General features: G+C 31.5%; 3 protein-coding genes and 2 pseudogenes across 4 annotated transcripts; 3 read left to right on the top strand and 2 right to left on the bottom strand.

Moving 5' to 3' along the window:
- Positions 1-10,789: 10,789 nt before the first annotated feature.
- On the top strand, positions 10,790-13,027 carry LOC114175485 (protein LATERAL ROOT PRIMORDIUM 1-like). The gene is made up of 3 exons (XM_028060243.2): positions 10,790-11,703; positions 11,889-12,204; positions 12,827-13,027. Exons 1-2 carry the CDS (start codon positions 10,989-10,991, stop codon positions 12,188-12,190), a joined length of 1,017 nt encoding a protein of 338 aa, XP_027916044.1. The 5' UTR covers positions 10,790-10,988; the 3' UTR covers positions 12,191-12,204; positions 12,827-13,027.
- Positions 13,028-14,283: 1,256 nt separating this feature from the next.
- On the bottom strand, positions 14,284-18,865 carry LOC114182081 (phosphatidylinositol 4-phosphate 5-kinase 6-like). 2 transcript variants are annotated; one of them, XM_085670564.1, is made up of 7 exons: positions 17,146-18,865; positions 16,831-16,998; positions 16,329-16,485; positions 15,952-16,068; positions 15,669-15,862; positions 15,158-15,370; positions 14,284-14,793 (listed from the first exon to the last, which is right to left on the bottom strand). In XM_085670564.1, exons 1-7 carry the CDS (start codon positions 18,264-18,266, stop codon positions 14,508-14,510), a joined length of 2,256 nt encoding a protein of 751 aa, XP_085526690.1. In that variant the 5' UTR covers positions 18,267-18,865; the 3' UTR covers positions 14,284-14,507. The 2 variants fall into 2 exon arrangements, with proteins under 2 accessions (XP_085526690.1, XP_027924637.1); XM_028068836.2 differs by having other exon boundaries at positions 16,329-16,494; positions 17,146-18,862.
- A 14,858-nt stretch (positions 18,866-33,723) lies between these two features.
- On the bottom strand, positions 33,724-34,383 carry LOC114176605 (calcium-binding protein CML38 pseudogene; annotated as a pseudogene).
- Positions 34,384-40,650: 6,267 nt separating this feature from the next.
- LOC114176275 (calcium-binding protein CML38 pseudogene) lies at positions 40,651-41,249 on the top strand (annotated as a pseudogene).
- Positions 41,250-45,773: 4,524 nt separating this feature from the next.
- On the top strand, positions 45,774-48,796 carry LOC114186541 (aspartyl protease AED3-like). Its single transcript, XM_028074479.2, has 3 exons — positions 45,774-46,308; positions 47,517-47,991; positions 48,101-48,796. The coding sequence occupies exons 1-3, from the start codon at positions 45,835-45,837 to the stop codon at positions 48,466-48,468; spliced, it is 1,317 nt and encodes a 438-aa protein (XP_027930280.1). The 5' UTR covers positions 45,774-45,834; the 3' UTR covers positions 48,469-48,796.
- The last annotated feature ends 4,334 nt before the right edge of the window (positions 48,797-53,130 follow it).

Genomic DNA, 53,130 nt, shown 5'->3' with positions numbered 1-53,130 from the left:
GTTTAATTTAGGTCAGAAATATTGTTTAGAATTTTAAAACATGTTTTTGTCTTTATAAAATATGTTATATAAATTTATATTATTTTGATTAATGAAATTAATTATTTCAATTTTTAATGTAAAAATAATAAAATTAAAGATAATTAATTATACCTTAGCTAATACCCTGTAAGGATTAGTTTTATATATTATATCAAAGACTTCAAACTAACACAACCTTTGGTGGGTTTTAAAGTTGGTTTATCAATGTATATATTAAAAGATATAAAAATGTAACTTAAAATGTTAGTTCTATTTTGTTTTTCAGATTATACTAGAACTAGTAATTAATTGAAGAAAACTTAATTGATATTTAAGATATAATTATAAATTTTGACTTGCCAATTTTCATTTTTTTTTTCGTATTGAAAAAGAACGAAAATCTTCCAAAGTGAAAAGAGTGAGACTTTAGGAAACTAACTTTTATTGTAACTTAAGGTTTTTCCCGTTTTCTTGTTTTCTCCTTATTGTAACATGAATCTATATAAGATAGGTTCAGCTTCCTCTTAAAATAACAATTGAATATCACAAGTAAAACATTTAGTTTTCATACCTTTTATAGAAATGATTTAAAGAATAATTTTGATGTATTATTTCAAAGAATAAAGTACTATATACATATAAGAGTGCTATAATTCTTTCTCTATTAAAAGAATAATAGCTACATATATTTGTTCACAGAAGTCATAATGCCTAATTATAGATAATACAATATTTGATTACATAATATTTGATATCTTAACACCTTTTGCCTCCATTCACGTGCTTTTGTCTCAATCCTTTGCTCTTGTTTTGGTTCTAGAAGAAGGAAGACCTTTGCTCTTCTCACTTTCGGGACTTCGTTTTCTGTAAACACATATTGGTAAAGTTTAATTACCTTTCTCGAATATGAAATAACTTTAATAACTTTTATTTATGAGAATTGATTGTTGAATTTTTGGTAATTTATTGAGAATTATAAAGTTTCATGTATAGTTTTGGTATATATATATATATATATATATATATATATATAATATTAATAAGTCTTCATGAATTAGCAGTAGCATCTATTCGAACAAAATAAACATAGTCTAAAAGAAATTTAGTACTAGTGTTGTAGCATATGAACCCCTTCATCCTCTCTTTCTTGATCCATTTGATATTTAGTTAATTTCGATCTAATATCTGTTATCACATCCTCTACTCTATGGAGATGTGATATATATATATATATATATATATATATATATATATATATATATATATATATATATATATATAATGGTAAAAAAAAAGAAACATTATTTCAATTGTATAGAATGCAAAAAAGAAGTACCTTCACCACAATTCTCTCCTCCACTACTTGCATCTACAGTGAATAAGATGGATAATTAATGTTATGTGAGTTTTAATGCAATACAGGATAGAAAAGAAAAAGAAAATCTGGAGAGTTTAATCCTTAACTAACGAGACTAACCAGGAGAACTGAAAGAAAAAAAGTATACAATGTATTCTAACTAAATGCAATGATTACACATGCATCGTAAATAGGGGTGAATGAAAGGGAGGAGGGGAAACGAAGATAGTAAGGAAAAAAGAGAAGAGGAGTTTTGTGAGTGTGAGAAGTGTAGAGATTGACAATGAAGAAAAAAAAAAAAAAAGAAGAAGGAAAAAACGTTCAAAGTGTAGTTACATGTTTTTGAGATATATCTTTCACAATAACTAATGTAAGGGGAGGAAATATTTATTACCTTATTTTCTTACTTTTATTATCTTTTCATCTATTCATAATTATTTTTATTCCTATATTTACCTTAAATGAGGAGTCCCTAACCTCATTTTAATTTATATTTTAGCTCCCATTGTTATTTATTTATTTATATTCATATTCAGTTATGCATTGATCCTATTTATTTAATTTATATTTACTCTCATTTATTTATTTATATTTATCTATCTAGTCCTCTTTATTTATTTTTAGTTATGCAGTAATCCTATTTATTTATACAATTATATGGTTTAATATAAAAATAAAGATTTGATTATTATAGTTGGAGGTATGACCTTGGGGAAATAAATGAGTGGATATTACTCAAGATGAGTTATTCTTGGATTACCATGTTGGTCATGATGATGAGGCTCATTTATCCTTACTAGTTACTACAAAATTAATCAAAATCTTTATAAAATATGATAAAAACTCAGTTTCATGAATTTGAATGAGTTTTTATTTTATTTTATTTTATTGAGACATGCTATATTTTGATGTGATATCTGTCTCACTTCCCTATTTTATGATTGTGTACAAAAAAAAAAGAAATATATATATATATATATATATATATATATATATATATATATATATATATATATATATATATATATATATATATATATTATAATATCATCGTAGATGGATGCCCCTAACATGCCTGACCCATTCCTTGCCGATATAGTAGCAGTATTTTCCGGGTAATGCATGACAGACCAATGTGGTAAATAGTTTGGTAACATTTCAAGGAACTAGAAATTCTACTATCACTTTCCTAAATGCTCCAAATGCACCGGTGATCTTGGAAAGACAAATTGGAGTCACTTTTTATTTACCCCCAATAGTCCAGGTGAATCCTATCCATAACATTTTTCCCCCACATGTTTAAAGGTTAACCTACGAGGGGAAAACTATAAATAAATAATATTTCTTACTCTTCTAGTGTAGAAAATATAATATATACCAAATGATGTAAATTTAAGATACATTGTAAAATATATAAATATATGTATATTTTAAGTATGTTATATGTTATTGTAAAATTATTTGTTAACATTTTTGTTTGTTTGTAAGTATAATATAGAAAATAGTAGTAAAAAAAAATGTGTCGTCACAATTGTCCAACATTATAGTAGAAATAACAAAGGAATTAACTTTTTTGTTAATGCAAGTCGTGGGCTAGCCTGTCCTGCCCTGTCCAGGCACGCGCAGGCTGAGTAATGCGAGTCGGGCCTATGCTCATAGTTAGCTGATCTGAAATCTCAACTCACCTCACTTTGCCATCCATTTATCTTAAAGAACAATTCAAACTTTACATTCTTTTATCATACTAAGAAAATGGAAAAATAAACAATCAAGAGCATGTGTAGCCATAATCAAATCAACTTAGAATGTTTTTTGTAACAAAATTAACTATTTGAAATTCTTCATACTCTATAATCCACATTCTTTACTCTATCAAATTTATGTATGTTCTTTTCATATTCTCTTTTTGGCTTAGTTGAGGTTTGAACATCATTAACTCAACATTGTTTTTTCAACTTCACCACGATTTTCTTCAAGTTAAAGTCAATTGTGATTATTTTTATGTCATTATTATTTTGATTAATTTTTTTCCAATATAAACTAGGGTTCTTTTTTCCTGCCTTTGGCTAAAGTTTTCTTAGTTAAGATTAGTGGTGTTTTTCTATTAATATCAAATACAATTTTTTGAATTGACATTACCAAAAATTATTTTTAATTAATGTAAGCTAGGATTGTTTTTTGACTAACCTCAATCATAAGATATGTTAAAAGTTGTTTTTAAATCAACAATAATATGATTACTTTTTTTTTAACCAATTTGGTTCAAATCATTTTCTAAATTAATGAGCTCGATTCCCATTTTAAAAACTTACGTAAAAGGACAAATTGTATTTACTTGACATAGCATGACTTCATTGTGAAGAAATCACCACTTCATTGGACGATTTTTAACTTGTGGAAGTGAAGTCATACAACCATTCAATGATTTATACATTAATATTAAAGTTGTGAGGGTTAACACTGACTTTAATTAAAATTAATTACACTTAATCAAAATCATGCAAGACGTGCACGAATTTCTCTTTAAGCTAAAGTTGTGCAAAATGAGTTTTTCCAAAATTCCGAAACACTAAAGTTGTACTTATGTTTGACGACTTTAAAATTTTAGTATTGAAAGTGGCGAGTTAAAACTGTAATCTCTTCACACGAATTACCATCTCGTTTTTAAATTAGAAATCGTTACGTATATATAAACGACTATCAGCCTTACTTCTAATTTTAAATATATAACATTTTTTTTAATATTTTTAACATATAAGTCCTACTTAATATACATACAACTTCTTTATTTTAAGCTTCCATCACGATTAACTTCCAACACGACTTCTGTTCTTTTATATTTTTTATTTCATTACTTTTTTTTTTATTTTAGTGTTTTTAAGTTGTCATGTTTTCTTAATATTTATAAATAAACATTTTTATTTTAAAATGATTTTAATAATATAATTAATTAAATGTTTTAATTTTGTATGTTTTTAAAATTTTACGTAATTACTCTTTTATTTTATTTTATGTTATAGAAATTGTTATTTGAAACTATATAACTTCCATTTTATTAATTTTTTAATACAATTATTTTTTTATTTTAAAATAATTAGATATTTTTATTAACTAATTAAAATTAAAACATTACAAAATTTTCATATATTTTTAGAATATTCACATATATAATTTTAATAATCAAATTATTCTATTACAATTTGTTTTTTCTTCATTGGTCATATTATTAAAAAAAATCTCAAAATACAAACTTTTACTATTTAAAAATTTCAAAAGCATACAAAATTTAAAAAATCAAATAATAAATTATTGAAAAAAAAATTAAAATAAAAGTATCTTTATGTAAAGAGTTAAAAAAAAGTTAAAAATATTGAAATAAGATGTAGTAAAATTTGAAAAAAAAAATGTCAAAAATGCAGTAAAAATGGAAAAGGAAGAATAATTTATGTTAAAGTAATGTTTATGTATAAATTGAAAATATTATAAAATTTGAAGTCATGGTTAAAAAGGAAAAGTTAGAATGAAAGCCAGACGAATGACTCACGACTTCTAATTTTAGAATCTTAAATCGAAAGTCATTACATTTAGGCACGACTTCAATTCAATAAAAGTTACATTGAAATCGTCACCCCAGTACACAATTTTAGTGTTTCTCAAATTTGGAAGAACTTGCGCATGTCTTGCATGACTTGAGCTTAAGAAGAAGTTGTACATGTCTTGCACGACTTTGTTTAAGTATAATTAATTCTAATTGAAATTGGTGTTGATCCTCATGACTTCTACATTAACATAAAAGTCATTCAATGGTTGCACGACTTATCTCCATAAGTCAAAAGTCGTTCAGTGAGGTGATGACTTCTTTACAATAAAGTTGTGTCAAGTAAGCACGACTTGTCCCTTTACGTAAGTTTTTAAAAAAGGAAATCCAATTTGGTAATTTAAAAAGTGAATCGACCCAGATTGGTAAGAAAAATTATTATTTTTCGACCCATACTAGCTAGGATTTTCTATCATCACCGATAAGATCATTTTGGCACAAACACATGTTTTAATTTTTTTAGTCATTGATAAATTGTTTGTGCTGACATTTTTAAATTATTTATTTGTGTTGGGAATATTTCAAGTGTGAGTCAAAAGTCTCATATTGGATAGAATAGACAAAGTTAAATACTATATAAGAATAAAAACCCATAACACCATTGCCTTAAGATTTTGGGGTAAAAGTAGTATCAAATGCCTTATATGTGTAAGACCAATGTCATATATATAGAACCACAATCTCTCAATTACCATAACCCATATATGAAAAAAATATATATAACCCAACAGTGGTATCAGGTATCAAAGTCGATAGTTCGGAGTGACTGACCGCATAAACTACAACAAAGGGGTCACCATACACCTGATGAAAAATATACCATATGAAAAGAAAAAAAAAGGGGGGGAGGGGGGGACTCATCCTTGAGAGGAAATTGTTGGGAATAGTCCAAGTGTGAGTCAAAAGTCCCACTTTTGATAGAAATGTTAGTGGAACTACTTTTCAGATATCAGCCATATTTTTTCGATTATATTTTGTAAAGGTTGTTTTTTTTAATATGTACAACATTTTTTTTTTCTTGTAGAATCATTATATCATTATATTATATAGTAGTAATTGAAATTTTATAAATTTTAATTGTTTTATTAAAATAAAATATTTTAAGAGTTAAACAATTTAAAATTCTAGAATTCAAATTTATGGTATTTAAATTTTTTAAAAATATGAAGAATTTCATATTCCAACTCAATGTTAGGTATATTTAGAGATGTCAACTTGACATGTAGGGTATAGGTAGTAATTCTCTCATATTTTACATATTGGATAAATATTTGTCCCGTATCCGTCTTCATATCCGTGAGGGTATTCCTTATATGTGTAGCTGCATATTTTTTTAATATCCATAGATATCTACCGATATTCGCGGATATTTACAAAAAAAAATAATATTTAACAACATATTTTAACTATAAATTCAAATAAAATACAATACATAATATTCAAATTTTAAACAAAATCCAAATAACTCATTTAAATACTGTTGAATGACCATTTACAAAGAAATGAATTTTTCTTAAATCAATTGATTAAAAATAACTCATTAAAAATTAATGTGTTAATATTTTAATCATGTTTTTTAATTTTTTAATTTAAAGTAGACTATAGTGTGTATAAGTATCCATGGTATGGATACTATGATACTCGTATCTGTTCCATTATAAAAAAATATGTATCCATTATCTGCGGATATCCATTTACAATATTTATTTCCTACTCGTTATGGGTTTTATCTAAAAATACCCGCGAATACAAATTTTTTCTACGTTAGTTAGATATTTAAAATGGTGGAGAGCGACTAATACTGAGAACTAAAAAAATCACTTTTCGTGTGTGTTATTTTCTCTTCATATATGAAAAGAAAAGAGAGGATAATGTTATTTTGTCATCTAATAATAGTAGTTATATACTATATAATCATTAAATATTATAATCCACTTTAAATGAAATTAAAGATTTTATTGCTTTTAAATATACATTCATTTTATGAAACCTTTTTTCACATGTTCTAACATGCCACTGTTTATTCACACATGCATTAAATAGCTGGAGCTCTAACTAGACTAAACCTCAAAGCTAATTGAATTAGCTTTATTCTTTTTAGCTTAAAAAAGACTAAAAAAGACATTTATTAATTTGTTTTCTACTAATTTTTTAATCTTTCATGTGAGTGAGTACTCTCTTCGGACTTGACATGAGATTACTCCTTGTCCCTCCCTGGTCCATTCTTGGGACAAGCTAGAATCATCTTTTAATAATTGTTTTTTTTTCCTTTAAAAATCATTTTATTAAAGTGAATGAAAAGATGCATGTGACATAATTAAAATTAGGTCTATGAGTACACTTGTAAAAAATGTTGTTGAGTTAGGTATGTATTTAGGTAGAAATAATACCTTGTCAAAATTTAATAATCTTTTAAAAAACAAAATATGTGCAAGAAAAGAAAATGTTCATTTTCTAGGTGATTGTTTGTAAGTGTTGTTTTGAGATAAACCATGTTTAATAAAATCTGTAGTTAAGAATATGATGTGACATTATTTATAGTGTGTAAATAAAGTGTCCACCTTTTTTAGTGATAAAAGTAATTAAAAAAATTAATTATTATGATAATTATTAAATGAAACATGATTACTATACTTGGTTTTGGAATTTTGAAAAAGGAATTGCATAAAATATATTTGTATTAATTTGAAATTTTATAATAATATAATAAAAATGGTGTGGTGTCAATATAATTAGGTTTAATTATGTCTTTGGTCCCCATTTTCGACTCCAAATCTTAAATTGGTACCTGTATTTTTTGAAATCTCAAAATGGTCCCCTTTTTAGTTTAAAAGTCTTACTTTTCCCCTTTCCGTTAAGTTTGGGCAAACGGCGTTTGTGGTTGCTGAATGGTGTGGAAATCTTTATTTATTTAAGCCACCATCATTAGAAAATGTAGAATCCCTAATTTTGTTGTCATCTTCTCCCTTCTTCTGTGATGAATCCAGCCAGTTGTGTGTCTTGTGGGTCCTGTTCAAGTTCAGATCTTGGAGGAAAGTAGAAGAGCAGCGTCAATTTTTGCAATGCACGATTGTGATTAAAGAAAAATGTTGTGGGTATGTGAAGAATGAAGAAAAGGTTGGTGGCAATGTGAAGATTGAAGCAATGGGAATATGTATTAATTCTCAAAAACCTGTCCGAAAAAAAGCAATGGGAAACCAACCTCAGTAACTGGAAACTCCACGGTATGCTTTGATGCCTGCCTCACTGTGATTTCTGTGACAACATCGGTATTTGCGAGTTCCCCATCTTTGCTTAATCCATCGTACTTCATCGGAAGCTGCTCCAGAGCTATGTATCTGAAAGTGCAAAGAGACAGACACATCAAAACCATAAACCAAACCAAAAAATAACAAAGATAAAGCAAAATTTGAAACTTTATGTCCTCACCTCAAAAGGATTTCCATTGATTTAGAAGGCCCGACAAAGACAAACTGACTCTTAGTCCTTACAGTAAGAAAAGGGCTTATTATCCTATTCACTGCAAGGTACCACCATGGTATATTAATGAAAACCTGAACCAAAGCAAAAACGAGGATTTAAAACAACACACATTTGAATTTGATTAGCATGTGTATTGTATGTGTGCAATCCCAATCTTTGCATTTAATCATTCAAATTCACGCTGATATCAAGTCAATAACCTCAGATTGCACAGGTGATGACGATGGAGAACGAGACGGATCGCACTCCACAGTTTCCACCACAGTTTCCCCAAATTCTCCCGAGCTTTCTTTTTTAAAAACCCTAAACCTAATTTCACAATTCTGATTTTTTTGAAAAATAATTATCCCACCTTAAATTATAAAAACCCTAAACCCTAATTTAACATTTTAAATTACCCTAAACCTAATTTAATTACATCTGCCCATTCCACGTCACTATTTTCCTGCCAAGTCACTGAATAACTGGTCAACCTTGCCATGTCACTGTTCACCAAACGCCGTCAACCCAGACTTAACGGAAATGACAAAAGTGAGACTTTTAAACTAAAAAGGGAACCATTTTGAGATTTCGAAAAATACAGGTACCAAATTGAGATTTGGAGTCGAAAATGGAGACCAAAAGCATAATTAAACCATATAATTATTATTTATTTTGGACTATTTTTACAAGATTACATAAGGTAAAAAAACATGCACATAAGAAAGAAGTTACCAAAAAAAATTACACAATTGATTGTTATAAATAAATATTATTAGTTTAAAAAAGAATGGTAAAAAATAATTTTCATGCTTAAAATATGAAGATATTGTAAGTATTAATACGTAGAATTAATAATAAAACTTACAAAAATAAGTTACGCTCTCACTTGAATAACTTTAATATTTGAATAAATTTAAATTTACATCGTATTGATAACTGTTTCTGATATAAAGCAACATAATTTTTTTATTGAAACAAAAATAATAATAATGAATATTTTTAAATAAGTATTTTCAACCAAAAATGTTGTCAATTCAATTAATTTTTTTCTAAAAATTGTACAAATAAAGCAGTCCCATATAAAATTTTAAAAATTAACACAAACAAGTTATTCAAATAATTATACATGTGATGATTGAAGACAAAGAAAAAAAAAGTTTAGTTAACTGTCTTTAGTTGCGTGTATATATATATATAAAAAAAAAAAAACTGTCTTTGGTTAGACGTTATTGGCTTTAATGTATCTGTTAAACCGTAGTTTTCTTAATTGGACATAATTTTCTTGATTTAATTTGAATTTGGTGTTGCTGTCCAAATTTAAGTTAGCGATTAATTACTATAATCAGAAGAAATATATGCACGTATCAAGCAAGTGACTTTTTCGCGGTAAAAGACAAAAAGTCTCATTTCGTAAAGAATAGAAAGATATTGAAGTCATTTAACAATAAAAATTGGAAATTTTGTAGCAAGAAAAAAGAAATTTAACTATTCATTTGAAAGAGAAAAGCACGAGAAAGAAAACTATTTTCTTTCACATCATTCACAAAACTAAGAAAAGGTTAATTCAGTATTGGTTTCGATAGAATTTAAAGCCACTTAAATTAAGGTAGTTGCAAATTGTTACACTGTGAAGTTCTCTCAAAATTGTTATACCTTCTAGCGTCACTAGAAACAAGATGATGAATTTCTACATAAGATGTTGAAAGTCTAACGTTGACTAGATATAAAGTCATTTTATAATATATAAATAAGGTGTAAATTTCACTTTACAAATCAATTTTGTGGGATTGAGTTAGGCATAAAGTTCACTTCTAATATGACATTAAAACCAAGTTAAAGTTTATTTTAGCAAGATTTTTTGAATATTTTGATCCATCTGTTATCGGGTCACTAATAAACCAATTTTGTAGAATTGAGTTAAGCATAAAAGCCAGTATAAATCTTATTTATTTTGCCGAGTGAAGATGCAAGATTGAATTAATTTTAGAATTAAAAAAAAAAATGGGTATACCTTTGTTTGTGTCATATGAAAATAGAAAGGCAAATTGTTAGGCCATTTTCCGTATTTCTCTTGGTTCCATTTGCAACAAAACAAAGAAGGCCACAATGAGTGTTCTCTAAAAATGAATTGAAAACAAAAAGGTGGAAGAGGAAATCTAATCCTTAACCTACACATGCGGGCACAAAAATTGGTCGCTACCACAAAACTTGAATTATAATAATTATTACCAACCCTACCAATCCAAGAATCTCTAAGTGGACTTTCAGTGTCAGAACCTGTAGCAGTACCCCCAAAAAAATCACCTTTTCTCGAACCCTCACTAAACATATATGCTTAAACTCATTAACCATTTTTATTATTATTTCTTCCCTATCTTTGCTTTTTAAAATTCAAACCATGTTTTGCATCAAAAGAATGGAAACTCATGTTCTGATGCAATTCAATTCTCTTCTCTCCATATAATAGCACAAGACTTCATCAACAACACCACACCAGCAACAAGATAAAGATCTCAGAGCTTGTGACTTGTGACTTGTTTTGTTCCAATGAGCATGTTAGGCCTGAGAGACCTAGTTCTCATAGCTCAAACACCTTCCCTGCACCAACCCCAACCCATCTCAGAAAACCAAACTCCCAACCTTCCTCTTCCTTCTTCCGCCGCTCTCAGTGTTGGCTTTGGCATTTTCCCTCTCCTCACTGCCACACCCTGTGTTCCACACCCTCACCAAACCAATGAGATTCAAGACTGCGCTGGTGGTGCTGCTGGCAACACCACCACCACCACCACCACCAACTATTGGAACCTCAAGATGTGCCCAGAAGTGAATCCTCCGAAGAAGGGTGTGATCAACATGGTTGATGACGATGAGGAGGATGATGAGGATGATGAGAGACATCATCATCATCATAATCATCATAATCACCATAAGGGTGTGATGGAGAGCGAAGAAAACGGGATTTATGGACCTGACTTTAGGGTGTGTCAAGATTGTGGCAACAGGGCCAAAAAAGATTGCATCTTTAGAAGATGCAGGACCTGTTGCAAGGGACGTGGATACGATTGCAGCACTCACGTGAAGAGCACGTGGGTCCCTTCAATTCGCCGCCGGGAGCGGGACACGGTGCTTCCTTCCGCCGGTGGCAGTAAGAGGCCAAGAGCTATAGTGGGGTCCTCACAGAACGCCACTGCCACTTCTCACAGCTCCAACTCCAATAACGCTACAACACCTAAAAGCTTAGCCACAATCTCTTCTCACCAAGGTGCTTTCACTTTCACTTTCACTTTCATTTTCATGTTCTTTCACTCATCAAGGAAATTAAATCGTAAACTTTGGTGTGGTTTGATCCATGTAACTTTTTACTTTTGATTTGTGGTTTTTTGAAGTAATTGGTGGAAGAATGTGGTATAATAAATTGAAGTTGAAATGAATGTGTGGAAATTGCAGATGCGAGCTTCAAACAGTCTTTACCCGGTCATGTTCGTGCACCTGCAGTGTTCAAGTGTCACAGAGTCTCTGCCATTGGGAATGGTGAAGATGAGTTTGCATACTTGGCAACGGTGCATATCAGTGGCCATGTCTTCAAAGGGTTTCTCTATGACCATGGAGTTGAAGGGAAAATTGCAAATGCAGTGCCTTGTGTTTCGGAACTGCAACTGGGAAACAATTGCAGTGCCAAGAACAGAGAATGTTCTTCTGCAATTGGACTTCACAATAACAACAATGCATACCCTGCTTCTGCCACCTGAACATTTCTTAGCAGGTACCAAATTACACCCTCTTTAATTCAAAACAATAAAATCAATGTTTCTGGTCGAACATTAAAAAAAAAAAAACTCTGTTATTTCCAAATCTTACATTGTTACATCACATCTGAGTTTAAGTTACACAGAAAATGCCTGGTTACACATTTTCAAATCAAGTGAGAGTGTGAGTGACAGATTTGTTGTTGACTGAGATATAGAAAATTGTTTGTAAAGAAATTTGATGATGCATGCATTTACTTAGTTGGTGTGAAGCGTGAACAGAGAAGGAATTAAGAGTGAGAATCACTTTTAGAAAATTGTGAGTTTCGAAAACCAAAAGGAAACTAGAAAAAAAAAAAAAAAGCACTTATGGTGCACTTCTCAATGTCCATTATCTTATCAGACTGCAATTGCATTTCCACGTTGCCATCTTTGTTGCATTTCCACCGCCGCATCCTAAAGTTGCATGCTTCATCACTTATATAAAAAAGTAATTATCAGTGAATAATTTTAAAATTTTGATTAAAAGTAGTGATTTGATGTTTTAAATAAATTTGTTCATGATTTTTGACCTCATAATTATCCAAAATACAATTTTATTTTTTAAATTGTACTGTTTCTTGTTTATGGCAATAACAGGTGATGGGTGATGAGTTTGATGAAAGGAAAGAAGTTGATTTTGCAGATTTTCTGGGAAAAGATCTTAATTGTGTAAATTTCTCTTCCAAAAGTGTTTATATTCATGCACAAAGCTTTGAGGGGCCCTTTAAATTTGGTGTACCAGATCAGGGACATCGATGCTGAGGAATTTTAATTCAAGTTTTCATATTTTTATTTAAAGCTTTATGTCAGTCAAAGATTTTACGTCGATTAAAAGTAATACAAATTTATAATATATTAATAAATATAAATTTCATAATTAAAATTGATTTTCGTAAAATTAAATTAAATTTAATATTCATTTCTTATATTTTACCTTATCTCAATGTTAATGGGACATAACAAGATTTCTGTGATGATAAAATGTCTAAAATAATAAGTTCAAGAGGTGAAAATCATGAAAATAGGACTATTAAGTTATAACGTTGACAACTAATTCAAAATTTAAACGATCAGTTAAAACGTCACTTTTCATAGGAAACATAATACGATGATTACTATTTTTTAGTATCTGCAGTTAAATGCATTCATTATAAAAACTATTTTAAAAAATAATGATACCTTTAATCATTTTGAAGTTATTGATTTTAATTATTTTATATTGTTAAGTTTAAGTAACTTAACGTCATTTCAAATTAAATTGAAGCCTCCCTGTTAGTTCAATATAATATACCTACAATTATTTGAATTACTACTATTATCATTAATTTATTCTTTGATTTTAATTCCATTATTTTTAATATTGCTATTAGTTTATAATTTCCTAGGTGAATCCAAGAAGACGCTGTAACCATAATTACAGTATAATATACTATTTATAATTTTATATATAATATGTAATGCGTAGTGTTTTTTATTATCTGAATGAATTTATCAAAATAAAATTCTTAATATCTTATAAGTTATTGTTACGAAATAACCCAATTAAATAAATCTTATTATTATTATTATTATTTATCATTTTATAATTATCAAAAATGTGTGATAAATTCATTAATTTAATAGATTCAAATCTTTATAGAAAAACGTAAAACTCAAATAAAGTTTAATGTATATTAAATACAAATAAATAAGTTTCTGTGATACATATAATTAGATATTTTCTTTAATTATTTTATTTACAGCACTACTAATTTTGTTGAACTTTTTTTCAATTTTAATTGTGAAACTTTCGGATGTTAGTAGAAGATAACACAAAACCATAGCAAGAAGATTTGCATTTACTTTTGTACACAAATCTATAGTTTTCATCTTCTGAATGTACAATTTATCCAGTGCCGAATCCCAGAGGCCTTATTTGGGGACAAAATAATGCATACAGAAAAGAATAATGTTCAATCTTGTGTACCACTTTTTGCTGATTCATTTACAATTGAAAAAAAAAAGGCTTTGATTAACTCTAAACAACATTTGATCTACACTAAAGTATACATTCGTTGTGCCTATAGATAAAGTAAAATTCACTAAATGAACTGGAAAATGCAGAAGTTTTAGAAAATGTGTATCTGTTTCTGTGATCACAAAATAGCCTCCAATAACAGTGTGATTGCTAAGCTATGTATGAGTATGAATGAGAATGTTAGAACTTTGTGATTTCCTTGTAACTATACATTGATGTGCACCTGTTGAAAGATGAATTTTTAGCATCAAAACCTCACCTTCAAGTGTCATCTACAAAAATTCTGAAGATGAAATCACGAAAGCGTTTTGAGTATTGCCTTGGATCAACAGCAGAGATTGATGTTGGATCATACTGGAACGATTTGTAAGCATGTTCAAGCTTTTTACTGATATCATAGTCTTGCAATATGTCTATGATACCAAAAAAGATTATGATGTCATAACACTCCCCAGTTGGCTCTCCAACCAGCTGAGGAGTCTCACTTGTGCTTTTCCTCACAGTCATTTCAGCCCTTGCTGGCATATTTATTCCTAATTGAATCCACCTGAAACATAAAACACAGTGTAAATGAAAAAACACTTCCTAACTGAACACCATCAAACTGCAAAATTTAGACAAACTACAGCAAATTAACTTATAGAGAAGGTTAATGCATTTTCTCTTCTTATTTCTTATTCTTTCCTCCTAGAATTGCTTACGAAGAACCTTGTCCAAACATGTCCACAATTGTGCTTGTTTCGGTCAAAACTAAAGTTGATACGGTTAAGAAGTGAATTTTAAGTCTAATTTAACCTCACAAAATTGGCCTATAAAGTGAGGTTTGCATCCACTTATTTGTTGTAAATTAATCTTATTTTTAACAGATACCAGATGAAACTTTTGTAAAGATGAAGTTGATGACAATATACCGGCTAGGATCTACTGCAAGATTATCAGCATCAACTCCAGAAAGACGGGACCTTCCATCTTCTACACCAGTTGGGGTACAGCCACCGGCTAAACTGATACGAGTAGGTGCAACAGTGCCAGCAGAAGTTGTTTCCTTGAAGTGAAGACCAACCAACATACTGTAATCCATAATCCTCTCCTGCTCAAGAAAGTCACAGTCCCTATCCACTTGCCTGCATAACAACATACTCACAAATATAACCATCTTCCAAATACTGCATAACATCAATGTCAAATCACAGAAACCACATTCCAGTGCATCAATCATATCACATAACATTGTAGAATGCAGACAATTATCGACCAGCTAAACCTTATCACTGAAAGTTTCATATATTTTAGATTGTTGGTGTAAAGTTTGTATCTTTCAACTGAAATTGCCATATAAGCTAATACAACGTGCTTTAATGAAACAAATGCTTGCATAGGCAAGAATGGTGGGAAAAGAAGCAATAAGGATGGGTTTTTCACCTGCAGAATTCTTGGAACCAAGACTTCTGTAACCGGAATATAAAATTTAGGTCAAGGTCCTTGAGTGTTGTTGTAGGTTCTATTTCTGATTCGGGTTTGTCAGTAGTGCGACCAAAGGTTGAACCTTTAAGGTCAAAGCGCCTGTGGATGGCATATTGAGAACAGAATAGGTTTCCCATGATGACAAAGCGAACCTGAAATAGATAGATTAGAGGTGTAATTATCTAAAAGCTTTCAATACCAAAAGACAGTTTATACACATCTCTGTACTAGTGTATACTACCTTCTTCTGTGAAGTTCCTGTTAGTTTAACACAGTGGAGGCCATAGAACTTGGTAACTAGAGTGTTCTCAAAAGACCGAACATGTTTGTAATATGCAGGAAGCATTCTCAGAAAAACCTGCAATCATGTAATAAACATAGGATTAAGCAAACATTGATTGACAAGCATCATACCTAAGTGGAGTAATACATATCTTTGGCAAACTTGTAACTTTCTTGACATAGTAACTGTTGTTCTTTTGTAATACATAGATCCACTATACTACTGGACTTCGAACTGAGATTACGTGTAAAACTATCTAATTATGAGATTAAGAGAATATATATACAAACTAATGCCTTAGCATATTGTATTCAACCAACTAAAAGAGAACTCACTTTTACTTCAGCTTTTTTCATGGTCTTTATCATGTAACGATCATCGTTTGTCAAATAGAAAAAGCTTCCACTTTTCCCAGGGGATGAGAGCTCTCGAAGGGCATCATTCCCACATATTGAAATCATATAATCAGCTGGATCAACTTTGAACAATTTTCTGAGAGCCCTAGAAATATAAATGCAATCAGTTTGAATATAATTATAGACTATTTGTTTATACAAGATTATGAAACAATTATAACAACAACCATGAAATGAACATGGCATATCCTAACACCCTTTGTTCTTCCTAGAGAGATACCAAAAGGGTTTTTGGAATGCCACTTTCTAGAGAAATAAAAACCTTCCTCTTTGTGATTCAAAAGGAAGGTTATAAATTTTAAAGGGCACTCTCAAGAAGTTAGCACATATAAGAAGATTCTGTTAGAAAACATGGTTCAGCTAATGAAGACCAAAGTTTGGTGAAATGAAGAAATAAGATTACTTAGGCCATGGTGTCTACCTGAACACAACCGGGCAGTAGTCTTTCCATCTAAATTCACTAGACGGGTGAGGTGGTGTGTGCTTGGACCCTTCCGTTGGAAATCTTGTCCATACTTTTTCTTTGGGATCAAATGCAGAAGACTTCAAATCAAGCGATGGAGTTGGAGCAGGTCTTCCAACAGAATGTCTGTGCTATGGCACAACAAGTTAACAATAGAAGGAAATTTTCTTTGTTAGAATGCCGCACCATTCATTCTAAGACATCATCTAACTCAACTAATGTTCACATTTTTTAGCAAAAAGATGACAGAAGAAATTGCATGATCAGTAGTACCTGATACCTAGCTGCAGATTCAACATAAGCTCATAATTCTTGTGCCCTTTGGATATGGTCTCTCCCTGTCTCTTGGGATTCTTTATTCTCAACCTCGTAAAACTGCTTCTAGTAGAAATGGAACGAGCTTCCATGGCACTAAATCCAGATTTTCTACCTCCATCAAAACCAACATTCCCATCATTACAACTGTAGCTACTGACCCTCCCATCCTCTGAAGTCCACCTTGGCCTCCCACTCCCATCAGTTCTCTTCTTAAGCAGTGGCCTATTATCCTCATCTCCCCCACACCCACTCAATGTCTTCTGCGAAGGGTAAATTGCCACTTTCTCACAAGGACAAATATGGCAATCATTCAGCTCCACACTGTACAGATTCTGAGGATCCCAATCCGTAGAACTTTCAGGAGAAGATTCAGAAGGATAATAAGTCCCACTCTGTTCCCCTGGGCCTTGACTCCAAACCCCAACATAGAAACTCCCATCACTCCACCTGAATGTGCCATTTCCCTTTGGCAACCCTTCCTCCCAAGCCCCATCAAACCTATTCCCATTGTTCCACATCATTGTGCCATTCCCACTGAACACACCATTCTTCCACTGCCCAATGTACTGGTTCCCATTCTTCCACTGGTACCTCCCTTGCCCATTCTGCAACCCCTTCTTCCATTCCCCATCATAGAAATCTCCATTGGGGTAGCTCTCAGTCCCCTGTCCCTGCTTCAAGTTCATCACCCAACACCCCTTATAGGTGTCCCCAGAAGCACCAATGTAAGTGCCTTTCCCATCCATGTAACCACTCTTGAATTCACCCTCATAGGTGGCACCACTGGGCCAGCTAAACCTCCCCGTTCCCATGGTGCTTCCGGTGATCCATTCACCCACATACATGCACCCATCTGTCCAAAGGTACTTTCCTTGGCCATGGGGGAACTTCTCCACCCATTGGCCTGTGTAGAAGTCGCCGTTGGGGAGAATCTTCTCAACCTGACACACCTCCGCGGACATATCATCATCCACATGGGCCACAGACATTTGTGTGAAGATGCTGCTTGCCCTTTTCTTCGTACCACTCGATTTGCGAAGTGTTGCTTCCCAGGCTTTGTTGATCTCTTTGCTCATTCTCTTTAAGGAATCCACTTTGATACACCCTCCCTCACACCCCTATTCTTCTTCATCCATCAATGCTAACAACACAAATGCCCCTCGATTAAAAAAATAATCTTTAATGAATGCAATGTCGCAGAAAACATTTCTGCACCAACCCCAGGACAGAATAACACAATGGGAGGAATCAATCAAATTGTGAAAATAAACCTAAAAGAGACAACAAAAAAAGAATGAAGAGCTTTTTGTGCTTTCGGCTATGTGTTATTTATGTGGTCGTGTAAAATGGGTTGTCTTCAGATTTTGAAAGAAACGACAATGCTGTTGGGTTGACGAGGTAATCAAAAGGTTGGTTGGAAGACTTGTCTTTTTTGTTTCTTGTTCTTGCGCAATTTCTCTTTCTCCTTTTTCCCCCTTATTTTTTTGTTGATTTGGAATTGGATCAAAGGGATTCAACTCATGGTTCTGTGGGTTGCGATTAATGCTCCGAAAAGTACTAGGAGACCAGACAATTACAAGGAAGTAGAGAAAGGGTGGTGGTAAATATGCGATTTTGGTTTGGTCCTAATTATAGTGTTTTTTGTTTTAATCGCAGACATGTTTCTTCTCTTAAACCGTTAGTTTGATAGATTGAGAATGACTATTGGTTTTGGCATTCGTATGAGTTCTTCATGGCTCTTAAAACAACAACATCAACCCAGTCACATGCATCATAATGAGATTTAGCATGTTGGGTGAGAAAGAGTATGAATTTCATTTAAAAAAATCTTCAGAAAGATTATGATTAAATCATTCAATATTTAATTTTCATATTTTAAATATTCGATTTTCATAATTTTTGGTTGAAATTTAGTTAATATGTTGTTTTTAAATAATATAAGAGAAATGGATGTCACACGAAACATGCGAGTAGATAGTCGTGTTTTTTTAAAATAATATAATTATTTATTTGATTTAACTAAAAGTATTTAATTGGGCTTAGATAGTAAAAAAAAAAGTGTCTTATAAAAATAAAATTAAAATTTCAACCAATTAATAAATATTTCACAGTATAACACCTCTTATGTTCTAGTATAGATTCAAATTCTACAATCAAAGTCTGCTTAACGGTAACCTGGATTGTGTACTGAAAAAATATATCATTATATAAATTCAACATTTTATAGACAATTTAAAATAAATTTTACCGTTCCATAAAGTAGAAATATTTCAATATTTTTATCGATCCGGTTAATTTACATAAATGTGAAAGGCAAAGTGCACAAATATAACAAATGATTGGTAGTTGGGGATTGACGTGCTTGATCGTCAATAGGGGGAAACAAAGGACGCATTGTTGCTGCTGGTTGGGGAGTGACGCCAACTGGCTGGGGAGGGACACCAACTGCGCCCTTCGTTAGGGATGCTTCTAACATTTCAAATTTATACTCCAATGATTTTATTATAGTAATAACTAAAATTTTATGATATATTACTTTTTATATATATAATGTATTAAAGTTATATTATTTATATCTCCATTATTTTAAGTTAAAAAAATATTTAAAAATACACGGAAGATTAATAAAATGAAAATATGACATAATGATTATTATTTATGATGTACTGATACTTCCATTTGGGTTACGTAATCGTATTTGATACGTATTGTGCCCGATACTTTATCGATATTTATCAATAAAACATCTAATTTATAAAGTTGTAGTACACTACAAAAAAAAAATAAATAGTGATCAATTATAGTGATAAAAAATAATTAATCACTATATAATGATCAAATTGACAACTAAAATAGTTTCAAAAATTATAATTGGTCTCTAAATTGATAATTAAAATAGTTTCAATTATGAATTGGTTTCTAAATTGGTCATTAACATTAGCTGCTAGGTTTTGACTACAAAAATAATTAGTCTCTAAATTGATCTCTAATTAGAAAATTGGTCTCTAACATATTTTTGGTTACTAAAATTTGTCATTATTTAAGAGTTTTCTTGTAATGGTACTTCTATGATAACAATAATTTATATTTTTTATATTGACAATTTTAGTACATATAGTTTTAATTTTGATTCACACAAAAACCATCATATATTTATTATGTTTTTAAAAATTATTGTATATTTTTCAATATTCATATATTACGTATCGATCGCGTATCGTATCTTATTATTTTGAAAATAAACATCTCGACGTATCGAATGCGTATCGTATCAATGTACGTATCATATCTGTAGATCATAGATTATTACATTCGGTCATGATCAATTAAGTTGTAATTATTTATTATTATTATTATTATTATTAATATTTTTCTAGGTTACGCTATTTCATTTTCTCTATTTCTATCACATGAAATTAATGAACCATGCAATCCACTGAGAATGCCAAAACATCTTTGGTGGAGATCTAAAGCGATGCATATTACAATAGTAATAATAGTAATATAAAATAACTTAATAATAAACATATTGAATGCAAAATCTTAGCCTAAATCCTAGAAGATAACCTCCATTAAATGCAAAGAATATTTGTACACCTACATATATTTGAATAATGGTTAAGATCCACATATAAACTATATTCTTATTTTTAAGTAATGAAAGTTAATAAATGATAATGTGAGATTACTTGCTTATACACGGAAGATAAATTTTATCTATTACTGTGGTGATAAGAAGAAAAGAAAAGAATGTCTTATAAGAACAATCCATGTGCAACTGAACGAAAAACAATAACTCAAAACCTAGTTTACTTTGAACCTAATGTAATGATTACTTTTACCACTATAAATATCAAGGTAGATGATAAAAGAAAAGGGAGAAAGAAGTGGAGAGGAAGGAGTGAAACAAAAGAGTTAGTAGAGAAGAAAAAAAAAAGAACATGATCTAATCGTATAAAAAAAAGAGGATAATACACTTGTTTCTTATGATATTTTATCTTTTTATTTTTATTATTTCATCTTTTGTAATTATTTTTTATTTCTATATTATATTAAGTGTGATGCTTCTATCTTCGTTCTAATTTATATTTAGTTCACATTGTTACTTGTTTATTTATATCTATCTACCGTCACATATTGATCATATTTATTTATATTTATTTTCAGTTATGCACTAATTTTATTTATTTATATAATTATATGGTTTAATATCAAAATAAATTTTATGATAAATAAAAATTTGATTATTGTAGTTGGAGGTATGACCTTGGGGATTTAAATGAGTTACTATTACTCAAGATGAAATGTTCTTAAGTCACTTTGTTGATCATGATGAGACTCAATTATTATGACTAATCACTTCAAAATTAATCCAAGTATTTATAAAGTATGATAAAAATCAAGTTTATGGATTTGAAAGAGTTTTTTTTTATCTTATTTTATTTGATATTTGTCTAATTTTCCCCTTTTGTGATTGTGTATGAAAAACAAAAATTTTATATTCTCATTATAAATGACTACTCATAATATGCTCGACTCCTTCTTTGTCGATATCATAGTAGTTTTCCTAGGAAATGCATAACAAACAAATGTAGTAAATAATTCAGTAACATTTTAAAAAAAGAGAAATTCTACCATCACCTTCCTAACTGCTCCAAATGCACCAATTATCCTTGAAATACAAATTGGAGTCACTTTTTATCTACTCCTAATAGTTTAAATAATCCTATCTATAATATTTTTCCTCCAAATACTTAAAAGTTAATATACAAAGAAAGAAATGTAGCTAAATAATACTTCTTTCCTTTATAATGAAAGAAAGATAATATATATACTTAAACGATGTAAAATACAACGTATTGTGTAAAATATAATACTTTTGAAAAAAACGTAAAGTAGATTTAAGTGATTGTTATGAAAGTTCAGAAATGATTAATTACTATTAAAGTATTGAATCAGTGTGGTATTTATAATATAATAAATTATTTTAATTTAATGAATTATAAAATAGTTTTTATGATATCGTAACCACTTTGAATGATATGTTGACTAATATTTTACTGTACAACGAACATTAAAATATAAAATAAAGCAGAAAAATAATAATAATATGAATTGTTTCACCATTGTAATTTGAATATTAATTGTAAATTAGTATATATATAATATACAACTTTATACTTTTTAAATTTGTGATACATGTTTTATTATTTATATATTATTTATAATTTATTATTTCAGAGTCTGGATTACTTTCAACCTCCTTTATTAATATTTATTAAAATAATTAAAAAAATACTACTAAATCTATTACAGTAACGAGTATTAAAACATGTCAGAAATTGATAATGAGGAACGAGAAAAAGTCTATCATTCTCATTTATTTAATAATGAACAATACATCAGTTTATATATAGTGTCTTAGATGAGTGACGAGTGTCTCACTATATAATTAACAGAAAGAACAAAATATAACAGACTGAATACCACACATACAAAATAAAATGGAGAGAGAAACACGAAAGATTACATTAATAAATTTAATTAAGCTATAATTACATTAATGAGCTTTAAAATAAAGTTTAACAATAGTATAAACAAAATCAATTCCTCAAATTAATTAAATAAAATTAAGATGGATTGGTTGATTCAACTTTAATTTTATTCTAATTACATTATTAACTTTTATATATATATATATATATATATATATAGAGAGAGAGAGAGAGAGAGAAAGAATGAAGAACAATAATAAATCAAATATGTATATTAATAATCATTGAAATTGAAATAATGAATGGTAGAAATGGGGTATCAAAATCCCTCTTGTTTCTCACAAGCACCTAGAATAAATGATTCACTCAAATCTCTCTCTTTTGTCTCTTTCCTTTCCATAATACATGGATCGATTCATCTCATAATCATCATTCCCATCAAATTACTGCTTCAATATGGCCAACATTGAAACCACAATGGAAGCTCCGATCATGGCCAAAGAGCTAGAAACAGATCCTGCAGCTCCGGCATCAGGTCCCGGTGCTGGGGCCGCCGCCGACAACTCTTCGGCGGAGGTCACGGCAAAGAAAAGAGCTGCAATGAGAGCAACGAGGAAGAAGTTGACGGAGAATGATTGAGATGCCATGACTTGAAAAAGTGTAGAGAAAAAGAGAATATGAAAGAAACAAGTGTGGAAGGTGTTATGAGGTTCTTGTTTTTATTTGTTGATGAAAAAGAGAAGAGAGTGTGGTACTATTTATATGTTCAAATGATGGTTATAGAAGCTAAGATTAGATTGTTGTTGTTCTCTCACATTCAGATTTTCCCGTTGGACACGTTAATTTTTTGTGCTGTAAAATCGATGTTTCAACTTTTCTAACCCTAATTAAGTTCAATAGTTAAAAAAAGTTAATAATCTTTGAACTCAATCTATTGGATGAACCTATTTTTTTAAAACTGTATTATTTTTTAGATAAGATTGCTGCTTGATAGTCACACAAATTAAAGAGAGATTAAAGTTATAATCTATCCGATAAATACTTTTATATTTCAAAAGTAAAGTAAATATAAAAGATTGATGAGAAGAAAATAGTATTTTCTCTAATTTTTTTTGTTCAAAATTCAAATGTGGATTTGTTTTCAAGGTTTATTTCACACTTAATAGTGTCTCGTGCTCTCTTGTATGATACCTATTTTATTTTTCAAGCCTACAAAACTCAAAGTGTCCCCTTTCTTTTTCCATTCACTTATTTTAAAATATGATACCGAAATAAGCAAGTTGAGTTTTTCTTTTTGAAAATTTATATGGCCTTCGTAACAAAAGGGTTAAAATACCTAGGAAAGATACATTAAGTTAATGTTAAAATTAAATTAAAAGATGTAAAGAAATTGAAGATGTTGAGAATCACTCATAAATAATGAACATAAAATTATATGTGGTTTTGGTGGGAATTTGGATGCACGTCTTGAGGGATTTTTAATATTCTCGTATTTGCATTAATTGATCGTGACAAATAGATAGGTATTGTATAAAAACACCAACTCAAATGATAATATAATCTCTACATTACAAAGTAACCATTATTTGTCATATTCTTATAACAATAATTGCATAGATGTACATGACAATCGATATAACTTCAAATCCAAAATATGTTTACTTTATTTTCTTTTATATAATTTTTTTCCCTTTTTATATGTAGTTGTATTTTTATTAAGCTCTCTATATTTATTTTTGTTAGAATATGTGGTTCTCATTCAATTCCTAATACCACACGTTACTTAAGCACTAATTATTAATTATTTACTGCTTAAGTTTTGAAAACTCTTCATATGACCTATTTACTGGTTCAGTTTTGAAGACTCTTCACATGGCCTATTTACTGCTTCAGTTTTGAAGACTCTTCATATGACCTATTAATTGGTTCAATTTTGAAGCCTATAAATAACATCTCCATGACTTGAAAAAAATATAGAAAAACATTTACAGAGACACACTTTGTAATATACACCTGAGTGTATTTTGGTGAGGATTCTTGTTCCCATTCAAGAGCTTTGTACTCTTCTTTTCATAGTGAAACTTTGTTCATTATCGTCTCGTGATTTTTCCTCTTACATTCAAAAGAGATTTTCTACGTAAATCCTTGTGTGTTATTTCTCTTGCTCTTTTATTTGCTTCTCTTTAATTTCCAATTGTCACGATCCTGTGCTTCCGCATGCTATGATACCATAACAAGTGGTATCGGAGCTCTTAGTTGGAAATTCCAAAATGTTTGCAAAATTTGACATTAAGAAGTTTGATGGCAAGATTAGTTTTTCTATTTGGCGAGTCCAAATGAGGGCCCTTTTAACCCAGAGTGGGTTAAAGAAGGCTTTAGATGGAATAGAAAATAAGCCAGCTTCCATGACTGATGAGCAGTGGGAGGAGTTGGATGAAAAGGCGTTATCATCAATACTACTCTCTTTATCAAAGGAGGTTCTCCGTGAAGTAGCAAATGAAATAACCACTGTTGCATTATGGCCAAAGTTAGAGTCTTTATACATGACCAAGAGCCTTGCAAACAAGCTTCGTCTCAAAGAACGCTTGTATACCATTCGAATGGTTGAAGGTACTCCTATTCAATCTCATCTTAATGAGTTTAATTCTATCCTCTTGGATCTGGAAAATATTGATATTAAAATTGATGATGAAGATAAAGTTGTTTTGTTGGTTGTCTCTCTACCTTCTACCTATAAACATTTCAAAGAAATTATGTTGTATGGAAATAATGATACCTTATCCTTTGAAGATGTTAAATATAATTTATTGTCCAAAGAAAAATTTGATCTTGAAGTTCATTCTGTGGACAAGGGTGAGGGTTTAAGTGTCAGAGGTAGAACTCAAGAAAGAAGGAGTACAAGTGACAAAAAGTTCAGATCCAAGTCTAGGGGACGCAAACCCAACAAATTTTGTCGCTATTGTAAGAAACCTGGTCACGAGATTTCTAATTGTTTTATCTTGAAGAAAAAACAAGAAAAACAAGAAAAAGGAAAAGCCACGCAATCCCCTGAAGCTGCCAATATTGAAGATGACTCTGACGGTGACATTACTTTATCTGTTGTCTCTTCTAATAAGAGGAGTAAAACAGAATGAATCCTTGATTCTGGATGTACTTTTCATATGTGTCCCTATAAGGACTTATTCACTACTTTTGAATCTGTTGATTGTAGTCTTGTCTTGATGGGTAATGATGCCTAATGCAAGATTGCAGGAATAGGTACAATTCAGATCAAGACTGATGATGGTGTCATTAGGACTTTGTTTGATGTTTGCTATATACCCGATTTAAAGCAAAATTTAATTTCACTTGGCACTCTTGAATCTCTCGGGTGCAAGTACTCAGCTGAAGGTGGAGTTCTAAAGGTATCAAAAGGTTATCTTGTTCTCTTGAAAGCTAACCGAATTGGAAGCTTATATTTCCTGCAAGGGACTGTTGTGACAGGTTCAGTAGTTGTATCATCTTCTATGGCTGAAAATGATGCTACTAAATTATGGCACATGCGCCTAGGCCATATGAGTGAAAAAGGCATGCATCTTCTAAGCAAGCAAGGATATCTTGGTAAGCATGTCATTGGTAAGTTGGAGTTTTGCAAACATTGTGCTTTTGGGACACAAAAAAGGGTTAGTTTCTCTACAGCAACTCACAGTACAAAAGGTATTCTTGATTATATTCACTCTGATCTTTTGGGGCCTTCTAAAGTTCCTTCCTATGGAGGACGTCGTTATATGATGACTATCATTGATGACTTTTCTCGTAAGGTCTGGCTCTATTTTTTGCGACATAAAAATGAGACTTTCCCCACATTCAAGAAGTGGAAAACTCTTATTGAAACCCAGACAGGGAAGAAAGTAAAGAAACTCAGAACATATAATGGATTAGAGTTTTGTAGTGGTGACTTTAATGAGTTCTGCACAAATCATGGTATTGCTAGACATAAAACCATTCCAAGGAATCCCCAACAAAATGGTGTTGCAGAACGAATGAACAGGACTCTACTCGAGAGAGCTCATTGTATGCTCTCAAATGCTGGGCTATGGGATCAACATGATCTTTGGACCGAGGCAGTATCTACTGCATGCTACTTGGTCAACCGTTCTCCACATTCAGCACTTGACTTCAAAGTTCCAAAAGAGATTTGGTCAGGTAATCCTGTTGATTATTCTAATTTAAGAATTTTCGGATGTCCTGCATATGCACATATTAATAATGGCAAATTAGCTCCAAGAGCTATTGAGTGCATATTTTTAGGTTATGTATCTGAATCTAAGGGGTATCGTTTATGGTGCTCTGAATCAAAGTCTCAAAAGCTAATTCTTAGCAGAGATGTAATTTTTAATGAGGATGCATTATTATCTTCTGGAAAACAGTCTTTTGTGTCTTCTTCTACCAATACAGGTACTATACAAGGTACTAATGAGAAGGTGGAGTTTGAATTAAAATCTGCAGTTCCTGGTATTGATGTCCCATCTTCCTCTACAAATGAATCCAATAATGATCATCATGATGATGATGAATGTGATGATAAAACCACTTCTCCTATTCAACAACAAGGAGATGATTATTCTATTGCTCGGGATAGACCAAGAAGACAAATCAGAAAGCCATCTAGATACACTAATGATTATTTAACTGCCTATGCATTGTCAATTGCACAAGAGGTAAATGATGGTGTTGAGCCTGTCAGCTACACTGAAGTTGTTTCTTGTGTTGAGTCTTCTCAATGGCTAGGGGCTATGAATGAAGAAATTCAGAGTCTTTATAAAAACAATACTTGGACTCTGACAGAACTTTCTAAAGACAAACGGCCATTAAAGTGTAAATGGATCTATAAGAAAAAGGATGGCATTCCCGGGGTTGAAATTGCAAGATGCAAAGCACGACTAGTCGTTAAAGGCTTTAATCAAAAGGAAGGTATTGACTTTAATGAGATATTCTCACCTATTGTTCGTCATACTTCCATTCGTGTTTTGCTTGCTTTTGTTGCTCTGTTTGATTTGGAGTTAGAGCAGCTGGATGTAAAGACAACTTTTTTACATGGAGAGTTGGAAGAAGAAATTTACATGGAACAACCAGAGGGATTTATTGTTCCTGGAAAGGAGCATTTTGTTTTTCGTTTGAAGAAATCCTTATATGGCCTCAAGCAAGCACCTAGGCAATGGTACAAGAAGTTTGATTCTTTCATGATTGGGCAAGGTTACTGCAGGAGTCAATTTGATGACTGTATTTATTTTCAAACATTCCAAGATGGATCTTTCATATACTTGTTACTATATGTTGATGATATGTTAATTGCATCACGTGACAAGTTTTCTATCAGGAAATTAAAAACTCAACTAAGCAATGAGTTTGAAATGAAAGAATTAGGTGCATCAAAGAAAATTCTTGGTATGGAGATTCGTAGGGACCGTCAAGCTGGTAAATTGTTTTTATCTCAACAAAGGTATATTGAGAAAGTACTTGATAGGTTTAATATGAATGATGTAAACCTGTTTCCACTCCACTTGCTGCACATTTCAAGTTATCCTCAGATCTTTGCCCAGATACAAAGGAAGATATGGAGTACATGTCACATGTTCCTTATGCTAATGCTATTGGCAGTCTTATGTATGCCATGATATGCACCAGGCCAGACCTTGCATATGCTGTTAGCATGGTAAGCCGGTATATGCATAATTCTGGCAAGAAACACTGGAGTGTTGTAAAATGGATTTTTCGGTATCTAAAAGGATATGTTGACTCAGATTATGCTGGTGATCTTGATAGAAGAATATCTCTCTCAGGTTACATCTTTACCCTTTGTAATAGTGCTATAAGTTGGAAAACAACACTTCAATCTATTATTGCATTATCTACAACCGAAGCAGAGTATATTTCAGCCACAGAGGGAGTGAAGGAGGCTATTTGGCTCCGAGGTTTGGTAAATGAACTTGGTCTAACACAGAAAGTTCTTACTGTGTTTTGTGATAGCCAAAGTGCTATTCATTTAACCAAGAATAATCGTTATCACGACAAGACCAAACACATCAATATAAAACATCACTTTATTAGAGATGTTGTTGTTGTTGGAGAAATTATGGTTGAAAAGATTCACATTTCTAAGAATCCAGCAGACATGCTTACCAAGCCGCTTCCAGTTACCAAGTTTGAACATTGTTTGGACTTGATTGGTTTATACAGCATTTGAATGCCCTTTGGGGCTTTATCGGACGATGAACACTTGTAGAATTCGAACCAAGGTGGAGATTGTTAGAATATGTGGTTCTCATTCAATTCCTAATATCACACGTTACTTAAGCACTAATTATTAATTATTTACTGCTTAAGTTTTGAAGACTCTTCATATGGCCTATTTACTGGTTCAGTTTTGAAGACTCTTCATATGGCCTATTTACTGCTTCAGTTTTGAAGACTTTTCATATGGCCTATTAACTGGTTCAGTTTTGAAGCTTATAAATAACATCTCCATGACTTGAAAAAAAAATATAGAAAAACATTTACAGAGACACACTTTGTAATATACACCTGAGTGTATTTTGTAAGACCCGTGAAAATTAATTAATTAAATATTTAATTAATTAATAAATAAGGGTAGAAAGCGCCTTTATGACATTTATTATTGTTTAATGTGACGTGGAAAAGTACTAGCTCAAATGGTTAAGAGTACTTTGATTGTGTGATAGGACTTGGGTTCGAGTTCTATGTATGCCAATTATGTGTTGTTGTTTTAGGATTTATTTTTAATAATATGTAAGAGTGTGGAAATTGAAATGTAAACTTATGTTGATTGTGTATATCGCCAAATGTGAATTGGCATAGTGGTTGTGCTTTAGCCTTATGAGTGAAAGGTCATGGGTTCAAACCTTGATGGACATAGAGTAAGCTTTATTTTTGCTAACTATCAACTGAAAGGCAAATTTTAGGTAAAAAGAAAGGTTTTCTGCAAATTGTCTAGGGCAGCTTGAGTGTATGCTTGTGATGTTATTTTGCCATGAAATTTCGAGTTCCTTATGAGAGGAATTAGGGGATTGGTATTTGGTACTATTGTATTGGGGAATTTCATGTGAATTGGTGATCTTGATGGCTATTCTGTGTTGTGTATATTCTTATGATATGAAAAGTGAAATTGGGAGTCTGTATGGCAATTGTATCTTGCTGTTTTGTGAGTATAATGTTGAATCTTGAATTGGAGGGTTTTGGGAGCATTTTTGGGTCCCTGATGCAGTGCTTGTGTGCGTAAAACAGTGTAGAACCTGCAATTCTCGCTCAGGCGGGTGGGACTCGCCTAGGCGAGACATGTAGGGACTCATCATCATATCTTTCTCGCGGTTCTCGCTCAGGCGAAGAGTCTTGAGTTTGGGCGACCCAGACACTCGCTCAGGCGAGTGGGGCTCGCCTAAGCGAGATCGTGATGAAATGTGCGTGTGTTGAGCTCGACTTCTCGTCCAGGCGAGGGGTTTTGGGGTTTGGGCGATGAACTCTCTCGCCTAGGCGAGAGTGGCTCGCCTAAGCGAGATGTCTTGGTCATGTGTGTTGTGTTTATGTGCTTGTAGCCCAGGCGAGATCAGATTAAGGGTTTGGGCGAGAGATGATCTCGCCTAAGCGAGATAACATGATGTTATGGCTGTTTTAAAGCTCGCTTAAGCGAGGTGAGCTAGCCTAAGCGAAGCAGAGGGCTTAACTTAGGCGAGAGGCTCTGGCTTGAGCGAGTTTATGTGGATTTCTTATGTTTGAATGATCTTGTGAGTGTGTTTTGGCTGTTTATACTAAGGTTAGGTTGTATATGCATATGGTGTGGCATTTGGGCTTGAAGGACTAAGTCCATTAGGGGTCTGGGATGTGCTCGGAGGTTGGACACATGATGGGCATGAAACTGGTTGAGTTCCCGTCGGCTACTAATGGGCGAGGAGTCCTTAGTATGGTGATTGCATGTGTCGGGCGCACGATGGGCAAGGAACTGTGATGTTCCTGTCGGCTACTATTGGGCGAGGAGTCCATAGTATGGTGATTGCATGCATGCCAGGGTCCAAGTATGAGACTTGGATGTTTTACTACAGACGAGGAGTCTGTAGGGCAGGACTATGAGCGGGATAGGCTCATAGGGTTGGACCACGAATGAGTTTGTTTCGTGGGAGCACAGGGAAGTCCCAAGACCTAGTTCATGCATATGACTCATGGAGGACTATGAGGTCATGGTTGGGGTGATTTGGAAATTATGAGTTTTGTACCTATGTTGTTTTGGGTTGGGAAACATGTTTATTTCATATATTTGTTTATACTTTATTGTGCATAGCTCACCCTATCTGTGTGTGTGTGTGGCGATGATCGGATATCTTATTATCCGGGAGCAGATGATGTGACAGGTGGGCCAGGAGACGCATAGACTCAGAGCAGGGGCTAGCTTGGGATTTATATATATATATTAATTTCCAATTGTCACGATCCTGTGCTTCCGTATGCTATGATACCATAACAATTTTTATTTTAGAAAAATTATTTTGTTGACAATTACAACCCTCACTAAATATTGAATAATTGTTTTTTGAGAAAGAATTAATTTTTTTTTTACGATTATATAACTGTTACACAACACTACATGAATATTTTTTAAAATTAATTTAGAAGTTGTTAAAACCATCACTAAAAATTGAATATTTAAAAAAAAGTTATGACTTTTATGTTAGTTGTAACCACTCGTAAATCTATAACAATATATAAAGAAAATTATCTCTTTTGTGTCCACATTTCAAAATATCAATTTTACTCTTTAAAATATAATTTTTTGAAAATTGACCGTTACTTTTACAAACTTTTTTATAAAATCATCTATATCTGCTATTTTTTTTTTCTATTTATCAACAATTATACTCTCATCTTTTCTGATATATTTCACTTTATTTTTAGTAAATATAATTTTATTTTATATATTATAACTTAATAATATTACATTATCATCACCTACTAATATAATATCATGTATATTTAAAAAATGCGTACACAGGCGCAATAGCATCTGTGTGTAAGCTAATACTAGATAATTCTTTTTAAACTAATTTAGAAGATGTTAAAATCGATTATAATAATTTTAATGGTAATTATTCTGATGATTATATTAAATTGACACTGATATTTTTATACTACCAAATTCTAAGTTGGTGAATTAATTGATTAAAAAAATGACACTCTATACAACTAATTTAACTTAAGTTAAAAGTTATTTTTTTAGTGGTTATACGCTATTTAATATCTATTTAATATGTTTATTTATTTTAAATAATGTATTTTACTAATTATACATTTTTTATATGGAATTAATCAACAACGTCTTTATGTTCTCAATATTATAATTAAGCATTAAGATGTGAATATTATGTGACGTATCATAGATAAAAAAAATAGTGATCACGTAGTTTTGATCTACATGTAATATAAGTGATGCATAATTATAAATGATACTATTATATAGTTATATAACATGTCAAGAAAAGTATGAAACAATGCGTAATAGTCGACAATTTTTTAAACTTTGTTTTTATACTTACAAATTTAAAGCAATAATTATTATTTTAATTTTAAAATTAAATAAAAGAACAATAAGTATCAACGCTCAATTTCATCTGAATAATTAAAATTTTATATTAAATAAAAAAATTCATTTAAGGTAAAAAAAAAATATACTTAACCGTATGTTTCTTAAAACCCATTTGGCATGTTGTTCAATATTAAATTTTTACCTATCTCATAATAATAAATATTAGAATTCATATAATCAAAGATACATGTTAATGAAGTGAAATACCAAGAGTGTTTTTCATATTATTAGTATTATTTATTAGAGTTAAATATGTTTTTTTTTTCTCTTATCTTTAAGTTAGAATTAAAATTAGTTTTTTTTGAAACTTTGATCATTTACTCCTCCAACCTCATAGATGTGTTAATTTACCTTTTAACCAATTTTTTGTTAAGTTTATTTGACATTTCAAACACATTTCATAATAACATTTGAGTTGTTTACACTGTTGACATATTTTTACTTCAATGTTAGTCGATAAACATGTTTGAATTGTCAAATAAACTTAATAAAATTATGTTAAAATGATTAAATCCACACATTACTAAAAATTGAAGACTAAATGGTCCAAACTTTTACGAATTGACTAATTCTAATTTTGACTAACCAAAAACATATTTAAATCTTATAATTATTATTCTTTATATTATTATTATTATTAGCATTATTAATTTTAAAATATGTATTATTAGCATTATTAATTTTAAAATATGTATTATATTATATTAGTAATTGATGATATTGTAATGTCATTAAGTTAATATAAAAAGTAAATTCATATTTATAAAAAACAAAGTGGGATGAATGGAGAAAAGAAGAAAAAATAACTCCTTATAAATGAAGAAGAAAAACATAATTGTTATGACAATTTTATAAAAACAATATGTAGAAATAACTGTTATTTTTAAAAAATAATAAATAATTTATTAAAAAAGGAATCTTCTTTGATATATATAGTTATAGATTATTGTTATATTTTTATTATTAATTTTATTATTATTATTAGTATTATTATTGTTTATTATTATGATTATTATTATCATTAGCATTATTATTTGTTATTAGCATTATTTATATTAGTATTATTATTTCAATTAATAATATTATTACTATTAATAGCATTGATATCGTAATTAAAAATATTATTAATATCTGTAGTATTAATACTATTATTATTATTAATATTTTTTGTTGATATTATTGTTAACATTATTATTACATAGTAACCTAAAATGATGTACAAAGATATGAATAAATTGAATATACTCCATTATTTTCGCCCAACACCCAATGAATATTAAAATTACCATTACCATTTTGCACTTTCTCAATGTTACAATATGAAAGTCAAAAATGATTTTTGGATTATATAATTCTAAAGTTAACTTACTTTTCTTAAAAAATTATTTTGAATTATGAATACAAAAGTAGAAAAGAGAGTAAATGGTTGATTATATTGTTATTGGTCTTCTAAAAATAAATAAGATACTTCTATTTTATCAACATCAATATCTTTGTTCTAGAAGGCTAATAATGAATATCCATATGTGAATAAAATGATGTACAAAGATATGAATAAATTGAATATAAAATAGATAAAAGAGGGATCAGTGCATCATGAGTGTAAACTCATGAAAGCTGAGGAGGCCATCACCATTGAGATCAAAGTGATGAATCATGGCTTTGCATTGGTGGATGGATTTTGATTCCCCTAACCTACCAAGCATTGTTTGCAAGCTGTTGGGAGTTATGAACCCTAACATTTCAGAATCATTGTACATCTCAAAAGCCTCTTCCAAATCCCTCATCTTCTCTTCTTCTCCTGCACCTTCCATCATCTTCACCAGATCCTCCATACTCACACACCCATCACCGTCGGAATCCAATTCCTGAACCAACAATTCAACCTCTTTCAACACTAACTCATCACCCATCATCCCCAGCTTCTTCCTCAGCTCCCATGGCGAAATCTTCCCATCACCATCTTCATCGAAGTACTTCATCACACGCTCATAATCTCTCTTAACCATCACCATCCTCTGAAATGCTTATGCACAAGATTATCTTATTATGGGAATTGGGGGTGATGTTCTTATGTTGGCTATGGGATCTCAACATATATAATAGAAGAAACGAAGGAGAAAGGAAAAAGGGCTTAACGCGCTAAAACCCTAAACAGCGTAACACGAGATTGCGCTGAAGGAGACAGGAAGAATCGCTGCTTACCTAATAGTATATAACATTATTTATTCAAAGACGTGTAAAATACAAAGTCAATTTTCTCCCTCACCTTTAATAATAAATTCATTGATTATACTTAAAATAAATTCATGTCTAAAATAACTTTTATTTGATCCAATATAAAAATATCTACACTCATTATACTTACAAAAATTCTGAAAACTGGTTGGTTGTCTAATAATTTCTAAAAGTCTTTTGTTTTTCTTTTCTGGTCACGAAATATGCATGGCAGCAAAATTTGCTTGTTACGTAATCAATTTCCTTAAATATGTTTTTTTTTTCCGAAAGGCTTTGATTTTAATTCGGCTAACATATTTCTTTTCGAAATTTGAAAATCCTACATAAAATTTATAATAGTATACAATATTCATTAAGTGGGTGTTTTTTCTTAAATATGTTTTGTTTGAAATACATAATTTCAAGTAAATTATAATATATAAAACTATATGTTGTGATTTATGTAACTCATATTTCTGTTTTTTTTATTATATTTAAAAAATTTAGCATTTTTTCTCTTCAAAAACGATGTTGACAAATTATATCTGTACTAAAAATTAGTATACATTATTACTTTATAATACACATTATGCTTATTTGTTTTTTTTTTTTTGTTATAAATGTTCAATCTATATTGCTTTTCTAATATTGTGTTTTTCTAATTTACACTAATAAGGATGTCAAAAAAATCCGTACTCGCGAGTATCCGTGGATAAAACCCGCAACGGATAGGAAACAAATATTAAAAATGGGTACCCGCTATCCGCGGGTACGAGTATTTTTGATACCCGCATGTTAACGGGGCAGGTACAGATATCATATTATCCGTACCCGTAGATACTCGTACCCGCTAAACTTACACCCATTGATTCTTCTCTTTTCTTTCTTTAAAATTGGGCATATACATCAAACCTTATATAGACAATGACGTTTATGGTATGCTTATTGTCAAATGATGGAATCAAAATAAGAATATTTGACACATGTTTATTATTTGTTTATTTTGCTTATTTTTCAGGAATCAATAGAAGAAGGTGGATTTGTTGATCAAAGCACTAATTAAAGGATTTTTTATTGTATTGAACGTCATTTTATATTTACTTTTATAATTATTTGGACTTGTATCAACTTGAGTTTATTTAAAATTTATGACACTGGTGTATTTTATTTTATTTGTAGTTATGATTAAATATTTATTTTTTAAATAATTTTGCAAATACTCGCGAATACCCGCATAACGGATACCTGACGAATATGAATACAGGTACGAAACAAATATTTATCCAATAGATAAGGTACGGAACAGATAACAGTTGCATAATAGATACATACACCACAATTAGATATTTTATGTTTCGATAAACTTTTTCATTATAATAGTAAAGTTAAAATCTTCTTTATACTCATTATTTTCTATCATTAAAAGATGTACATGAAAGTGCGAATGCACCTGAATTTCTAGTTCATACATAGTAATGTTTTGATATGATGTTAGTATAAATAAATATAACATCGATCCGGTGAAAACTCTAAAGTAAATAAATATATGTATTTATCTAAAATTGACCATTATGAATTAAAATACTATTTTAAAAATTTGAAGAGATGTAAGTAAATAAATTTTTAACATTGAAATCAAGATTAATTCATTATCTTTTATATCAACTAAAAACAGTGAATTTAATATAAAATGAAAAAAAATAAAGACTGAGATATTTTCATTTTTTTTAGAATAAAAGCAATGTCACTCACTACTAAAGAAACTCATATTTCCTGTCATTTTTTTTTTTGAAAATTTTTTCGTAGAAAATACTTACAAATTTTGTCGTGAAAAAAAATTTACAAGAAATTGCTACCAATTTTTTTGCAAAATATTTTGTATAAAAACTTTTTGCAACAAATTATGTAGGAAATACTTACAAATTTTATAATTTTGTAGGAAATAATTACCCACAAAGGAATTACCTGTCAATTAAGATTCTTAAAAAAAATAGCAGAAATAAGTCTTTTCTTGCAAATTTTTTTAATAAATTTGCAAGAAAAATCTCATGTAATATGAGAATTTCTAATAGTGACTCTCTAATTAATCATTTAACTCGCTAATTATTTTCCTAAGTATTTACAAGTATTTCATCAATATGCATTAGACATTAGATGTTCATTATTGTCTTAGCATATTATTTCTACATTAACCACCTTACTCAACAAGACATAGACAATGTTAGCGAATTTGGAACAAGAAAAATTTGTTTTTGTTTGTAAGCCCCATTTTTCAACTCCATTTGGGACCCCCCAAGATGTTAAAACAAATTTGTCTAATATAACCCAACCAAAAAAGGGATCTGAACTGGTTATTGAGTCTTTCACTTATTTAAATTGAATCTTGAAAGTTTCTTTAACCCTTATGACCCAATTAACCAATTTTACAATTATGTGTTAATGAATTGTGTAAAGCAATCAAGAAAGATGTAAAAGAAGAGAGAAACCAAGAACACAACAATTTATATTGGTTCGATTCAAAATGAATCTACGTCCAGTCTTCTCCTAAGTAAACCCACTTAGGAGGATTCCACTAAATCAATAGAGATTCAAGAATTACAAGAGCATCTATATAATTCAAGACCCTAAAGACTAAGGAGCTTGATCTACAAATCAAGAACTCCCCCTAGATGCAATGCATCCACACAATTGCATCTAGCCCTTCACTTTACACAATGAATTCAACTATGAACAAAAATACAACAAGAAAGAATCAAGAAACGAGTACACCTAGTAGTAGTGCAAATTTGACACTTGACTCCTAGATCCAAGCTTGGCCCATCAAGATTGAATCCAGCATCAACCTTCTTGAATCTTTACATCAATGATCTCTCAATAATGCTTAGGAACTCTGTAAATCTCAGAAGGCAGTTTCTCAGAAAGTCTCTCAGGAAATCTGTAATTTTTCTCCACACTTAAAATTGATTTCAGAAACTGGTTTTATACAGAGTTCACTGTAGTCATTAATGGATTAGGAATTTACCTAATGGATTATCGCGAGTGTGTTTTAACTACCTTAGTGTAGTACCCTCAGCTAATCTATTAGTTAAATAGCTAATCAATTTATGAATGCACATGCAAGGGTTTGATGGTTAATACAACTCAATACAATCTTGTTTTACATATGATATTTTTGCTCTAACACCCTAATGCACAATCTAACAAAACAGGACTAATTCCAAACTAGTAATTCACATGATGTGTGGACTTGGACATCATCAAAACCATCTACATATGAGTTGAAGTAGCTCCCCCTTTAACACAAGACCCATGTCCAACCATTAATTCTCACTTGTGTCTCATTTTTAAAAACAATTACCCTGCCTCCTTTATCTTCTGAGTAGAAGCTCTGGTAGGACACAACTAGTTCCTCCGTTAGGTTAATCGAACTCTACTTCCAAGTAAGTAAAACTCTAGACTCTTGTTCCCTTTTTCATTTCTCTTTTGTTTGGAAACTCTAGACCTCAACTAGGGTCTTAGTTTCGTTTTCCTTGCTTGTTTTCTAGCTCTGTAAACTATCACATGCAGTGGTGCTCTTCTTTGGGTTTCTGTGTAGATTTGCTAGCATTTTTCTAAGTAAGGGAAGCTAGGGTTTCATGTTCTTGTGTTATTTTTGCATGTTGTTGGACTGTCTAATGTTCTTAAATGCTTGTATGGTGTTGTTGATAGTGTGACAAATGTATCGTGTGTGCTTCTGGTTTGAATCTGGCTTGCCTACGTGGGACAATAGGGAGAATTGGTATTTTCGCCCAAGCGAGCTTGTCTCGCCTAGGCAAGAATAACAGAAGCTCGCCCTAGTTTCTGCTCGAGCACTCCCTCAACGAAAAGCTTTCTTTTTGAGCGACGAATCATCTCGCTCAGGCGAGTAGGTCTCGCCTAAGCGAGAACTCATGGAAACCTGTGTGTTTTTTGCTCAGATATTGTCGCTCAGGCGAGGGACTTTAATTTTGGGCGAAGAGCGATCTCGCCCAAGCGAGAAGGCCCCGCTTAGGCGAGAATTCGCAGAACGCTCACTATGCCATTGTCGCAATTCTTGCTCAGACGAGAATGCCTAGCTTAAGCGAGAGAGTCTATGTCGCTTGAGCGAAGGCTTCTAGCCTAAGCGAGAATGGTGCATATTTGATTTTTATTTTCCTTGTTTCGTCTATGATTGGCTGTATATCTTGAAAATGCATGAAGTATATGGCTTTGCATGTCTTATGAGACTTTATGAATTGGAATTGATGAGCTTGGTATGAATTAAATCATGAATCATGGTTGGTTAGTTGAGTATTGGCATGCGATTTTGATGATATGAGATAGCATGTGGAATATGGTGTGAGAACATGGATGTGGAATGAGATAGACGTAATTTTATAAAATTCTTGGTGAGATTTCATGGTGGTGTTGTAGTGTATATAATTAGATAATGATTCAAGTAAGGATTGCATCTTGAAACTCTAAAGAATTAGTTAGTTCCACGTAGAGCAGACTAATACAAGTGGTGAAAGTAGCGGGAGACCCTAGTATTTGGCAGGATAATGACCCTAGATGATTCAAGGCTAACCTTGTGTGTGGTAAGGTGAAACCCATTGGCAATGACTATACAAACTAGAAGAGGTCACCACAAGTGTAAGTATCCCGTGAATCCGATCTTATTATATGTATCCATATAATTGAGTCATAGAGTCTTGCATTATTTGCTAACATGTGTTGAATCCCTACTTGTTGCCTATTGGAAAACTATTTAATATTGCTTGCTAAATGCCATGTTAAAAATCTCTTTTTACTCTAGTTTACCCTTTTTGCTTGTGTCTGTCTTCTTGTATGGTTTTTCCTTTTTGCAATGATCACCAATTTATTGGTCTGAGCAGATGTGGAAATCCCTGGTGTCATCAGGATGATGGGAACGCTCCTACGTAGTTAGCCTCGTGTCGGTGTTGGCTCACTGTTGAGCTCCTTTTGAAGAACCATTATTGTTGTGTATTTCTGTTGCTTCTTCCATATTTTGTTATGGACATCTGTTTTGTGCCTTAACTTTTCCTTCCCGTATATCATTGATAACTGTAATAGTTAACACCTATATATTTCTTTTTGGTGCTCTAGTTATATTAAAATTATGTGATGCTTCGTTTGTTAGACATATTGTATTTGAATGGAATGTCATATTGTTCCTACCACGTCTAATAGTCTCATATTATTTAGAAGTCGAGATCTAAGACGATTTAAATATCATTTCTCTTTCAACCCTCTAAGATGTATTTTTAGGACAAAATCATTAGAAATTCTATCATCATACTTGATATTAAAACATGGGCGGATAATTAAAACATTGGCGGATAACAGCTTAAGTCGATGCAGAGCATGACCTATCCTGGGTATAGGCCATATCAAAAAGCGGTTTCTTTACTAAAAGGGAAGTCGTGCATTCCTTATACGCTTTGCAATTGCTGCAGGGAAGTCGTTCCGCCGCATAGGTTTTCAATATAGGAAAGTGGTGGCCCCCCTCAAGCATTGTTCAGGTAATTCATAAGAAGCTATATTTCATATAGCGTTACAAGTTCTCAAATGTTTACTTTAGACAACTTTGTAGTCGATGAAAATATATTTTCATCTTCATTCAACATGAGAATTTTCAGAAATTTCTTGGATTTTACTTTAGAAACGGTTACGTAAAGTTAACTAGCTATGAATTAATACTTTGAAAGGTGAAGTTTAAATTTGAAAAATATTATTCAGTTGAGTAATTATTGTTTAATTTTTTTAAAGCGATGTGTATCTTATTCCATTACTTTTTCACGTGTTATTTTATGTCAACATAAAAAAGAAAAAAAAAACATATAAGAATTATACGACAATGACATTAATATAAAACTTGGGCTTAATCATCATAGGTTCGCGGCAAACTCCTGAAAGTACCAAAATTGACCGTGTTTTGTATTGATAGATAGTTGGTAAGAAAGCGGTACAAACACGCCATTCATTATTCCTTTGGTATCGTATTCTCGTATTCTCGTATTCTCCTATGATGCTGTGTTTTGGGCGCGTTAAGCCCTTTTTCCTTTCTCCTTCCTATCTTCTATTATATATGTTGAGATCCCATAGCCAACATAAGAACATCACCCCCAATATTCCCATAATCAGATAATCTTGTGCATAAGCATTTCAGAGGATGAAGTTGGTTAAGAGAGATTATGAGCGTGTGATGAAGTACTTCGATGAAGATGGTGATGGGAAGATTTCGCCATGGGAGCTGAGGAAGAAGCTGGGGATGATGGGTGATGAGTTAGTGTTGAAAGAGGTTGAATTGTTGGTTCAGGAATTGGATTCCGACGGTGATGGGTGTGTGAGTATGGAGGATCTGGTGAAGATGATGGAAGGTGCAGGAGAAGAAGAGAAGATGAGGGATTTGGAAGAGGCTTTTGAGATGTACAATGATTCTGAAATGTTAGGGTTCATAACTCCCAACAGCTTGCAAACAATGCTTGGTAGGTTAGGGGAATCAAAATCCATCCACCAATGCAAAGCCATGATTCATCACTTTGATCTCAATGGTGATGGCCTCCTCAGCTTTCATGAGTTTACACTCATGATGCACTGATCCCTCTTTTATTTATTTTATATTCAATTTATTCATATCTCTGTACATCATTTTAGATTACTGTGTAATATATAATAATGTTAACCACATTAGTTAATTTTTCTAGTCATCTCCGTAGGAAAAAAATTTAATTGAAGCATTCTTTCTAAAGTTGAAATATAAGTGATATTTTTTAAAAAATGGATACTAAATCGACACACATTTATTAAAGAGGTATCATCCAGATAATTAAACCTTATTTTTTGAAAAAAGTAAGTTAAGTTTAGAATTATATAATCCAAAAATCATTTTTGACTGGAAAAATTTGTCCTAGAAGGATTTATGTTAGCCCATAACAAATTGGGCCGAAATATTTCTAAAGCCCAAAGTAAGTCTTTTCAAACTAATACATGTTTATTTAAATAAACTTCTCCTTAAATTTATAAACCAGAAAAATAAGATTTAAATCAGTTATGTTACATGGTTTTTATAAATTAATGTTAATTTATAAAAAAAAATCATTTTTTCTAAATATTTAAAAAGGAATTTTCTTTTATATATATAATTTTCTCATAGGTAATGTATGAGATATTATAAATCCTAATTTTCGTTCATAAAAGAAAAGGAAAAAGCAGTATTTATCACATGTGAGGTTTATGATCACTTGTGCGGCACGCTTGCACATTGCGTCTGATTTGGTAAACAAATAAGAGTGCCACACATATGTGGGTGCCAACCTTTTATTCTTAATGTCTTGAAAGTTTTTTTTTTTTTCATTTTTTAAGTAGTTTCATTTATGAAAAATATTTTTGTTCCTACACGTTAATATAATTGTATTTTTTAATACATATGGAGAATTTGTATTTTAAAGCTTCTAATAAAGAAAAAATAGATATTAAAATTTATTTTTTAAAATAAACTATATTATTATGATATATTAATTATTATAGTACCCCATCAGAAAATTCCTTAATATGAAAAAAAAATGTTGGAGAATCATTAATCAACAAAATATCAACATTCAAGAGAAAGAGAAAAACACCTAACTCAATTAGTTCCACAAATTTCACCACCACCTTCAATTCGAACCTATATAGTCCAAACAACCACAAAAGAAAACATTATTAGGGAAAAAAATGGATAAATATAATAGAAAAAATGGGCTATTTAAATGGAAAAAGAAAGAGTTTTCTTTGTATTTATTTATGTAAGAATTAGAATACTAATACCTTTATAAATAAATAGTGACAATTTGTTAAAATTTTGGTGATACCATTTTGGATACAGTACAAACCATAAATAATTCATACCAATACCATAAATACATTGTGTAAATTTTTCCAACGGTTCAACAAACTAACTACAATAATAACTTTTACTCCTTTTTTTAAATATAAATCTATTTAATACTTTAATGTTATTGAAAATGTTATATTTTCATAATAAAATTCTAAATGAAATAAATTAGCAACTTTCCCTGCTTCATGTCACATGAGTGGGAATTTTCGCCCCTTTAATTAGTCCCACCAAAGATAATATTTTTCTTGAGATATTTAATTTTCATAAAAATCTAAAGAAAAAAACAACTTTTCCATTCCCATTAGTGGAAGTTTCTTTTTCTCAAAACCCCACAAAAAAAAAAATCTGTCTCCACTATTTTTCTTTGAAATAAATACTACAAATATAACTTTGATATTTTCATTTTGTTATAAATATAAACAGTAGTGTTACTCTTTCCTACCATATTATGCTTTGTTATATGATTTGACTATATTCATATGTCTTTCTACATAGAGGTCATGGAACCACTTACAATAATTGCATATGACATATTCTCCAAGATGAAGAGGGACTTATATTCAAACTCTATAATTTTATTTTTCTTGTTAATGATTTCTATAGTTTATGATGTTCTGATTAAAGCTTAAGAAGAAAAAAGTAGCACTTAACAGTGCCTCTGTGCTCACAGGTAAACCAGTAATAGGATTAAAAGTGGCCCTTTTTTTTCAAAGGTTATGATGTTTGGACACGCCCGTGTCCGACACATCTCATAAATGGTGTGTTTCGTGTTCGACACGTATAAGACACCTCGATACTCATACGATATTTGTAAGACGCATTATGTCCAATCTAAAAGATTTTTTTTTTTTAACTTTGACATGATTTTGATGATTAAAATAAGAAACAAATCTTATTCTATAACTACTTTTCGCATATTAGATATTAGATAAATAAATTGGATTCATTTTTGTGTAAGTTGGTAATGTGTTAGTTGACAATTTCAAAGTTAACATGTATATACACGTCGTGTCCCGTATCCTATGTTTTTTCAATTTAGTTGTATCTTCGTATCCATTTACGGGTAACATAACCGCTCTGATAGTAGATGACACGATAAATCTTAAAAACAACAAATTTTATTAGAATAGGTTCTAGTTTATAATTTTTTTTTGTTTAAAAGTAGATTTTAAGTCTATCTCAATTCCACAAAATTGGTTTGTAAGATGAGATTTATACCACTCACATTTATTTTAACTCTATAAAATCGATTTGTAAGATAAGATTTATACCATCACTTATATACCGTAAACTCACTTTATATTTGGTCGTATATCTGATGGTAACGTGAGATTCCAACTGTCTAAGAAAAAGGAAATTGATTAACTTAGTCTAAGTTAAAACTGCACTTTTATCCAAGACAGTCAAAATTCAAATTCTGTGATTTTGGATGGCAAGGATCCAAAATATAAGTGTAAGAGATTGATGATCTGAATGTGAGGTAACCAGAATGCACATGACTAAATCTCAAACTTTTCTCAAGTGCCAACCACAGTGGTGAAATCACATGTGACACTGTCAATGCAATAGATTCTCTCGGTTCTGATGTCTGTTAACTTATATAATACAACAATGTCCCCAATGCAGTTCCTTCAAAGCTGAGCTTGATGGCACTAGGGTCTTTATCAAGGGATTTCAAACCCAAGTGAAGAAAATGACCACAACAATGAGAATCCAATCTCTTACTTAAATTAAACGTTCCATGTTCTTCAACTTCACTGATCACTGATCAGATCAAGATCTTACACTTCAAATATTTTATTTTTATAGCTTATGAAACAACCATGTCACTTGTCCACTTAGTGGGTGTTTGTATATGGTTATGAGTGTAACCTCTCACAAATTTTAATTCATGGTACCGACACAGGTCGGTCTCAGAGCAAATCAATCTTTTTGTATCATCAACTCCCATTTTCTGGGGGTCCTACACTACAAATAATAGTGCAGCTTTATCTTTTAAAAATTATAACTTTTATCAATCAGCACTAAGCAATGATAATTAAGAATCTCTTTACACTTTTCTTGAACAAATCCCCTTCTGGGGTCTAATCATTTTGGCACTACTACTACATCAGATTTTGATTCATTTTATCATATTTAAGGTGCATGGAACAGTCTTCACTTTGGTTTAAACAAATATCATGTATGGCCCCATTAATATATACTATATTCCTACACATATATACCAGAGAATATGTCAGTTGAGATCGAAACAACTTTGTTTATGTCACAGACAGTGAAATTGACTTTGCAAGATTTCATATTATACATTGTTGAAACATTTTGTGAAGAGGGAAACCTATTATTGTAGAGCTTCCAAGCTCAATCTAAGGATTTCTTTCTTGCTTGTGTAATGATTTGTGACAATGATGCAGCATAGCAAATATGATGCCTGGCTATAACTGTGTGGTGGAGTCAAGGAATAAGATAAGATAAGAAAATAAAAAACACAACACAACCCGTGAAAAGGTAAATCTAACTATGGAATAAAAGGGCACAACAATTCAGCTGAAATCACGGTTTCTTGTTTTGTGCTATGCTTGATTTGTCTTTTCTGCAAGAAATTAATTACCTGAACTGTGTTCTTTGTTCCAAGTCTTGAAAACCATTCTCTCTTGCAGTTAAAATTTTGAGGAGAAATCAATAATGGATATTCTGAAAAAGTGTTCCAAGTTCAATCTGTATAGTGTTGTGCATTATGGTACTTCCATGCCCCCACATTTGCACCATCCTTTCTTGCCTTAACAACCAAAGAGCACTTTCACTTTGGCTTGTGAAAGACAATACTTTTGCTCAACCCATAACTTTTCAATTATTCATGGATTTATTAGTTTTACATTCTACCACAGTAGCATCCCCAAAGCTGCAAAACCACACCATTATTGAACATTTATTTGTCATAGCTACTTGATTTGTCCCAGATGGATAATTCTGCATCATTCAAAAGTGTTCTAACCAAAAAAAAAAAAACTTTTCTTCCTTAACTTACCCTTTTGTTACCCAAATGAAAAAATTGATGTAAAATTACAAGTGAGTTGTTAAAAAAGGTTTCTTTAGCTAAAAAAATTGGAGTATATAGTGAAAGGTGTGTGATACAGGTAATAGGCAGAGTAGGGTACAAAACCAAATGGAGTACACTCTGTTATCTCCCACTTACTTCTAAATAACTCTACTTGTCACCCCCACAGTGTCAATACCACTAGGTATAGTGTCCCATACCCCTTTCTCACCTACAGACCCCAAAATAATGTTTTCCCTTGAAAATACCAAAAAACAATAAAAAGTTCATTTTTTTCCCCTTTTTACTATATAAAGGACTCAAATGAAAGCACCAAAATCACACCAGCAAATCAACAACAGCAGCCATGGAAAAAACACTCTCATTCTCACTCTCTCCTTTGTTTCTGCTCCTACTCTTCTCCCTAGTCCAAGGGCAGAACCCCAAATGTGACACACAAGACCATGGCTCAACCCTTGAAGTTTTCCATGTGTTCAGCCCTTGTTCCCCATTTAGGCCATCAAAGGCACTCTCATGGGAAGAGAGTGTCCTCCAACTGCAGGCCAAGGACCAGGCCAGGCTGCAGTTTCTGGGTAGCCTTGTGGCTGGGAGGTCAGTGGTGCCTATTGCCTCTGGCAGACAGATTATTCAGAGCCCTACTTACATTGTGAGAGCCAAAATAGGAACCCCTCCTCAGACCTTGCTCTTGGCCATGGACACCAGCAATGATGCTGCTTGGATTCCCTGCACTGCCTGTGATGGCTGCACATCAACCTTATTTGCTCCTGAAAAATCCACCACCTTCAAGAATGTTAACTGTGGTGCTCCTCAATGCAACCAGGTTCACCATCATCTTCTTCACATTTTCTCTATCTCATCATTGTCATTTACTCAGTTTTTTAGATTTTCTTTTGTTTTCCAAAACTCTCTCAACTTTCATTGCTTATAAAGTCATTGCAATCCAATGTTTTTAACATAGTGTCTGGATAAACAATACATAAAGGCATAGTGGGGTTAATAGGTTAAAATCCCCACATCGTGCTGCTTACGGTTGGTCCACATTGCTATTACTATTTAAAATCTAGCATTCATGCTCTGTCTGAGAGACACAACCAAAGAGAAAAAACAAACAAATCACACCAAAGATCTAAATTCATATAATAATGGGAAAAAGAATTGTTGATGAGAATAGAGTTTAAAATTATTAAAAACTTTTAAAGAATCAGAGCACTGATTAATTACTTTGTTGATAACATCATGTGATATTCATATTTTTCTTTCACTGGGTTACTTAATGGGTTTTTTCCTAAACTTTTTTTTTTCTTTTTCTGAGAATCTTGTGACCCTTGGTAGAGGACAGCACATAGAAAATTGTGATAATTGATAGAAACATGGCCCAGATTGATTTTGTTTGATTACTCTTTTTCATTTTTCTTGACTTGGAAGGAGAAAGAGAGTCCAATGATTCTCATGGCTATCATCATCACATAGACACATGAATTCCCTTGTCCCTTAGCTTGTGGGGTTGACTCACTGTACCTTCTTTTCCCATCCCAAATTCTAAAAATTTTGAAATCTGTGTGCAATTCTGCAGTCTTTTTCCCCCCAGACAAGAAGGGTTCACGAGACTTGTTTTTTTCTGCTAAACCAACTTTTTCCTACGGCTCGTTCAATCTTTCAAACTCTACCTTCTTATAGTATTTTAATAACATGCTGTAATATTTTTAAATAATTAAAACAAAAAATCTTTTCTGATTTCACCACAAGTTTATCTAACAGCTAGGAATAAGCGGTGCATTTCCGAAATATTTTCCGTTTTAGATTATTTAGATTCCGTCACAGTTTTATCTCATTTCAGAAAATATTTAAATTTTGTTTGACCTAAAATCCTCTAGACGATACGAAAGTTATTAGGTATACTAAAGACAATCTTACTTCAATGCTCTTTCAAACATTTCTTTTTTAACTTAAAAATACTCAAATATATGAAATAATTAAAATTTAATTCCCTTGTATGTATGTATGACTTTGTGATGCGAACGTTTTCAGGTGCCAAACCCTAGCTGTGGAAGCAGCTCCTGCAGCTTCAACTTGACTTATGGTAGCTCCAGCATTGGTGCTAACCTGGTCCAAGATACGGTTACTCTTGCCACCGACCCTATTCCTGGCTACACCTTCGGCTGTGTTGCAAAGACTTCTGGGCCCAGTACACCACCGCAGGGGCTTTTGGGCTTGGGCCGAGGCCCGTTGTCTTTGCTGTCCCAGACCCAGAACCTATATCAATCCACCTTCTCTTACTGCTTGCCCAGCTTCAAATCACTCAACTTCTCTGGCTCGCTCAGACTTGGGCCTGTGGCCCAGCCCATTAGGATCAAGTACACCCCTCTTCTCAAGAATCCTAGAAGATCTTCACTCTATTATGTCAACTTGGTCGCAATTAGGGTTGGCCGGAAAGTTGTCGACATTCCTCAGGAGGCCTTGGCTTTCAATCCGGCCACCGGCGCCGGAACCATCTTTGATTCTGGTAATGCCTTCTTCTACCTTCTCACTCAACATAAATGCAAACAAAATGAAATACATTTATGTTATAAAACACTAAGTTAGAAGATGGTGATTTGTTGTTAAACATGCAGGCACGGTGTTCAGCAGGCTAGTTGCGCCGGCGTATGTGGCGGTCCGGGACGAGTTCCGGCGGCGAGTGGGGGGAAAGGCAAACCTAACGGTGACATCCCTGGGAGGGTTTGACACATGCTACACAGTTCCAATAGTTGCACCCACCATAACATTCATCTTCTCCGGCATGAACGTAACCCTGCCACAGGACAACATTCTCATACACAGTTCTGCAGGAAGCACCACGTGCTTGGCCATGGCTTCAGCTCCTGATAACGTCAACTCAGTGCTCAACGTCATAGCCAACATGCAACAACAAAACCACCGTGTGCTCTTCGATGTTCCCAACTCAAGGCTCGGTGTTGCTCGTGAACTTTGCACCAAATAAAATGGTTCAACCTAAACAAGTTATTTTCATGGTGTCACTTTAGTTGCATATTGCAGAGTCTTTTGGGTGATGATGCTATTTCTTCCACTGAGTTTGGTTGTATTGTAGGATGTGCTAATAAGGGTTTCATTGCTATCTGGCTAACTTTATAGTGCAAGATTTTGAGCTACTAATAGATGTGTTTATGTGCATGGAATTGAATTTGTGCTTAGAGTTGGTTGCTATTTATTACAGCTATGTGATGGTGTGTGTCACGGGTTTATATATTGTAGCTCTTTTGTCTTTTTACTCAAGTTCATTGAATTTATGAGATTTTGATATTTGGATAGGTAATAGTGCAAGTTCACGGGTCGTGTAATAAGAGAGTTATGTTTTGTTGTTTTTCATGAATAAAAGGAAAACATTTGGGTGGAAATAATGCTGTAAAATGTTCAATATATGTTAGGTTTTGTGAGATTCTTAAGTTTAAAAACGGTTGTGTTTGAATTCACTAGTGGAGCTTTTTTATGAACATGGGGGCAATTAATACTCAAACTCTGAATTTGGTACAAGTTCTGAAAAAACTACAAAACTTATTTTCATATAACATCGGTTTTGGATTTAACATATGTAATATCCTTTTGCTGATGGACATAGTACATCGGCTATGAGTTATAAGTGATGTAATATTTTCATCAACAATAAATATAGTTTGTGTTATAATGAATATAATATGTGTGGTTTTAAAAAAAAAATAATTCAAAACTTACATTTAGTATAATCACGTGTAATTATCAATTTCAAACATTCCAGTGCATCAGGAAAATATTATTTGGTAATTGTTCAAAAATAAAGTGGAGTATTTATAACACTTCAATGAATTAAAGCATAACTAATTCAAACTAGACTAACTATAAGACAATGTCTAAATACTACAAATAATTGTAGATCATAACAATTGTTAATTCTATTTTGTCAGAAATATTTTGTCAACTCTTGATATAAATATAAATAAATATTTAAATATTTAAATAAATAAGGCATAATTGAACATAAATTTAAACGAATAATTAATTTGAGATAAATATAAATAAATATTTAAAAGAGGTTGGATGTACCTTCAATGTAAATATAAATAATATAAAATTGAACAAATATCACTTTTCCTATCTGATTTAATAAGTTGTACTTTACTCTTTCTCTTCCCTTTTTTTTTTCTCTCCTTTCTCCCTCTTTTTTTTTCTCTTTTATCTCTCCTTTTTTTCTCCCTCACATGTAAAACAATGTATCCTTTATATACGTAAAATTTTATAGCGTAAACATTAATGACTTGTTTATCTCGTGGTACCAAGATATAAACTTCTTATCTTAATTTTTCTTTTATACTCATTAGTGAGGCTGATAACGTTGTTTTCTACCGTTTATTGATGTTAAGTTTTGTGAATAAAATCAACTCCTACATAACTTTTATCTTGTTTAATCCTCTAGTTTATGTTGTTTTTGCATTGTTTCGTATTTTAGTTGTTTATATATTTTTTACTTCTAATCTTTATTATGAGTATGTGAAATAAAACAATAGGAACCAATTATGGTGGAGGAAAACAAGCTGAAACTCAAGGAAGTATGATTGGACATGAAAGATTGACTTTTACACAAATAATCATGTCGAGGGGCACCGAGATCAAGTCCAGCACTGCAAACATGGAGAAAGGACTCACATATATGTATATACTGCCTTGGACCACCCTTGGAAGGCCAAAAAATTACCATTGGGCGCCAGAGTCACTCGCTGGGCGAGCTACTGGCTCGCTGGGCGAAAATGACAGACCAGAACTGCAGTATTCGAGTCACTGGGCGAAAATATGACTCGCCCAGCGAGTTACATGTCTGAGAACGTCGTTTTTAGGCCTCGCTGGGCGAGAATGAAGCCGTTGGGCGAGAATATCGACCCCAATATGCGAATATGGTTATTTAATCATGTTTCTACGAGAGTATTGGGGGATTCCTCATTTTTCACGAATAGAAACACCTTGGGTGCTTGGGAGAGACTCTTGGAGGCTATCGGGGGTGTTGGGAAACTCTCCCTTCTCCTTCTTGGGTCTTCTTCTTCATCCATGGAGGTTTTACCCCTTTTGGGTTTGAGAGGATGATGGGAAACAAAATTGGAGGAGGAGATGCGAATGGGAGGCGCAAGTGGAGCATGGAGCAGTATTCAAGAACCTTGGGAGAGGGATTGTTTCTACTTTATGGTTCCAATTTCTTCCCTATTCTTCAATTTTGTAAAACCCTAGGTTCTCCACCATGGAGAGCAATTTCTATTTATTGAGATTAGATGTAAAACATTAAATTCTTGTGTAAAATTGTGTTGTTAATATATATGCTTTTCCAATTCATGTTAGTATTTGATTTCCATGCTTAATGCTTGATGTGGATTATTCCCATGCTTGATTTGTGATTCTTGAGGTGTTGGGAAACATCTTTAGAATCTAGATTTGAAATTAAATACCTAATGAATACTTGTATCTAGGAATAGAACTTGGTTCATTAGTAATCTTAGATTCTTGAAATTAATGCATGATTTCACTTGTTGAGGATTCAAGGAATTGAAACTTGATGAGTAATCATAGGCTCAAAGGCTCCAGGAATAGGATTTGAGTATTCTTGTGAATTGATTTTAACATGAATATGGAATTGGGATAATTTAAAATGCATGAGAATGAAATGGTTGAAGTCTAATCTTGACAAATTGTAAATACACTATGTTAATTTCTTGTTGCACACCAACTGTATCATAAAATACAAAAAGAGTTTCCATTGTGTTTGTGTGAACATTGTGTCTAATTGAGTCGTGAATTGCGAGAGTTGTCATGTGTTGCACAAGTTCCTTGGGAGAGAACGATAAAATACTTATTACTTGCTATGTGCGACCGATGCACTTGTCATGTTGGTTTTTCACTAACAAAGGCCAAAACCAACGTATATCTTAAATGGTCTAATAACGAGACTTAAGACATGAAAGATTTAGCCCTTATAAAATTAGTCAGATCAAACCTTATAAAGTATTTGTATTCAGTTGTAGGTTGTATGATGATGTTTTTATTACCCCAATAGCATGGTTTTGTATTTTAATCTCCCCAGGCAGCATGGTTTTGTTTTTTAATCTCCCAGGTAGCATACTGTTTCAATTATTTATCTAAGTAGCACGATTTTGTTGGTAAGTGAGAATTCGGTCTACTGGAGCACGAATTCTAGCCTACAAAAAGCAATTTTTTTTTGAATCCCATTCAGAATTTGGTCTTCAGAGACCCCAATTCTGAACTAGGTTTAGTATTTTTTTTCTAGTTTTTTTTAAGTAAATAAGAATTAAGATTTTTGATTTTTTTTAATAAAATACATTTAAAAGTTAATTTTTTCTTTTTTGTGAAAAATGTTGCATTAGAGGTTAAAATTATTTTTAATAAAATAGATTTAATATTATGTTTTTAGTTATTTTAGGTATTATTAGAAAAAATGAAAAATAAATAATTTTTTTTTTGTCATTTTAAATTTGTTGATTTTAAAATAGATTTTTTATTGTATAGTAAGTTATTTTATGAGTAATTTGAAAATATTAAAGTCAATTTAATTTAATTTTTTTTAATTTGTGTAGTATTAATTATTTTTAATTGATGTTATAAATATTGAAATTATAGTTATCTTTTAATTTTGGATAATTTTAAAAAAATTTATATTATAAACATTGAAAATTTGTAAAAAATAATTTAAAAATGAAGGAAATAACTAAAATAATTTAAAACCATTCCATTATTGTATTTTAAATAATTTTGTTACTTGTTTCTTGTTTATGTAAAATAAGTAACAACATTGAATTGAATCAAGTATAAATTTATTGAACACAATTAAAAGTACAACATAAACTAAGTGATTTGATGTAGATCATCTAAGTGCAGGGTTATTAGGACAATGACTTCTTGTGTGTCCTTCAGTTGTACAATAGGAACACTTTCTTGATTGTCTTCCTTCCTTAATGTACATCTCAGTCCTAATTCTACTTGATTTAGGACGACCCTTCTCGCTTCTTTTTATGGCAGGATGAGGCCAAACCTGTGGCTCTTGGTATGGTAGCCAATATTCTTCATGTCTTATCTCGCCAAATAAATTTTTATATACTTTCATGACGACATCCAGCCTATAATGGGAACTTATGTACATGTTGAAGTCGTGATGTGCATGCTTACAAGCTGCAATCACTATTATAAAAACAAAATTAATCAACAAAGTAAAAATAATAAATTAAATTGACTTTTATATTTTCAAATTGCACATAAAATAACTTATTACATAATACAAAATCTATTTTAATATCAACAAATTCAAAAGGACAAAAAATATTATTTATTTTTTCATTTTTTCAAATAATATCTAAAATAACTAAAAATACAATATTAAATCTATTTTAAAAAAATTAATTTTAACCTTTAATGCAACATTTTTCACAAAAAGAAAAATAAAATTACCTCTTAAATATATTTTATTAAAAAAAATAAAAAATCTTAATTCTTGTTTATTTTTAAAAAAATGAGAAAAAAAATACAAAACCTAGTTCAAAATTCGGGTCCCTAGGGACCGAATTCTGACTGGGATTCAAAAAAAAAGAATTACTTTTTGTAGGTTATAATTCGT

Source organism: Vigna unguiculata, chromosome 1 (genome assembly GCF_037176805.1).
Source record: "Vigna unguiculata cultivar grain cowpea cultivar isolate G323 ecotype 2 chromosome 1, ASM3717680v1, whole genome shotgun sequence".
Classification (NCBI taxonomy): Eukaryota; Viridiplantae; Streptophyta; class Magnoliopsida; order Fabales; family Fabaceae; genus Vigna; species Vigna unguiculata.
This window is presented reverse-complemented; position numbering and strand designations above follow the sequence as displayed.

What these genes read in the sequence shown, in the direction of transcription:
- LOC114182081 (XM_028068836.2), bottom strand. Translation starts at nt 18,266, where the DNA reads ATGAGCAAAGAGATCAACAAAGCCTGGGAAGCAACACTTCGCAAATCG. An exon ending in AATCTGCAGCTAGGTATCAG is followed by an intron (nt 16,999 to 17,145) that starts GTACTACTGATC and finishes GCCATAGCACAG; the next exon opens with ACATTCTGTTGGAAGACCTG. An exon ending in CTTGCAGTAGATCCTAGCCG is followed by an intron (nt 14,794 to 15,157) that starts GTATATTGTCAT and finishes TTTATGTTTCAG; the next exon opens with GTGGATTCAATTAGGAATAA.
- LOC114186541 (XM_028074479.2), top strand. Translation starts at nt 45,835, where the DNA reads ATGGAAAAAACACTCTCATTCTCACTCTCTCCTTTGTTTCTGCTCCTA. An exon ending in GTGCTCCTCAATGCAACCAG is followed by an intron (nt 46,309 to 47,516) that starts GTTCACCATCAT and finishes GAACGTTTTCAG; the next exon opens with GTGCCAAACCCTAGCTGTGG. An exon ending in CGGAACCATCTTTGATTCTG is followed by an intron (nt 47,992 to 48,100) that starts GTAATGCCTTCT and finishes TTAAACATGCAG; the next exon opens with GCACGGTGTTCAGCAGGCTA.
- LOC114175485 (XM_028060243.2), top strand. Translation starts at nt 10,989, where the DNA reads ATGAGCATGTTAGGCCTGAGAGACCTAGTTCTCATAGCTCAAACACCT. An exon ending in CACAATCTCTTCTCACCAAG is followed by an intron (nt 11,704 to 11,888) that starts GTGCTTTCACTT and finishes TGGAAATTGCAG; the next exon opens with ATGCGAGCTTCAAACAGTCT.